The 72,089-nt window shown below is 35.0% G+C and overlaps 3 protein-coding genes and 2 pseudogenes across 4 annotated transcripts; 1 reads left to right on the plus strand and 4 right to left on the minus strand.

Moving 5' to 3' along the window:
* Positions 1–2,664: 2,664 nt before the first annotated feature.
* Positions 2,665–4,455, minus strand: LOC143588900 (methyl-CpG-binding domain-containing protein 4-like). The gene is made up of 2 exons (XM_077069797.1): positions 4,323–4,455; positions 2,665–3,321 (listed from the first exon to the last, which is right to left on the minus strand). Exons 1-2 carry the CDS (start codon positions 4,401–4,403, stop codon positions 2,839–2,841), a joined length of 564 nt encoding a protein of 187 aa, XP_076925912.1. The 5' UTR covers positions 4,404–4,455; the 3' UTR covers positions 2,665–2,838.
* Positions 4,456–6,097: 1,642 nt separating this feature from the next.
* Positions 6,098–8,326, minus strand: LOC143588895 (putative LRR receptor-like serine/threonine-protein kinase RKF3 pseudogene; annotated as a pseudogene).
* A 2,780-nt stretch (positions 8,327–11,106) lies between these two features.
* On the plus strand, positions 11,107–12,378 carry LOC143588899 (uncharacterized). The gene has a single exon (XM_077069796.1). It carries the CDS (start codon positions 11,107–11,109, stop codon positions 12,313–12,315), a length of 1,209 nt encoding a protein of 402 aa, XP_076925911.1. The 3' UTR covers positions 12,316–12,378.
* Positions 12,379–16,985: 4,607 nt separating this feature from the next.
* On the minus strand, positions 16,986–24,231 carry LOC143588896 (LEC14B protein-like). The gene is made up of 9 exons (XM_077069792.1): positions 23,525–24,231; positions 22,417–22,536; positions 22,202–22,279; positions 21,553–21,729; positions 21,404–21,481; positions 20,306–20,481; positions 18,943–19,101; positions 18,782–18,842; positions 16,986–17,385 (listed from the first exon to the last, which is right to left on the minus strand). Exons 1-9 carry the CDS (start codon positions 23,915–23,917, stop codon positions 17,191–17,193), a joined length of 1,437 nt encoding a protein of 478 aa, XP_076925907.1. The 5' UTR covers positions 23,918–24,231; the 3' UTR covers positions 16,986–17,190.
* A 22,725-nt stretch (positions 24,232–46,956) lies between these two features.
* On the minus strand, positions 46,957–52,717 carry LOC143588901 (putative indole-3-pyruvate monooxygenase YUCCA10; annotated as a pseudogene). Its single transcript, XR_013145182.1, has 4 exons — positions 52,053–52,717; positions 48,123–48,356; positions 47,901–48,029; positions 46,957–47,129 (listed from the first exon to the last, which is right to left on the minus strand). The product of XR_013145182.1 is annotated as a putative indole-3-pyruvate monooxygenase YUCCA10 (transcript).
* Positions 52,718–72,089: the final 19,372 nt, after the last annotated feature.

A 72,089-nucleotide genomic window follows, 5' to 3' on the forward strand; every position in this document is an offset into this window, starting at 1 on the left:
GCACCAAATGGCCCATGCAAATAGAAAATAAGTTGCGAAAGGATAACAAGTAGTGACAAGATCACAATAGACCATAGTAGCGCTCTGCCGCTTGAGTGACATCCTACAAAAGCAAAACATTGTTTATCTAGAATTGTTTCCAAGAGTAAATCAATAAGTTTGGTCTCAGAAAGGTTATTATGTTATTATTAATATTAATTTGTTAAATATATAGGCTAAAATGGACGTACAACATGAATCAGAATAAAAAAGTTCAGCAGCTACTTGATTGTATGAAAACGAATAAAAACGAGCAAGAAGAATTTGGTTTACCTGTTTCGAGAAAAACCAAACAAAACAAGTAGAAGAAGCTAGCAAGTTCCCAAAGAGATCAAACTGCAATTAAGTACGGCAGCTGCAATAATGAAATCATCAAACACATTTATAAATATTACACAGGCACGGCTATCAATCAACTCCTTGAACTAAATAGTTTCAATTGACTGAACATCATTTCATTGTAATGTAATGTAATGTAATCTGTAACCTAATTCTAGAGAAATCAATTAGTAATTAGGTCACCTTCAACAGTATTCACGATAAACATAATTAGGCATTTGCATTATTAATCCAATGCAAACATTTTCGCCCAATTAATTCATACTCATGCTAGATTAAGAAAATACCTGCAAAAAGTAGTAATGATAAGAGAAATAACACCCCGCATTATGGGTGGATATCATGTCATCACTTGATTATATTATTATTATTATTATTATTATTATTATTATTATTATTATTATTATTATTATTATTATTATTATTATTATTGTATTGTTTCTTCAATCACTGGATGATGGATGCGAAGGAACCTATTCTTTCATTTTGATTTTGATTTTGATTTTGATTAGACATTCATCGCGTCTTGTAATGTCATCTGCGTGCCTGCATTAGTCACCAACCAAAAGTTGATACATGCATACAGACACATAACTAACTTATCTTACGTTAAGTTGTTACAAGTCTATTTTAACAAATTTAATTAGTAACATTTTAACTTTTATTTTTCCATGTTAAAGAATCGAAGTTTAAATAAGGGGGTGTTTGGCCTTGCTTATATTTTTGTGTTTATGCTTATATTTTTTTGAAGCTTATAGCTTATTTTATATCATTTGATAAGCCATTTTTAAGTGTTTGGATTAGCTTATATTATGCAAGTTGATTATACATCTTAATAAGTTGTTAAAACCATTATTTTAATTTGTTATAGTAATAAGTTACTTCAATATTATTAATCCATCACCTTTGAAGGCAAATGAGTAATTTACCTTCTTAAACAAATAAGCTTCTTCAAATAAGCTAAATAACCATCTTCAAATAAGCTTTTACAAATTAGCTTATATAAACTTATAGGCCTAAGCTAAAAAAGTTAAACCAAACACCAAATGAAGCTTATTTTATAAAATAAGCTAAAAAGGCTATAAGCTTTGCTAAAAAAGCTAGGCCAAACACCCCCTAAATGCATATCTGCAATGATTATGCGAGGCATATTGCTTTTGGCAACAATTGCGAAAACTAGAAATGACAGTTGTCAAATTGAAAGTATGCGATTAAATCAATGTCACAGGCGTTTTGCATCATATAAAATTTGAAAGTTTATATAAATGTTAATTAATTTATTATTACAACATAAAATGCAATTATAAAAAGTAAAATTTATATAGACTCTAGTATCCCCTTACCCAAAACAAAACATGTTGAAATGAAACATCCATACCATGTAATATTTACAAATATAACGACTTATTTTGATATAAATTGTGTTTTTTGGTTTACACTACACTAGAATTTTGTGGTAAATATGTGATGATGGTATGTATATGATACTTGTTATATGTTAAAACTTGATGTTATTACGGGTGTGTTTGGAATTTTTTATTTCTTCTTCTTATAACTTATACTGATTAAATCAGTTATTTTTGTGTTAAAAAAGTGTTTGGGAATACATAAGTTCTTTTCCATATCTCCTTATCCACAAGGCCAAAATATATGTTTTCAATAAGTTAGAGTTTCCTAACTTATCTCCTTATCAAGATCCAAAATTCTCATTACACCCTCATTCCACCCAGCTCTTTAAAACTCCACCTACCCCTGTCATTAATTACCGATCGCTTATCCCCTGCCATCGATCATTATTCTCAACCCTAACTATGCTTCAATCATTGAATTCACACACCTAACTCATCAATTCGAGTAACTGTCACTCTCAACTATCCCTGCTAACATTGAATTTGCTCCTATAATCTTCTTATAATACGAACCTTCCTCGTCTCCTTCTATCAAAAAAATACATGGTGGTGTCCAATTGAGTTTAAGCATGTTGATTCTCATGTAATTGGTTTTACAACAATAAGTTAAACTAACACTTTTTAAAAAACAACTTATTGTCTTATGTTAATCCAAACACTTTTTTGAAAACTCCTTATTGAAAAGCATAAGACCTTTTTACCTAATCACAAAATACCTTGTACAATTTTACCTTAAACAAGTAAAATCCCAAACACACCCTAAAACTTTGAAATTGAAATTATTAGTTTTTAGATAGAAAGTAGGAAAAGTTTTACTATCATGCACACATAACAAAACAAGGTTTCCGAGCTAGTATTCTAACCTGCACTCATTAATAGTTTCATACCATATGCACATCTAATGTTATAGTTCAACAGCATATTAACATCATCATCATACAATACCTGCTCATACCTTCAGTATGGTGATAATATCATCTAAAAATATTATATAGTGGCATTTTATAATAAATTCTTTTAGGTGTATCAACAAGTCAACAACACTCCCTCCTTACTTTTTCACCTTTTGCTTCTTCTTGGTGCTACTAATTGGATTCTTTACCACATATTTCGGGACCGTATCGCGCATTATTTTTGGGGCTGCAAAACAAAAATCAGACGGTGATAAATGGCTGCACTCGGGGTGCTCCTTAAGGTAATCCACCATACCCGGGGTCGTTCTTATCTTATTCCCTTGAGGGGTCATATACTGCACATCCATTTTAGTGTAATCGCTTCTAAGAGTACATATTCTCTTGAAACCCTTTGGTGTTTTTGACATGTTTGGTTTGTCCATGACCCAGACATGAGACGAATCAACGCTGATGTCAGCAGGTTTCTCACATGTGGTCCCCGGGAGTTTGTTGCAAACAAATGGGTCGGCGGTTTGGGTACATCGGAACTCTTCAAAGTGTTCTTCGGTTGCTAGTTTCCTCCATTGGTAACAGGTGTTGCATTGCACAGCAAAGGCAACAATCTCACTTGTTGATGTTTTCTGCATTAACAATTAACCGGGCTTCAACAAGGGCAGACGTGTAATTATACAATTTAATAGGAGATGATGTATGTACGGAAGCTATCCATGTATTCCAATTGTTTTCATTAATAACAACAGTACATTTAAACTAGAGTGAACTGCGGTTTTCGTCCCTGTGGTTTGTCCAAGAACGAAAATCGCAAATTTAAAACTATTGGACTAAAACCGCATCATTGGACAAACCACATGAACGAAAACCACAATTTACTCTTTAAACTACTTTAATTTATACAAAGTTCGCATAAAACACGCCGAATTACGAAAATACCCTTCAGTTTAAATAACATGACAATTTTTACCTATAATGTGTTCACACTTCATATTCAAACAATTTTCCCCAAATTACCTGTTCTTGTAACCTAAAACTTTCTGGTAACCGATGTTGAAAGACCGATTCAAGATCAAAAAATTCAAAAAAACCGAATCTAAACAAAAACTGATGGTTTGGTTTTATGTTTTAGTAAAAACCAAACTTACAGTTCAGTTTGATTTTGAATGTAACGAAAACCGAAAGAAAACAAAAAAACCGAACCGATCCTATAGATTTTCATTTTTATTTTTGAGTTAATTGTTTTTGCTTCTGATGTAGACCAAATAAAAGAACTCAACCCAAAAGAGTAGTCTATGGATATAGAAACTCATTTGGCCTATAAACCCCACATCAATAACTCATACAACCCATGTGGGACAAATCTTATATCTTGCAATGGTTTAGTGTACCTTATTTCAAAATGAACATAGTTTGAGATTCAATATTATTATATATCGCACAAGCATATTCGCATCATATAAGTTCCATGTGCATGAGAATTAGGTGAAATTTAATAAAAAAGAAATAGAAATATATAAACTAGGAATTGAGGTGGTTTAAAGCCCTAATCACTTGCGAGCCAAAGTTATTCGGAAAATAGGAGAAATAATATAGAGGAAGTGAAGAAGAGATTGTTAGGTTAAGTTACCAACGTAGAAGAAGAGGCAGAGGCTGGTGCAGCCTTGGGAGTCTCCGGCGAGTTGTTTGCAGATCCTCCTTTCTCCATCATCGGAGTCACACTCACCCACCCAGGCCCAGTGTTTTTCTTTTTATCCCATTCACAAGCCCACTCCAACATTTTATTAATTAGTTAAAAATATTTATTAAAAGATGTTTTACTCTCTCACGTCACGTCACGTCTATACGATTTAAATTTTCATACCTACGGTTAGAGAGAGAAACGGTTAGGCACCTTCAGTATTTCTCGTGTTTAAGAACTGAACTATTTGTAATTCTATGAGTATTGATGTTTGGTATTTTTGAGTATACACTCGGTTTAGGTTTTATTTCAATCAAAACGATTAATTTGTTAATTGTTGTGATATGTGACTTATAGGATTTTAATGATTAGCTTGAGTGAGATAAAGCATACATTTGTTCTTAACTGAGTCACACCGGCAAGTAACCTTTGGTTATTGGTGTCGTGTTTACATTTGTTGATGCCTAAGATTTGACTAGTCAGATAACCAGATTCGTTTGTTGATACTTAGTTACATGCTTGAGCTCAGGTTGGATTTTTTTCTTGTTAATTGTTTGCAAGTGGCTTAAGTGATTGTGTTGCTTCAAACTCAAACCATTGCTAGTGTGATCAGCACTCCAAAATTGTTATATTATAATGTTAGGAATCAGTTGTATTTTACACTAGCCACATACTCCTCGTGGCTCGATGCCCTATTTACCCTAATTAGTTTAAGGTGATTTCTTTTTTTTTTTTTTATTAGACCACGACAATCTAGATCACATGTTCATATAGTAACTTAATCAGCTTTGACTGTAATAGATTCCAAGCATATAAATAGGCAACAACCAGTTTAACCTTTGACCAAAAACTAGTTTCAATTAGTTACCAATATTAGAAAATCCGATATTTGTATCTCTACTTCCCATGCTAAGGGCACAAAGAGCGAATTCCTTGAAGCATCACTTTCACCGATCTAACAAGTGTCACTAGATTTGGGGGTGTAGTGTTCCTATTTTCCTCAAATCAAATTCACCGATTTCTCCTTCACGATTATCAAAATTTGTTCTTACTTTCACTCCCAAACCAGTGAATATTTGCATTCCAACCCCGTTGGCCATTTCCCCTATTTGATTTTCACCTCATCATCTTCCACCTTAGCACCTTTCACCTCCATCTCGTCCATGTGTTCACTATTTTGGGAACCAGGGAACCCACTTCGTGTGCCCTAAAACAATAGGGTATGAACGATTGAACGTTGGCTAAGATAATCGGGAAATTTTCAATTAAATAATATATTTTTATAATTTTATATTTTCCATTTCCTTCACCTGCAATCACTTTAAAAAAATTATTAATATTTGTTTTCTTTAACAATTTTCCTAGTATCTTCTTCTAATTTAAATCATGTAGCAAATAAAGATTTCAACCATCCCATTTTTATAACATGATAAACCGATTAAGGTGTGAAATAAGAGCCAATGGTTCAAACTCGATATAGTATAATCTTAGTCGTTAAAAAGAAAAAAAAAATTGAAGTTTTCAAACTTCAAACACAAGTGAAAGGTATTGGTGAGTTGAGCCAAAACATCACAAAAAAAGCTCAAATGAATTTGTGTATACAAAATTGATTATAATCTATTATTAAGGCTCCTGCTTTTTCTCCAGGTATATGTTTTATTTGAACCTAAAACTATTCAATTATTTTTCATTACAAATTTGAAGGTTAAATAAGTGTTTACAGCTTATATAAATAATCTCTTAATTTTACAAATATAAAAAATTATTCACGAGATCCTCTATGTTTGACGTGTCAAAATAAAAACCTTTCATAGATTAAACTTTCTCAAACTCCATTTCACTTGTAGACAAACCTTTCAAAGTCATCTTTTTCCCTCTTCCTCAACTGCCTTCTCTTTAGAGGCAAACCGTACATCCATCTCAAATGTATATGCTTGATATCCTCTAGGAGTAGACAATTGACCCGAACCGGCACTACTAACCGATCTCTCGATGTCCTCAATTCCAGCTACAAGTGGCATTGGCCTTTCAGGTATTGCAGGAACCGGTAAATCCATATCTAACATTTTCAAAACTTGATCCATTGTAGGTCGAGCATATAACTGTGGGTGAGAAGAAAGAACCGCAACCAATACATACTTCTCCATAATCTCGGGTGGACCACATTCCGCCATACCACCATCAATAACTTCTAATGGCGTATTGTTTCTCACCATTGACCAAGCCCAATCGGCCAAAAGAACCGCTTGACCATCACCTAACGACAAAAGAGCCTGTTTTCCACTCAATAGCTCTAAAAGTACAACCCCAAAGCTATAAACATCACTCCTTTCTGTTAACTGACCGTATAACGCGTACTCCGGGGCAACATAACCCATTGTACCAGCAACCCGAGTGCTCACATGCGTCGCACCCTCAGGTGCAAACTTAGCCAGCCCAAAATCAGCCACTTTAACCTCGAAATTCTCATCTAATAAAATATTACTAGTTTTAATATCTCTATGAATAATCCCAGGCTGGACACCATAATGCAAATAAGCCAAACCACGAGCCATACCTAACGCAATCTTCCTACGAACAGGCCAACTTAAATTGGCTCGTAACGACTCGTTACCAAAAAGATGGTCATGGAGGCTCCCATTCTTAACCAAACCCGTAACAATAATCCGTTGGTAACCTTCAAACGGCGTGGTGGCGGTACAATATCCTCTCAACGCCACCAGATTCACATGACGGACACTCGCAATCACTTCAACCTCGTGCGCAAAACTGCCATCACCGGCCGCAGAACAGTTTTTAAACCGCTTCAATGCGACTTCCGTATCGTCAGGTAAAACTCCTCTATACACATTTCCGTAACCGCCTCTACCAATAATATTATCTCTGGAGAAGTTTCTGGTAGCTTCTTTGATATCATCAATCGTGTATCTTATTAAAGTCGTGCTTCCGGTGTATGAATCCAAAGCAGAGACTGTATAAATTCAGCTTTTTTACGTCTTTTACGGTTATACCAGAATCCGATTGCGGATCCGAATAGAACGATAACGATTACGACGGTAATAACGATAACGATGATAACAGTTTTGGTGTTTGTTGTTTGCTTTTGAGAAATTAATATTGAGAGAGAATAAACAAACTGCCGTACCTCTATCGGTAGGACCGAGTTGATTGATAAACGCGGCGGCGTAGATGAACGGATACGCGCGGCAGTCCGTTAGGTTTCCGACTGATTCACCGTTCAAATACGACGCCTGGAGGTTCGAAAGCGCGACGGTGCACGACGAACACGAAGAGCCGGTGAGAGACTGGTTACACGCTGAAACGACGGCGTTTAACGACGGTTTAGATATTTTGTTTTCAAATTGTTGACGGTTAGTTATGTTCATACAGCCAGGGACGGTGATCCAATTCGTTTGGAAGCCGCAGTTCCGGCGGAGGTCAAAGTTAGGGTAGAAGTAATCGGAGAATGCTTGGTAGGCCGTCCAGCATGACTCGGCTGTGTTTGGTGGTGGGACAAAGGAGGATGTGCGACGGAGGTGGTCGGATTCTACTAACCGGAGAGCTTGCTGAGCGTAGCGGCAGACGGTGGAGGAGTCGATGGAAGGGCGGTTGGAGCCGACGAGGCGGCGGAGTAAGTCGAAGTTTAGAGAACATGAGACGGTGTCGTTTTGGCTGGTGGAGAGAGGTGGTGTGAGGATAAGGAGTAGGTGGTGGTGGATGGTCATGGATGGTGGGATGTACAAGTGGTGATGCGAGATGTACTATGGTGAAGCATGGGGTAAGTGGAGTGTAAATATTCCGGTGACAAGGGATGTGTTTTGACTTGTTTTAAGCAGCCATTCAATGATGGATTATATCTGACGACAGGTTGCAAGACACGTGGACTTTTAGTTATGGCCACGTCAGGTGCAATTATCTTTTTTCCTTTTGCTTTCTTCTGGTATTATTTTATAAAAGATGGAATTAATTATTCGCACGAGGTCTACTAATTGAACTTGTGTGTGGAGGTTAAACGGGTATAAACGAGTATATAAATGAGCTAAACCTGAAAATTATGTGATGAACAAGTCAAAGCTTAATCTTCACCTTTTCTTATTAAAACGGTGATTGTTTTGTATTTAGGCTACCGCACTCTTTAAATTTGAAGAGCACCGTTGTCCCACTCTGGCCAAACAATGTTGTCTTAACCATGCATACGTTGACTTTTAGAGTTTGACTTGGGCGTTCTCCGAGAAACCATACCGTTGGCTGCCACTTGACAGTAGTTGTGATATCTGAGATTCATACTGATAACCTTTGCACAAGATCTAACTCAAAACCTTCATTGTTAATACTCATCCAAAGTGACACAAATAGGAATTAAACTTAAATCTCCATTAGAAAACTCAAGCCTCCTACCATTAAATCACATATAGATGCTTAATCTTCACCTGACAGGCTCAAGTTGGCTCATGAACTTAAATAAGTCTTTTTTTGAACATACATGTATGATTAAATTCATGAGAGTAAATTTTAACGTAAAAAATGACACTAACCAATAAAAAAAATTGTGTTTCTTTTTAATTAAATCCAAGGACATAATGAGAATATTTAAATTATTGTAGTTGGTAACTATTAAAGATTTAATTTTATTGTTTTATTTATATGTTAACTAATATTAAAAAAATATCATTCTTTTGTGTCAATTCGTATATCAACTCTCAGATAGTTTTCTTTTAATATTTATTTATGTTTAATTAAATTAAAAGGCTTTTAAAGATTTTATTTTTGTTATCTTGTCATCCTACATTTAGATCAAGCAAATATTATCATTGAATCAGAGATGCAGATTTTGATTAGCAAATCATGCAATTGATTCAATCTCCACCAAAAGAGGGTCTACCTAATTCAATTATGCTCCAATTATACATCATGTAAATCCAGCGATAATCAGGTTATATTTGTAATATCATATTCAAGTCTGTGCCATCATTAATTCTAGAATTTACAGTGATTTATAGATGAATCATATAATGGTTAACCATGATTCATTTATAACAATTATGATATTTTTGGACTATTCCTTATTTTTATCATGATTTTTATTGAATTCTCATTAATCAAGTGTCATAATACGTTTAAATTTGATTACGTTTTAGGTAGAAGAACAAAACCAATAATTGTTAGATGTTCAACATAAAACACATACATTAAAGGATTAATTTCATTATAAAACACTTCATTTACCTCCGTTTCTCAACCCACATAGTCTTGTCCATACCGTAATCTAAATAAAATAGGGTTAATGGATAATCAGTCGACTTAAAATCATGTCGAGACAATTGAGTGTGTTTCATATTTTTTTTCGAACTATTAACTTTTATAAACAAACCACAAAAAGAAGCACACCCCTCTCCACAAGCCGGAGAGGAGCCCCAATAACCCAACTACTTAAACTTGAAAGAACACCACTTAGACCAACTTATCGATTGTAATTTACAATTAGATTTGCGTTTAAACCATAAAAAAGCCTAGAGACTTAATTTCTCCAATTATGTCTTCAACCTTTAAACGTTGCCTTCAAACAACCTCTCATTCCTAGCTTTTCAAATACTCCAACATGTGTTTCATATTTTTTAAGTGCAATTTTTAATCACTTTTTTTTTGTTAATTGACACGGTTATGTTCAACTTTACAAAAATGTAGGTATATTCAGTTATTCTTTTATAAAATGTTTTGTCTGTTTATTCGTATGTTATATGTCTTAAGACTATTTTCAGGATGAGGTTTGCCCCACTATTTAATTCAGGATGTGGAATTCGTCTAAAGTATACCTCGCGAGACTCCTGAGAAATCACCATCCTTGATTATCATTTTACCCGACTAGTCCGACCCTGTTAACACGAAACTCAAATGGGCTGATCCGGTTAACAACCTATGTGGGAAATATGAAATGGAAAGTGAAACATTGTTAAGTATAATATATATAGTTTGCTAACCTGTTGGTCAAAAAAGTACGGAGTAATAACCAAAAAGGTTAGTGTGTCCGTGGTTAAATAGAATTACTTTAGTTTTAAGCTTCAACTTTTAATGATAGTTAAAAGATATCATTTATACCTTCAACTTTTAAGCTTCTATTCAGTCAATGCATCCATCTATTCAAGATTCATTACTTTAATTTCGTTAAAAGTTTGTTTTCAACAATACATTACTTTTGATTATTATTATTATAAAAGATGTTCAAAATAACATATCCATTTTCTTAAACTCGTATAAAAATCTAAAGTATACTACTAAAATGCGATAAACTGTTTCACGAATCTTCTTAATTTTCTAGTACAAGAACATCTCCAACAAAAAGGAGCCTTTAAGCCTTTACCTTTTTATTATATGTGAAATGTTTATCAAGTATCTATTTTTTCACATATACACTTTTCAAGTATAAAAATAGTAGACCTATACATTAAACAAAATGAGGTGGAAATAAAAAAACATCTGGTGCACATGAACCTGACACCCGAACCTCCCACGTAGGCTCGGACAACCGTTGGCTGTTCTCGAATCAAACAAAAAACTAATAATAACAATACACAAACATAAAACATAAACATCACCAGAACTACTTCACTTCTTCATCGCTATCATCATCATCATCATCATCATCTTCTTCTCTTCAATTCTCACTTATATTTTTCCAATTGTATATTCCTTTTATTCTTTAATTTTTGTTTTTTTAGGTGTCCAATTCATTCCAATGAAGATGAACATCACGAACCGATATTTGGTACTCTTTATTATTATTCTCATCCACCACTTTCAACTCTCACTATCAATTCTAGACCCAGCTGATTTCCTAGCACTCCAAACCATCCGTAAATCACTAGACGACATACCCGGTTCTAATTACTTCTCATCATGGGACTTCACCGCCGACCCATGCAACTTCGCCGGAGTCTTCTGCTCCGCCGACCGAGTCATCACCTTAAACCTCGGTGACCCACGCGCCGCCTCCCCTGGCCTCTCCGGCCACCTTCACCCCGCCATCGGAAAGTTAACAAGCCTTATAGAACTCACAATCGTTCCCGGAAGAATCACCGGAACAATTCCGGCCACCTTGTCGGACCTCAAGAGTCTAAGGTTTTTGGGCATCAGTCGGAATTTTATCTCCGGCGAGATTCCGGCGAGTTTGGGTGGGCTTACTGGGCTACGGACACTTGATCTGAGTTATAATCAGTTCACCGGAAGTATTCCTTGGGCTGTCGGAAGCTTACCGGCGTTAACGAACGTCGTGTTATGTCATAATAAGTTATCCGGGTCGTTACCGTCTTTCATTTCCCAAACCCTAACTCGGTTGGATCTCAAACATAATAATTTATCCGGTTCAATACCTCCCGGGTTTTTACCATCCTCTTTACAATATCTTTCTCTCTCATGGAACCGGTTTTCGGGCCGGGTTGATTACTTATTACCAAATTTAAACCGGTTGAGCTATTTGGATTTAAGTTTGAACCGGTTCACAGGTCCGATCCCGAGTTGCGTGTTTGATTTCCCGATAACTAATCTCCAACTCGAAAGGAACTTGTTTACCGGCCGGGTTCAGCCCGGGAAGGAAGTGGCGATCGAGACCGTGGATCTTAGTCATAATATGTTGTTTGGAGAGGTGTCTCCGCTTTTCTCTACCGTACAGAATCTTTATCTTAATAATAACCGGTTCACGGGTTCGGTCCCCACAACGTTGATGGATCGGTTGAAGGCGGGAAATGTTCAATTGTTGTATTTGCAACATAATTTTTTGACCGAGGTGCCGATTAAGCCGACTGAAGTGATCCCGGTTAGTAGTTCGGTATGTTTACAGTATAACTGCATGGTGCTACCTGTTCAGACACCGTGCCCGATTGAATCGGGGATACAGAAGACCCGGCCCACATCGCAATGCGTGCAGTGGAAAGAGTTGAAAGGGTAAAACAAAGAATTTTGGTATTGTAATGTATTGAAGTATTATATTCTTTGATTTTTTCATTTTTTATAAACAATTTAATTGATTCTTTAAACCGGTTTCATTTATAACTTGATTTAGGGAAATGTTTGTAGTCAATTTCATTTATTACTAAGTTTTTATATTAATGATCCGGTTATTTGTTTATTTATTTCGTGTAAGGAGATGTTTCGCTCATTTTGTTAAAATGATGTAATACAACAACATGTTGCTTGAATAAAGGGAATGCTGTTTTGAATATGTTGTTATTTGTTGCTACTCCATATTATGTGATGTTTAATAAAACGATTTATTGTTATTCTTTTAGTGTGTTGTAATGTAATACAGCAACCTGTTGAATGCGACATTTGTTGTTACTTTATGAAACAATAGAAAATGATAAATTCATATATGGTTGGGGCTTTTCCGACTTTGCCTACTGCTGTGAATCACATTCACTGATAATTTTAAAAACATATAATTAAAATAAAATTAAAACGTAAAAAAATAGAAAAAAATAGAAAAATTATATCACGTGTTTTAAGATTCATATGAAATCATGTCTTTGTCGGCTTTTTTTTTTTTTTTTTTGAATAGCAACTTTCATAACTAAATCAACCAAAACCCTTCCTACCAAGAAGGTAGCAAGGGCTGGAACCACAAACAAACAAGAACAAAAACTACAACACTATCGATTTTTATCTATTCCAATCTAGACTCAAACTATTCGCCCTATTTTTTATCCATAAGAAACTCAAAACCTTTATGTCTCCAAGCATTTTATCAATCTTTACCGGCTTATTTTCGAAGATGAACTTGTTTCGGGTTTCCCATAAACACCAAATAGCAGCCATTACAATAGAATATACCATTTTTCTTTTATGCTCCACCTCTGGAACTTGATTGACAGCCACTAATAGCCCTTGAACGTCTTTGATTTGGGAAGTATGAATGTTACATCACCTACCAATTCTTTGCCACACCACACACGCAACGTAGCATGAAACAAATATATGGTCCACCGACTCCCCCACCGCTAAACAATTACAACATATATCCGGGCCAAAAAGAATCTTCCTTTTTATCAGATTATCACACGTGGGAAGGCTGTTTTGGATAGCTCGCCAGACGATCGCGTTCACTTTCATCGGCACCCAACTATTCCAATCTAGGATACTGTTCGGACATGGTGGATCAACTCTATATTTCTTCATTGTTGCCACCGAGAACGAATCTAGTGCCTCACCACCCCAAACCCACTTGTCTTCTCCTCCTTTAAACCTGAAATAATACAGTAAATCAAGAATTTCTATCAGTTCATTAACCGCCACTTCGTACATAGGCTGCCTTTTCCAATTCCACTTTATCGAGTAATTTCCATCCGTTACTATGCATCGATCAGCCACCACACATAACTTCTTCGCTTCTAACGAGAACAAAGTAGGGAACCGATTTTTCAATCTATCTTCCGTTAGCCATATATCCAACCAGAACCTGACCTTAGACCCATTTCCAACCTGCCCTTTAATAGAATCTGTTAAAGAAACTTGGTATTCAAAACAGTTGGTTAAACATATAATATATATATACGCGTAAAATGGTGCCTGCATTAAGAGGATTTAGAGCAAATGCACACTTGGGGGTTGGGTTGGGTTGGGGGGGAGGGGGTTCACATCCACACTATGTTTATAAACTAATAATACAACTTCTATATACGAATAATACCCTATATATAAAATAACTATAGGCAAGGTGACTCTAGGAGTACATTAAAGATGTGGATTAAGGCTCTCATTTGGATAAGGTCTCTAATTTAAATCAAAGTTACATAAAAACATACCAAAAAATGAAAACGACCCTTAAGGGGAGAGGGACGCAAGCGGTATACCTAAATTGGCTTTGGTACCCGATAGGTAACGTCGCTACCGTCAACTTATATGGCGTTCAGGGTACCTCAAATAATGGACAACAACTCGAGCAACTTTTGGTCAATATGACCGTTTTTTTTGTTTTGTTCAATTTAATCGTTAAAACTTAAAAGTGGGGTTTTCAAAATAAAATCATACATCCTTTAAATTCATATAATCTCGTTACAACTTTTCAAAAAACTTCTTATTATGCATATTTTTTTTCTAAAAAAAATATTATATGAAAAAAGTTATAAACATTTTAAAATGATAGAAATTGACATGTAACTTGCATGTGAAAAGTTAAAATATGCACAATTATTTTACTCTTTTTTCTTTGGTCCCCACTTGACAAATGTCAATTAATTATAATTTTTCACACTTCTCATTTTTGTTGACATTTGTAAAATAACTTAACCCGTTTTTCATAATCTAATATTTACATCGATTTATTCATTCTAGAAAATCTAGAAATTACTGTTTAAATAAATAAAAGTTTTGAAAATAAGGAGTTAATACTAGTTAAATTTATTCATTCTAGAAAATCTAGAAATTACTGTTTAAATAAATAAAAGTTTTGAAAATAAGGAGCTAATATTGGTTAAATGTTGTTAAAGAAAACAATGATCAAAACACAAGACCTACTAAATTGTTCTATGTAAAATTTGTTAGTGATTTTAGTGTAGTCAGAGATTAACTTGTTGATCAAGTTAATTGTAATATGAATATAAATAAATTAGGTGTGGGGTGCACGCTTATTTGGTTTTATTATAATTTATAATCATATCGGTAATTAGCCCCTAATTCATATGGTTCCAACGCCCCCTTGCCCCCCCCGGGGGGGGGGGGGGGGAGCGCACCTGGTAGTAGGGTCCAAGGGTAGCGTTCATGGTTGGGGTCGAGCTTATATTATTTCGGACATATGTTGTTTCATTAAATATATTAATTTTCTGGTCGAGCCGCCAGAAAATTACTTTTAATTAATTTTCGTTACAAATTTAACAAAACCAACATGAACGTATTATCATTTGTTAAATGTTGTGATAACTGCAAAGCAGTTATCATTGTCCATGTCTCAAACCCTAATATATTTTGTTTTGATCATACGATACAATCTCTGGTTCATCATACTCTCACAAATATCATACTCAAGTCTTGCTCAAATTAATGAGTTTCATCCGGTTAAAATATTTGAAAACGACAAATAATTTTGATCTAATAGTGTTTACACGACTCTCAGATATCCAAGCATACTCATTTGCAGAAATTCCCCAACAAAATTCGTCTAAAACAATGATCATAAGATCTGAACATTCTAAATCATTGTTAAAACATGTGGCTTTAATGGGAGATTCATCTATCAGGCCTCTGGTTTTGTGGTAAGGGGTTTTCCTTCATGGGTTTTCTGATGAGGGTGAATATGAGTTCGAATATATGGATCGTTAAGCTAATAATGGACGGTTGAATTTAGTTTTTGGGCTTGAACTTGGATATTGACGACTGGTATCAAAACACCATTAAAAAAAGAGATTCTAAATAAATTAATTGTTCCTAAGTGAAAATCTTTAACTGGTCCCTAAATACGGTCAATATCCGTTACAAGCCGGTTTCTACTATATCGGTTAATGTGGACTTTAGTCAAATCAATTAGGTTATGTTTATGTAACCATTCGAATATTTATATCGAGCATCAAGCTAATAGGTTACATTCCAGCTTGGTTGAGTGATCGTTATGTTTAAGCATTTAAACTGGTATTAATCAAAAGCCTGTGATTTTATTCATTTTGGCGTGATTGATTTTGTGTTGACTCGACAAACGTTTATGGTACGCTACCCTATCGTGCCCATTACACCCTAAATAGTTTAGTTAAATATCGAACGGTTGGTGTGTAAGGTCAACAGTAGGATCGATATTTGTACATGGATCATGCTCCTAGGATATTATAGTTTACCTTAGTTTAATTCAACAAACCCTCAAATCAAAGTTTATAAATATTCTTTTATAATCATTAAAAAAATTTTAATTTGAAATATTCATAATAGTAGTGTAACATAGAGGTGCACAAATCGAGTTTTTCATATACCTGGTTTCGGGTATAGAACCGGGTTCGGGTATGACCGAGTATTGAAAAATCGGTAACCATAACATATGTATCGAGTTCGGTTCGGGTATAGAATCGAGTATTCTAAATCCAGGTATTTGAATACCCTATTTTTGGATATTGAAAAAACCCTATTTTTGGGTTTCTTCGGGTTTGTTCCGGGTATTTTTCTGGTATATATTGGATGTTTTTAAGGGGTTGCACTTTTTAATGGTATTTTCCGGGTATTTTTCAGGTATTTTCGGGTATAAATCAGATATTTGAAAAACCCAGTTTCGGGTATTTGAAAAACCGGTTGCGGGTATGGAACCGGTTCCGGTTTTCGGGTATTACTAGGTACAAATTAGGTCCGGTTCGGGTACGGGTTTTGGTACCAAAATGCATACCCTATCTATACCCTACAGGTAGGGTAGAGTACGGGTTCGGGTATTAAAAACCCAGGTATACAAAAAACCAGTTCCGGGTTTTTTTCCGGGTCCGGTTCCGAGTTCGGGTTTTTTTTTACACCTCTAGACTGTAACATATTTATTGTTGCCATGAGTAAGAGCAATGTCTAACCATATCATTATAGGATGTGAAAAGCTGAAGCACAAACTATAGTATATATCTTTAGGCACATAATTATACATATGATTATTAAAGATTCAGTTATCCTGTGACAGAAAAAAAAACTTGTCTATATACAATCTTTTCTATGGAAATAGAATGAGACAATTAGACAAATCACAAAAGATTGGTGGTGTATACTGTATTACTTCACAACAATAGTCATTTCCTTTGATTCACTTGTTCCATCTTTTCCTTATTATCTTATATATTATGAAAACAAAAGACTTACATATTTTATTTGTAGATTATAAATCAAAATATTGTCTTCGAGGCCGACTGTTATTCGCGGGAATTGGGTTCTCTCCGTTACCAGGGAATTCCCACTTCGCGATATCTCCATCAAACGAAGAACTAACGAGCATCGGATAATAAGGGTGCCAGCTGCAGTCCCGTACGGTTGACTTATGGTGCACAAGTCTTGCAACCCGGGCCCCACTCACCTGAAAATGATTAAAGTGTATCGGTTACAATGGAAACAGGTCAATTCAGTTTGTATTTATTAGCTTACAATATCCTGAATTGGTTTACACAAGAAATCATCTGTTTGATTACTATTTACTTCTAAATGGGCAGATTTGAGCTATGTTTTATCTCTAAGGGGTCAAACGAGTAAAATAAAAAAAAAGTAGGTCAAAAGAGAACGGGCTGCATGTCGAAGGTCACACAAAGTACATGTTTATTGCAAAAAACATAGGGGTGTAAACGAGCCGAGCCGCTCGTGAGCTACTAGAAATTGGCTCGTTAAAAACTTGAATCGAGCCGAGCTTATTAGCTTAAATAGTTAAATGAGCTCAAGCCCAAGCTCGAGCTTTTATTGAGGTTCATTCAACAAACAAGTTTGAGTCGGGATTCACATATCGAGCTCAAGCTAGCTCATAAGCCTAAACAAGATTTTTATTTATCTACTTTTAATTTAATGAGTTTATGTAATAACTATTATTATATATAAAAATATGATTAAAATAATTAAATAATATCATCATCATCATCGTACTCAGTATATCCCACCAATAGCAAAGCTATGGTAGGGTCTGAGGAGGGTAAGATGTAGACAGCCTTACCTCTACCCCATAAGGATAGAGAGGCTGCTTCCGGTGAGACCCCCGGCTTGATAGTAGTTTTGCATCAAGCCTTGGCCATAAGGCACATAGCACTCAATCATCGGGACCGGCTGATCGGTGCATGTACCCTTGTCTTTCGGCTATCAACGCCACTACATGATGCCTGATTAACCGTCCGTCACTTTTAACGTTATTTTCACGAGATTAGTAAAATAACGTCAAAATTAGTGCAATTTCACTTTTGCCCACCCGAGGGTTCACACATATATACATCATATGTGCGCACCGCAAGCAAATAATATATTACATATAAATATATATTTTATAAAAAAATTATAATTACACATATATATGCAAATTATCTTATTATTTAACAACAAATGTTTTCTTTACTTATGCAAATAATATAAGAACATATAAATTAAAAAAATAAATATATAATAGATAATAAACGATCCGAGCTCGAGCTTGAAAAACTACTTTTAGAGATCGAGCTCTAAACAAGCCGAGCTCAAGCCTTAATGGGCTCAGGCCTCAGGCTCTGCTTATTTACATCCCTAGAACCTCCTAAATAAATTTATCATTAGAAAATAATTTGGACAGAAAATGTTTCAAGTCAACCCAACCCAATGCAACCCAACAAAAAAGTGCTGGTATTGACCCCTCTAGTAGGTGCTATCTCTTTTTGAGTTTTTTGAGAATCACGGTAACAATTTTAAACGCGGATTAATGTAATATGATGAAAAAAATGAAGTTTAAGGAGTGTGATACTTACCAAATCATAAACATAAACACAGGAATCATGAGATCCAGTATAAATATACCTTTGGCCAGTACTGCAACATCATAAACAAATAATCAGTTAAGTTCATATTATAAAGATGTGAGCATTATAATAATTAAAATAATCTGGCTAGTTATAATTGTTGTAATTACCTAAATTCTGGTGAAAAATAGCAGCGTATGAGTGTACGCAATACTGAATGACCTTTATATGTGGCAACCGATTGGTCAGATGGATGTATTATACTTCGTGCCCTAAGTGGGTAGTCCATCCATCTATAGTCCCATTCATAATTCTTGAATCCAGGAGTGCTGAAAAGGAAAAAAATGTATATACATGTATTATAATTATAAGCATTCATAATGTAACTATATGAACAGACTTGAATATCTAGATGAGCCCGACTTTGAAATAACCTTTGTTTGGTTATTTTAGACATATATGTAACCTGGTTACTACACAGTAACTTGTGGTATATATGTAATCATAGAAGTACTTATAATAAATGACATTACTACCCTCAAATAATATTGAATATATATAACAAAAAAATATAATGATTGGTTTTTAGGAGTTCATGAAGGTCTAAAATTGTTGGGAGTTTTGAAGAGAACCAAACCTTGCATATAAACACATGTAAAAGGCGTTCTAATATATATATTGTATATATAACTCATATTTGTAAAAAAAGTTAGTTTAAATGAATATAAACATATGCAAAAGGTCCGAAAAATATTATGTATAAATGAGTTTTTTTACATGTAAAAATGTTTTTTTTTATATTTTATATTTTTAACATGTAAAACACATGATTCTGCGGTTCCCCACTTTTTTGTGGTTCCCCAATGATACTTGAAAACTTTGCGCAAACCACCTTTAACAATAAATTTTTTTTAATTTTATTCTTTCATTCCTTTTACATGCTTTTAGTATTTGCCAAAACCAAAAAAAGATAAAATATATATGTAGCTCGCAGAAGTACATATACGTAGCATGTAATCTGCATGTATATATGAGATACATATATATAACTTCATGGTTTCCAAGTTAAAGGTAGCTTTCGTCAGAACCCTCACACACACTGTGTCTGTGCACGCGCATGTAATTTAAAGAAAAAAGTCAAAGAGTCGACAAATTCCAATTCAGTTTGGTTTGAAACAGAAAAGCAAATCCCCAACAGTCCATAATCAGAACCAAACCGACCTGATTTGCTTAAGAAAACGAAGTTATAAATACAAAGCCAAAAATTTTATACTTAGTAAATAGAAATACAAAATCTGATATTATATTCTAATATTGTTCCTAAGCATTTTAGAAACCCTTATCCATGATTCCCAATCAGTTCAAGTATTCAACCTTTGGACTCATATCAAAGATATTTTACCTAACAATCATTTATCATTTTTCAAATGAACTATTGCTTGTATACATTTTTTTGTCGCTTTTAAAAATATAGAACTTTATAAAGATAATGTATCCGTTTACAAATATAATGACAATATCGTATTAACATACCGAGGCGCATTAGATGACATTTTTCTGATATCCCAAAGCTTAATAGTCTGATCTTTTCCATTTGAAATAAAATAACGACCATCATTACGACTATCAAGAAATGTAATTCCTTCTAAATGCCCAGTGAGTATTCCAACTGGCTTTCCTTTTGATCTGAAGCAACGTCTGTCCCAAACCTGAAAAATCATTAATATTATTGTTTGGTATGCATTAGTATACACACAAACTTAATTAAATATGTAAATGAATGTTAAAAAAATATAATGACAATATTTTTTTAATTAAAACTGAGAGAAACAATTAATCGATTGGTCTCTTTATTAATATTGCATACTATTAACCACACATTTATATGCAGTTTAATATCTCTAATACATGCATAATTTAGCATTATGTCTTTAATATTCATATTAATTAAATTGAATTAAATCTGTAAGCAGATGTCAAAATGTTTTTTTAATGCCAATAATATGTTATGTAAAACTGTGAGAAACTATTAATCGACTGGTTTCTTTGTTAATATTTCATACTTCTAACGAAATGTCTATATGCAGTTTTATATCTTTGATATACATATAAATTAAATTAAATCCACAGATATCAAAATGTTTTTAATGTCAATAATATTTTAATTAAAACTTCGAGAAGCAATTAACCAATTGGTTTCTTTATTAATATTTCATACTGATAGCCACATATTTGTATGTAGTTTAAAATCTTTAATATACATATAATTAACTTACATCTGTAAACAGATGTCAAAATGTTTTTCAATGCTAATAATATTTTAACTAAAACTGTGAGAAACTATTAATAAATTGGTTTCTTTATCAATATTTCATACTTTTAACCACATATTTATGTGTAATTACCACTAATATTTCTTTATCAATATTTCATACTATTATTATTTTACAATTACATGTTTATCAATAAATATAGTTGAAGGATAAAATTATTAAAGAGTCTGGTGTTGTTAAAGATTAAATGAACAAAAAAACAGATTATACTCTTTAAAAAAAGAAGTCTAAACGCAAAAGTATTTTGTTATTAAATATAAATATATTAAATTTGGATAAAAACTATATAAAGATTTACCTTACAGAGATTATCATCACTCCCAGAATATATTAGATTGCTAGCTTCATCAGCAAAGCACACACTGTTTACATCTGACTGCATAAAGTAACAACATACTGCAATAAGTTATTTTAATCAAAATAACATTGTAACAATTGAATCATTACCGTATGCGCTTGAATTCGAAGGGAAAGTTTGTTTGCTTCAATATCATAAACATAAATTGAATCATCACTACTTCCAGCTACAAGTTCTTTGCCATCATTAGAAAATTTTACAGAAAAAATTCCAAATGAATATCCTGCTTCATCATCAGCAGAAAATTCTAGCCCTTCATGTACCTCCTGTGAAGTTACAAATCACAATTTTTGTATATAATCAAACACTATTTTTACACAGAAAAAACTGAATCAATCAAGTTATAAAAGTGCGGCATACTAAAAACTTAACAAACTATTATTGATACTTGATAGCATACTGAAGAGAAGAGAAGTCTGTTTAGAACAGGATTCTGTAAACAAACTGAATGTTCAATGAACCATTTGGCGGGAAGTTCTTTTACGTTTGTTTATTTAATAAACAGATGAACATAAACAAAACTGTTTGTTAATTTAGTTAAACAAACGAGCATGAACACATGTCTCGCTCATTCATTTATGTTATGTATGTTAGTTCATTTGTGCTCATTTCTGTGGTTTGTTTAAGTTCGTTCATTAATGTTCGTTAGTATGTTCACTCAAATTTGTTAGGCCCATTGTTAAAGTTAAACAAACGAACATGAGCACACTCCTAAATAGAAACAACATTCATTCATACCGTGACATTTGCATGAGAATCTGTTCCAGCAGATCCAATATTAACAATGTTGACAATAGGAGACATAGTTGAATAAATCTGCAATGGACAATATGATATGTAAATTTATAGAACAATAATATGTAAAATACAAACACTTCACTTCACTGCTTGAATTGGATGTGAATCACTTTTAAGAACAAAATTAAAAAAGAAAAAAAGGAAAAGAAACTCACCAAGAAACGTTTATCTGGTGAAAGAGATGTATCCGTAACCGTCCATCTCAAGCTTTTAGCAACAATATTCTTGTGAAGTTTCCACCCCATTTCAGTATTATATACTTTAATGTGGCTTCCCTGTTAAAAAGTACAAATTTTACCAGTTTAGAACATATGCCTGTACACGAACTACACGTCCAATGAACCCAAAATTTTGTTTTTAGTAGAATCGGGTTTGCTATTCAAAAGAGGGTTGCGGCGCAACTTGTTGCCCATTTACCTGCCACTTTATTGTAATCGTTTTGACATAAATTTTATATACACATAAAAAATAAACGAACGAACATAAACATAAGTTTTTGTTCATTTAGTTAACTGCATGAACATGAACTCATGTTCCATTAGTTCATTTATGTTCGCAAATGTTTGTTTGTGTTCGTTCGTTTATACATGTTCGTTTCTGTATTAACGTTAGCTTGTTTAAGTTTGATCGTTTATGTACACATTTAAACTGTTAGGCCCATTAAAATTTAGTCTATTTTAATTAAACTAAAATATCACCCATTACAATTTAATCTAGTTTTATTCATTTGTTTATTAAACTAAAATACCACCGATTACAATTTAGTCTAGTTTTATTCATTTTGTTTATTACCTAAACTAAAATATCACCCATTACAATTTAGTCTAGTTTTATTCATAATGTTTATTAAACTAAAATCACCACCCATTACAATTTAGGCAAGTTTTATTCATTTTTAAGGCCCAACAGATTGATAATCACGTTTATTTTAATTGGTGTTTGCTCAGGTACGTTCGTTTATATTTGTTCATCTGTGTTCAGTTATTTTCGTTCTTTATGTTCATTTAAGTTCGTGAAGCGTGTTGCTCTGAAACAATTAAGAGCTTCTCTAGGTCATTTAAACTATTAATCAACAAACATAAATGAACATGAACACATCCCTTTTCTTAATGAACAATCACGAACAAGAAAACCCCGTGCGTTAACTGTTCGTGTCAGATCCTTTGTTCGGTTTTAAACGAACAAAAACGAATATGCTCATCTTGTGTTAGTTCGGTTCGTTTACAAGCATAAAATAAACTTTAATGAGGTTAACAAGAATACCTGAAATGCAGCAACGAAAAGGGAACCATCATTTGAAAACTGTGAGACATAAGCTCGGGTGGTCAACTGGTCAACAATAGAAGGACCTTTAACAGGCAAATACTTATTAAGCATATGACATCGATCAGCTGAAGAAAACCTCCCTCGACCCGAATAATTTGCTTCTCGGCGCGCTAACATTTTCACAGGGGAGACGTTAAGCTCCTCCCTTCGTGGAAGAACCCGTTTCAATTTATCATGTGGTGCTGACCTCAGCTTTGTTAATTGAGCAACTTCAGGGTCCACATCAGCCTGTGATGAAGACTGGTGACTGCCATTATCATCTCCCACAGGTGAAGATTCACCATCAGAATAATCGGGGTCGATTTCTAATCTACTTAAAGCATATCCCATGTCACCTATTAGTGTGGTCCAACCCCTAAGTACATTATAACATAAACACTTTGTAAATGATTGTAGTCTTGCAAACCCTAATTTTTATACCATCCCAATTTTTCAGCTAGCAAACCCTGCAAACAAATGGATTATATATGATCATATTCATCATATCATGTCCCAATTCTCAAAAACCTAATTTATGTTTATTAATATATCATAATATACAATCTAGATATGATTTCATCTTAAAAAAGTTAAAGATCGCATAATGTAAGTTAACTTAGTCTTAAACATCCATTCACAAATTATAAGGATTTAATACAAATTGATCACAAACAACTTTAAGCTTATTAATCTATCATAAAACTCAATCCAGATATCATTTTTTCTTAAAATTTCAAGCACGCAAATGTAAGTCAACTTAGCCTTAAACATCAATAGTCATTCCAGATTAATAAACAATATGGATTTACTACAGGTGGATCACAAACACCGATCATATAATTCAATCTAGATATCATTTTATCTTAAATCTTCAAGGACACGTAATGTAAGTCAACTTAGTCTTTAAAAGCATTGATCATTCCAGATTAACAAACGCTAAGGATTCAACACAACAAACTGATCACAATCAACTTTAAGTTTATTAATCCATCATAAAACTCAGTCCAGATATCATTTTATCTTAAATCTTCAAGGACACGTAATGTAAGTCAACTTAGTCTGAAACAGCATTGATCATTCCAGATTAACAAATGATAGGATTCAACACAACAAACTGATCACTTAACTACTTTAAAGTATATTAATCTATCCTGCAGCTCAATCGAGAAATCACTTTAACTTAAAATTTCAACAAGCATAATGTAAGTCAACTTAGTATTAAGCATGAATAGTCAATCAGATTAAAAACCGATAAGGATTCAATAGAAATTGAACAGAAACACCTGATGTTTATTAGCCTATCATAAAACTAAATCTAAATATCATTTTACCTTAGAAATTCAAGGATGCATAACCTAAGTCAACTTTTAGTCATAAACATCAAAAGTCAAGCTCTCTTGCTCTACACATAGACCTAACGTTTCGATCATTTAATCCGCATATCACATACGATCAATCCGTTGCTTTCGATTGAGTTACATAACCAGAAACAAGTTCAGCAGTCACAAAATCAAATAACAAGCAACAAAAACTAAATGCAATCAACGCATGAACGGATATATCAAACGAAGCCCTAATTTATAAGATAAAACTAAAACTACAGCAACAAAGTACATGATCGTCGATGAGAATTAAAGCTTCGATTGAACAAGCGTAAGTAGTTGAATTAAACATAATCATCGAATCGATAGATATAGAATTGTGTGATTGAATTACCAGTGGATTTGAATGGAGATGGATGGATTGGATTGAATTGAATTTGGGAAACTCTGACTGACTATAATGATGAATTGTTGGCGGTTGTTGAAAAATGTTGCTATTAAAAGTTGAAAGCTGTTTTGGGTTTTGTCTAAATTCACATTCCTATCTAGATGCATATATGCATATGATACGTATGGATGTTAAAATAATATTATCATTCCTAACTTTTATTTTTACCCTTTACTTTCAAACAAATATAAATAAATGAAAAGTGATAAATTCTTGGTTGGTTGTCATGTAAACAATTAGGGTCATTTAACAAACTCTTCAAAGTGCTAAATTAGTAAAGGTCTTAATTGTTATATGAGTCATTGTTGAATACACCAATGTGTTGGGGGTGAAGGATGCGACTGAGAATTATGAACACATGTGATTGTGAATGGACAAAGGGATAACAATTTCAATTGACATCATTTTGAAGCTTAGTAGGTAAAAGCTTTGCTAACCGATTCAGATGTGTCATTATGATAAATCAAACATGCTTAATACTAACTGAAATAGAGGAAGTATATTAAAAAAGATCATTAAGAAACTACAAAACAACTCATTCTTTAAATCAAAGTGGTTAGAAACTCAACAATTGTAAAACCGTAATTCAAATTAGGTTAATCAACTTATATTATTAAAATGGTAATTCACTTTTTTGGTTGGTTTTTTTTTTTTTTTTGGTTTCATATAATCTAAATGGTTCAAAACGAATAACAAATAATGATTACTCGATTTAGTTACAATTTTAGTTAAGTCTAATTCAGCTTAATTCAATTTTAAAACATATAATATTGAAAGTATATATATTTTTAAATAAGATTTAGTTTTCAACTTTGATATGCATAAACAACCGAGTCATGGTATCGTATCGGACCAACAGATTCAAATTCCTATGCAAATTCTAATTCCAAAACATTTCATGAACCAAATTCACCCTAAAATAATCTAATGTATATTTTTTCTATGCTTGTAAACATTTATACCCTTGTATTATTTCGCAAAACATAAAAGGTGTTTATTTTTTATTTTTTATAAAGTAGTCACTTAATCGAATTAGTCGAATCATATTTTTAAATAAATGTTTTAACTGAGACATTTATAATAAAAACCGATCAGTTATGAAATTTTTAAAACCAGATACTAAGTTATAGTTTCCAAGACCAACAACATGAACCAATGCGTAAGCTTGTGTAATTAGGAGAGTGACATATTTCAATTTGTTTAACCTATGTTAAATAACTAAAATGTTTAATAAGAATCACGAAGGCATATCTAACGTAGTGGTCATAGTACGGTTCCATGGACATGCATTTTTAAAGTTAGTTTTTGGTCATGTTTGGCTGAAAGTTGCCAGTGTCAAACTCCCAGGTTCCACCACAAGCAAAGTTCACTCCGCCTCGCAACTTGTCCCGCGCATATTTTCTGAACGCATACGGCAATGGAGACTTGATCCTCATAAACTTGGCTGCAAAAAATTATCTTTTTTGGTGGTTAATACGTGTTGCACGCCAGGTGTTCGACGAAATTACGACTTACGTTCGGATAAGTTAAAGGTTGTTTACTTGCATTTGGGTGCTTAAGGGGGTATTTTGAGTTGGAGTTCTACACAATTTGCTTTATTTTTGAGTTATACCTTCATCCTCTTATGCCTTAGCGGTTGTTGTGGGGTGCTAGATGGGGGTGAGCAACCCGTAGTTGCTCCCCTCCTTCGAGTGTGAGGGGTTTGGTCTTTGATTCTTGCTATAACTCATCTCGAGTCGGGGTCTTTAGGGGTCCGTTGTCTTTTGTGATTTGTTTGTTTTCTGTTCTCGTGTGTGCATGGCTACCATAAAAAGAATTCGAAACGTAAATACAGGAGGGCTTGGCCCTAGCTCCACTAACGATTTAAGGCCATGCCTCTTTAAGCATTTCCACGAGTGTAAGGATGGTAGACCTGGGTCCTCGGGGTTTTTCCGCCTACTTGAGCACATGCAAAGTACCCATTTCAAAACGGATACTCGGAAGAACCTTTTAAAAGATGCTATCTCCAAGGATTTGGACCTTTTTATAGATGTAGGGGAAGCCCTTCGGGTGGGGGATAAATGCTTATGTGGGAGGTGCATGACGTTGCATGCCCTTAGCAGGGGGTGCAAGCATGCTGATGGTGTCTATTCTTTCTGTGGATTCTGGAGATGCTGGAGAATTCATCGTTGGGATCCAGAAACCTAATCGTATGTCTATGGATAGGGACCCAGGTCCATCTGTAGGAGCGGTTGGGGATGTATCTCTTTTGGAACGGGGTGTCTCCCTTCCCATTCAAACGGTTAAGAGCATCCCCCAAAGTTGTCGTTTGGCGTTTGCTCAGACTTTGGCATGCGTTTTACGCAAGGTACTGGATTTACCAGGCTCGATTGAGAATTGGGTCAAATTACTATTGTTTCCGCGTTGTACTTTAAGGGTGGTGAAACCTTCCACTAGGTAGGAACGCAGGTCAGGGAATCGAAAGTCTTTGCAATGTAGTAGCATTCAGCAAGCACCCAGTGGTGCTGCCTCCGTCCATGCCTTCTAGCTCTGTCGCCCTGCCTACTATCTCTGTGGATGGGGACTGTGTGCTTAGATGTATCCGATCATTTCCTAAAGGGACCTCATGCGGGAGAGACGGGATGCGGGCGCAACACTTGTTGGACGCTCTTAGTGGTGAGGGATCAGTGACTTCCATGGGTCTGCTCTCAGTCATCACTGAAGTCGTTAACTTATGGCTAGGGGGTCTGTGCCCCAAGGTGCTCGCTGAGTTTATTGCTTCGGCCCCCCTTACCCCTTTATTAAAGCCGGATAATGGAATTCGGCCCATTGCTGTGGGGGCTATCTGGCGTAGGTTGGTTTCTAAAGTGGCTATGAAGATGGTTGGGAAGGAAATGACTCCGTATTTAGGGGACTTTCAGTTTGGGGTAGGGACCCCTAATGGGGCAGAGGCGGTGCTTCACAGCGCGAACCGGTTTCTTAACTCCTTTCACACGGACGGTTCTTTAGCTATGCTTACCGTGGACTTCTCCAACGCCTTCAATATGGTCGACCGCACAGCCCTTCTCCGGGAGGTTCATCATCATTGCCCGTCTATCTATCTATGGGTCCAGTTCCTTTATGCCCAGCCAGCTAGTTTGTACGTTGGTGATGACTTTATAAGGGCTCTACTGGGATTCAGCAGGGAGACCCCCTTGGGCCCCTCCTCTTTGCCTTAGCATTACACCCTCTTGTTCTCCGGGTACAAAATGACTGTAACCTCCCATTTCATGCTTGGTACTTGGATGATGGGACTATTATTGGTGGTGCCAACGAAGTCGCTAAAGCCCTAGACATTATCAGCTCGGAAGGGCCATCATTGGGGCTTCAACTTAATATTAAGAAAACCGAGGTTTTTTTGCCAGCGTGTAATGGAGTGAAAGTTAAAGATGGGCTTTTCCCTAGTGGGATTGGTAGACCAGAGAGAGGGGTAAAGCTCCTTGGAGGGGCTGTTAGTCGAGATCCCTACTTTATTAAGGAGTTGGCGAGGCGGAGAGCAGCTCGTGCGGTTGATCTTATGAAACTCTTACCTTGCCTTAGGGATCCCCATATCGAACTCCTCCTACTTAGGTCTTGCATGGGGGTTTCTAAGTTGCTTTTTGGGTTACGAACATGCCACCCCCATATGATGGATGATGCGGTATCCTGTTTTGATAAGGGGCTTCGAGAAGCCATCGAAGACATAGTTGTATGTGGAGGCCCGTTCTTTGGTGATCTTCAGTGGCGACTTGCATCTTTACCAATGCGCTTGGGGGGTTTAGGCATTCTTTCGGCTCATGATGTTGGGGTTTACGCTTTTGTAGCGTCGAGGGCTCAGTATTGAAAGCTGCAGAATCACATCTTAAAGAATAGCGGAGTTATCGACCTGGACTCAGACTACGTGCAGGCCCTGGAACGCCTAAATGGCGCTCTCCCAGACTTTGACATTGGCGGTTTCTCTAATAAGGACACCGCCCCACCAAAGCCTCAAAAAAATTTGGCGAATGCCCTTTTTGGCAAAATCGCTCAGAGCCTGGGAGAAGTTTTTGGATTGTCCCCCCGACAGAAGGCGGTTATTGAATGCTTACAAGGTCCTCATGCCTAATATTTTCTGACCGTTATCCCGATTGATGGCTTGGGCCAAAGCTTGTCTGCGGTCAAGTATAGGGTCATTCTTAAGTACCGTTTGATGGTCCCAATGTACCCAGAAGACGAAACATGTCCGATCTGCCGTAAGGCTTGCCTGGATAAATTCGGAGAGCATGCGGTTCATTGCAAGGAGATGCATGGGTTCAAATACCGACATGATTGGGTGCGGGACGTTCTTTGGGACATCTTAAGGCGAGCTGGGATATCAGCTAAAAAGGAAGCCCCCGTAAACTTCCTTACAGACCCCACGGAAGGGAGATCCACTCTACGAGCAGCAGATTTGCTCGTCTTTAGTTGGGCCGGGGGAAAACACGCTTGTGTTGACCTCACAGGGGTATCTCCTTTAGCTGGTTTGAGGGATAATGGGTTTGTAGCTGGGCAAGCAATGAAAAGGGCTGAAACGAAGAAGGTGGAGAAACATGCTAAAGCCTGCGAAGAGAACCAACATGTTTTTGTCCCTCTGGCTTTTGATACCTTTGGCTCCTTGGCACCGGAAGCTATCCGTTTCCTAACCAGGGTCCAACGGGTTGTGCATAGCAATGTGTCGACTCCAAAGGGGCAGGGGTATGGCTTTAGCAGGTTAGGGTTTGCAATTCAGAAAGGGGTGGCGGCGCAGCTTGTTGCCCGCTTACCTGCTATGTTGATGTAATATCTATGTTTCTTATTAAATATATAATATAAATTTTATTTTGTTTTAAAATTGAATTAAAAAATCATATTTTCTAAAATTTGAAGAAAAATACTAAATGACGTTGTTTTAATGTAAGCAATGATTTCATCCCGTATTGACATAATTAAATATTTGGTCAAGTCTAAAGAAAGTTCATAAGAATTCACATTTCTTTTCCATAAAATTCTGCTGAATCGATTTTAATAAATCAAATTATTAATTGTTGACCCGTGATAATCTAGCATAAATTTACATTTAATTTAGCTTACATAATTTAATATTAATATAGATTTATTAATTTAAATTATAATTTATTGTAATGATAATAATCCACTCGTAATTTAGTCAATACCAATTTTAACTTTAAATTGTGTTATAAAAAGAATCACTTGCATAATAATCATATATATAGACTAAATTATGAGTATGGATTATTACAATGCTATAAATTACAACTTAGATTAATAAGACCTATTTTTTTTAAAATAGTTAAACAAAAGAACATTTTTAAACATTCTGAAAGTGTTATTATAATGAGATGGGTTACTATGATTGATCATCAGGTTTGATTTCTACTTACTAGCAAGTGAATCGAATAATACTGATCTATGAACAACCACAGTCTTACCCTTCCCCTTCTTGGTTAACCAAGTTTAAGAGTGGACGAGGTGATATGTTAGACTATCCCCATCAACAATCTCACAATCTCAATCTCACATTATAAAATTAATTTTTCTCTCTCCAATCTACAAAATTTAATCCACTCCAATCTTTTACTCCCATTAACAACCCAATCTCATCCTTTTTTATTAAATAAACTAGGTTATTAACCCGTGTACGATACGGGTGGAAATATTGAAATTTTTGAATTAACACACGTCATTTGAAAGGTTAACATAAGTTGTTATATGTTATTACATAGAAGGCATTCCCTAATTAAACTTTTATTAAAGTAACTGCAATCTGCAGTAAATTATGTTTCAAACTATTTAATATCATTACCTTATTTAAAATTAATTTTATTATATAATTCTTTTTTTTATTGTATACAATAATCTTGACATTTATGCGTTCAAAAAAATTATTTAGTACAGTTGTATTGTAATAGTAATTTCGACATAATTATAAAAATTTTAAAATCAAATTGGTTAATTAGTCAACTTCCAAAAAATATGAAAAGTTTTATTATTTTTTAAATTATAAATGGTGTGTTTAATTTAAACATTAATTTAGGTCACATATAAGAAAATGAAAAGGTTTGTTGAGATTGAAGAGTATAGAAAGCTTTAAAAGTTTGTTGCTAATTGATCAATTTCCGTATTTAATCACGTTTAAATGTCTTATGAATATTAAGAAAAAATTAAGATACAAACGTCAAAAAGTGTTAAACTAAAACTAAAAAACAAACATTTAAAATAACCTCCTAGTGAATAAGATTTAAAATGTCTGGCTTTAAAATCATTGATACCATGTGTCTTTGCCCATTCTTTAATCTGTAGACAATCATCAAAATTTAAAAAGACAAAATGTTATTTGCTTACCTTAAAGCTACATATCCACTCTTAACCCCATAAACTTATAGATTATACTTCTTGTTTATTAACTTTAAACATGTTTTGGTGACCTTAATTAAAAGTTTAAAATACGAATTTATAGGATTGTATAAAAAACGAAAATACATTAACTAATAATTAATTTTTGTTTACATTAATAAAAACATGAAAATTATAGAAATTTCAATAGAAACAGAAATACATTATTTAATAATTAATTATTGGTTAACCTAACTAAATCACGTATTGTAATAATCTTTATAAAAACATAAAAACATTAATTAATAAGAATATTTATTGGTTACCTTAATTAAAACACGGCAATTAAAAAATTATAATAAAGAAATACTTGTTAACTTAAATGCGCATTAGAACTAAAATCATGTTACTCAGAACTCGCATTTTCCCTAACATGTTTCGATATGTGACCCGAGTCTGTTCTGACAAACATTTTTAAATAATACTACAATATAATCATTCAAAGTTTCCATATATACTTTGAAATTGCTTACTTTGGCACTGCCAATACAACATGTGTATTACCATATGACATTGATGCATTTGAAAACCTCATGCTCTTTAAAATAGTTGGTTGTAACCTGATAAATTATATCTCACATTACATGAATACTAATATCATATCGTATTAAACACTAAAGAAATAATATTAAACATTAAACATAATTCATAATGCATGATTAAATGTGACTTTTATTATTTCATAGTTCAAATAACATGGGTGTTGTAGAAAACATTAACAGTCAATCATTTAAATTCAAAACTATTTTGAAAAACATTAATATAATCAAAACAATTAATTTTTTATAATTGTTGGAAAACATATAGCCAAATTAATTAATTTCATAACTGATTTGGAAAACATTAATATAGTCAAATCAGTTAATTCCATAATTGTTTTGGAAATAATAAATAAACAATATAAGATTGAGTTAAATCGGTCACAAACCTTTATAAATAGACAATATAAATAGAAATGAGAATAAATTAATAAAATTATAATAATGTCCAAATTTATAAAAATTTGAGTGAAATTATATTAATACAAATAGTCAAACTAAGTCAAATGATTAATTTATTCAAATTCAGTTTTTTAAAATATAGTCAAAGTCTAATTGTATAATATATTTTTGTAAACTTCATATAAATGTTGAGAATTCGAATTTGAAAATCGTTTAGATACATATAACTTTACATCAATATATAAATTGACGAGAACAATGAGAACAGATGTATTGATTATATAGTACAAATTATTTAACTTTTTTTGTAAAAATTCATATAAATAGAAATGAGAATAAATTATTATTATTAAAATTATAATAATGTTCAAATTTACCAAAATTAGAGTCAAATCAAATTAAAAAAATAGTCAAATTCAGTCAAATAGTTAACCTCTTAAAATTCGGTTTGTGAAAATATGGTCAAGAATTCGAATTTTAAAATGGTTTAAATTAATATTTTTTACTATTCACTTAAGGGATTTAGTTGAAATTGACATTAAATTTATGATAACTTGAAATATTTAGAAGAAACTACTTTTTTATTTAAGGCATGAATATTAATTAATTATAAAATGAGTTTATAATTATGGATGGTATTCAAAAAATTAAAAATGGTTGAAAAAATTTAGTCAAATTAGGAACGGAAATTATGTTTAAATATGTCAATGTTATTTAAACCTATTCAACATAAATGGTCAAATAGTTACTTTATTCAAATTCGGTTTTTTAACAAATGGTGAAAGTAAAACTCTATAACATATTTGTGTAAATTTCATATAAATGGTGAGAATTGAATTTTGATATTCGTTTATATATATATGACATTTGAATGTGGAAAATTGGTTTCTAATATGCCATATTAAATCTGTATAAATCTAAAAATGGATAGTAAGATAATATTGGAAAGTATAATAATGTTTTAAATTGCGTTAACATTGATGATTTAATTGAACTTTGACCAACAACAATATAAGATTGATTATTTTACTTTAGATAATAATGTCTTATAGAATAATTAACTAAATTTTATTTCCAGATTATATAATAATCAATTGAATTACATAAATTGTGAAAAATAAATAAATACATGAATACTAACAGAATTATACATCAATATTAAACAAAAATAAAAGACATCTTATCAAACAATCCTCAATCCATGAAATTAGCTATATCAAGTTGGGACAATAACCTGAAATGATAAAATTAAATATTAATATTAATATCACATTATAAATAAATTATGGATGATTTGAATCATGTGAAAAAAATGTAAAATTGATGTTATGATTTACAACCAGAAAAATTGAATCATGTTACCGAAAAAACGAAATAGTGAAGATCTCCATTAAATCTTCGATTTTGATATATAACCTAAATAGATTATAAGAAAAAATCATATAATTATTAATATAAATACAAATAAGAAAAAATAATTATATGATTATAAGAAAAAATCATATAATTATTAACAAAAAAGGAAAACAAAAATAATTATAACTGATATAAAACCTTACTGGAATAATACGATAAGAGTATCAAATAGAGTATGAAATATAACTACCGGAATAACATTAGGAATAATATGATACAGTATTAAATAAAATCTTACCGGAAAACCGTAATAACTTCAACATATCAATTCAATCTTGGATTTTGATATACAGCCTAAAGAGATTATAACAAAGTAATATTAAATTTTAAATAAATATAAAGCATTACCGGAAAACTGTAATAACTTCAACATATCAATTCAATATTGGATTTTGATTTACAACCTAAAGAGATTATAAAAAAAATCATATAAAAATTAAAATAAATATAAAACATTACCGAAAAACCTTACCGGAAAACAATATAACCTTACCAAAAAAACATATAACAAAATCGGCATTACCAGATTATAGGAGACGGTGAAGGAATAAGATTGTAGCAAAGATGTGTATATATAGATTGTAGCAATCTAATTATATTAAAATTCAACCTTCTTAGTGCTTAACATAATAAAATAGAAATGATCAAAATTTATACATGATTTAATAATATGAAACATGATTCAAAGTTAAAAAAACAAAGCAGGTAACAAAGTTTAGCAAAGACTACATAAACAAAAAAAACCAATTAGCATTAAACTCACAAGAATGAAAGTTGAGATCAACGTTTCACATAATCATCATTCAAAAAGAACAAATAGACTACTTTGGTACTTCATCTCATTAGAATGAGAGCATCCTAAAGCAACATGTATGACTTGACTATAGGACAATATGAAACATTGAAATTTCCTATTTTGATCCAATAAACATTTTATTAAAAATGATTCAAATATAAGAAACTTAGGACCGAAATTTCTTCTTTTGACCCAATAAACATTTTATTAAAAAGAATTCAAATATAAGAAATTTACGATCATGTTTTGTCAAATATTTTTTTTCTTGAAGTTTATCAATGATTCTATATAAGAATCATAATTTATGGCAATAAAAATATCATGTACCAAAAATAATTTGTTGGTACATAATATATATACAACAAAAAAATAAAATAAAAGAGAACGTCCTCAAAGAAAAAATCACAAATTAAAGATGTAATTAGTTAATGTAATAATAAAAAAAATAATAAAATGAATTGTGAGAAATAAACAAACTTACAAATGTTTGATATAGAGGATGTCAGATGAACAATAGTCAGAAAGAGAATGGATGCATGTACGAAATTAAATTGCATGAAAATGAACATAAATACAATATATAAGAGACAAATTTTTGAATTTATTTTACATCTCATTTATTGTTGATAAATGAGATGTAATGGAATGTTTGACTAATCTTTTGAAAATTAGCTAATTTAGACATGATATAATTAATTTCAAATTAAAAGCTGTAACTTTTCTATTTTAAAGAAGAAACCGAAAGTTACTAAAAAAGTAAAAGATTTCCAAATATATTGACCTACAATTAATTATTAGTAATTGAAATTATTTTTGATTTATTTAATTGTTAAAAAAATTAAAGAAGTGGAAGATATATTTGAAAATAAAGGGAATTGTCCAATAGAGAGGGACCATGTGGAGGCAATCTCATTTGTTTTAATAGTATAGTAAGATTCAATTTATAATTAGTTTTGATTAACTATATAAAATTTTATATAAAAAATACGATTTTTTAAACAAACTCCATTTTTAACGAAATTTATACCGGAATGCTCACAAAAAAAACTAAGTAAGACTGTGTTTTTAGATTTTCTTAAAAAGTCAAATATAATAAGTTATAAAACAAAAATCAAAATATATATATAATTAATTGGTGAGAATAAAAAAGAAAAAAAATTATATCCACTCACATTGTGACATGTGGTCACAAGTTGACCAAATTTGAGATTACAATCTCATTTGAGCCACTATCGGATTGCCTAATTAAATTCATTTTTTTTAAAATAAATTGAGGGTTTGCAATCTTGGATTGCCAATGATTGTAGTCTTAATCTACCTGTATCCATTTTTAATATTTTCCTTTTCTATGATCTCCCATGTCAAAAACCACAAAAGGGTTATGTTGGGTAGTGTTTGTATGTGACTTAACAAAGTAATAAGTGGGGTTTCGAATTTAACGACCAGTATGTTTTGACTTATTCGTAACAACACATGCATTGGATCACTCTAGAACATATCACGTCATTATTATTTACATTACTTTAATTTATTTGGTAGTTTATTTCTTTTTCTTTTGGGAACGGCCAACAACACATGGTTGCTTTTTTTAATTAAACTTTGTAAATAAAAATCATTTGTATTAAAATTTATGAATACACAACTATAAAAAAAAGAAAAAAATTATGTAAATACTTAAAGTTATGATTTTGGTTTTACTGTGAATATAATACTTTATATTATATCCTATTAACATTTATTTAATATATTGCATCACCAAAATAAATAGTATTTTAAAAATAAATGAATCAATTATGAAATACTAATGTGAAAAATGAGATCTAACCTAACTAAAAAGACCGTAAGAACTAGTTAGATTCAATTCGTTACTAGCACAAACAGGACCCCTAAAAGCAGTTATATGATGCTTTAGGAGCGGGTTTGAACCACTCCTAACAACAGTATCGTCCTAAAGCGGTTTCTACTTTTAATCAGTCTATATTATAATGATTGCTATGGTTTGCTAAAGCTATTACTTGGAAATCGCTTTTAAGCTAATTAATGAACCATCCTAAACTCAATTTCTGTAGTAGTGTGCTATTCTCCCAAAAATCACGAAGATTAGTTATTATTTTTATGATACTTAAGAACATAGTCTCGTTGATGATCCGACAAACTAATTAATATTATTTAGTGGATAATTAAATCTAGTCTATGTTTTTTCCTTTGTGAACAAAGAAAAACTCCTATTTCTGTTGTTATTTTCTTTGACTTATTTGGTACGTACCCTGACTATCCTCATGATCATTGGTGATGGTGATGGTGATGGTGATGGTGATGGTGATGCTGAGAATTTCCAACATTACTTTTATGTAGATTTGCAATCTTCACATGCGGATCATTTTCGATTATATATACATGCATCATGCATGCATTTTTTTAATCAAAATATTATATTTTTCCACATAGTAAAAATTTCTTAAATAAAGGTGGAAACTCCTGTATAGTTATTGAAAGTGTTGTATTTGTATCTTACGATTGAAGCTTTGATCTTTAGGTGAAAGGAGTGGGTGTTTCTTGGTCCTTCTCATTGCTAACACATTTTTTAGAGTAGTTTTTTTTTTCACTCTTTCTACTCTACCCCTAACATTTGGCATGGCCATCTTTCTCATCCTTGGTAATTCCTTCTATTTAATAAAATAACTAAAATGAACAAAAACTAATCAATAGGTAACTTACACTTGTAAATAAAATAGCATTTTCAAATAATAAAAAGGTTGCAAGTTTCTATAATCTTATAGTTAGCGGTCAAGAAGACCACGAGTTTTTTAATTGACTTTTCAAGAAGACCAAATCATTTTGAAGCTTCCAAATAGCCCACTAAGTCACATATATAATCAAACCTAGCTACAACTTCTTTCTTAGCCACACTTAACGAAGAGTTGTCTACCAAATCCATTAAATCTGAAAGAAATCTTAAAATTGACAAATTCACATCGAGCCACCTTTCAACCAAAATCCAAACGTTTTTTACCGCGTTACAATCCTCAAACACATGAATGACAGATTCTATTCCGTCATTACACAATGAGCATAAAGTAGACGGAACCTCAATACCTTTAGCCACTAAATTAGACCGAGTTGGGATACTATTACCCAAAAATCGCCACCCAACAAGTATTAATCTTCCTGGGTAGACAAGAGAACCAGATAGTTTTCCTCTGATCGTTTGGGAGCGTGTGATTATCTATATGTTCTCCGACCCAAATAAAATACACATGATTGTATCACGAGAAATGTATTACAAACATGAACCAATTTAAAGCTCAAACGTGACATTCATCCGGTATATATTTGTATCTTCCATTCCACTCAATTTTTCGTGTATCTATCTTATTTTTGTATATGCTGGCGTTATCATTATATTTTTTAAAAAAAATAAGTCAAGTTTGTGTATTTTTAGATGTTTATGATAATAAATGAAAATATGTTTTCAACTTGGTTTAAATATATGAAAAGAAATTATTCTGATGTTTATTTAAAATATTGAACTAGGAAGATATATATTAATTTAATTAATTTGTTCCCGCAAGTAGTATATATAGATAATAGTGAAATAAGATTGAGGTGTAGAGAGAAAGCGTGTAGCACATGCAAAGCTGCCTGCAAATGAGACAATTAATATGTCCAAGTTCACCATAACAATCCGAATACATTGTCCCGAGTCGACTCGTCTAGCAATCAATATTCTCCAGTTTTATATTTAAATTATTATATGGTATAATATTTTGAATTTGGGTGTAATAAAATTTCTATTTGTTGTTCACTTCTATTATTTTATTAATTGTAGTTTGAAGGTTAAATTACAAGAAACCGACGTTGTTTGATATCTATTAATTATTTATAAGAATTTGAGTGAGTACAGGGTCCTTCCATATCACTCAAATTCCGTCTATGATAAATTATTAAAATTTGTTACATGTTACGAATTTAAGATCTTTCGGGTGTTATAGAATAGACTAAAAAAGACTTTATTGGTGTATTCAAAACCGTCACAAGGACAAGGTTTTGTATGGGATCATTTTCATGGCTTGTTACATGTTAGGGTTAGACCACATGTTGTGGTTACCGTCCATGGGCAGTATAGCATCCGCCTCTGCAGCTTCACAACATGCGGTCCTAATTAGTCTCTTAGAGAACTTTGCTCATTTTGATATACACATACGCGCACGTATATATGAAAGTGACTACGAGGCACCCTTGGTCTTATTATTATTTATGTTTTTAATATATAGTGTGGAAGCAGTAAATAATATGTGTCCCATCAATGGCATAAATTACATGCACTTAGTAAAGTAGGTAGTTGGCACTACAAACAACGAAAGATACAATCTTGGACGAGGTAGTTGATTATGAATTTATGATATTAAAATCGAGGCTTATTACAAAATTACTATGATCATGTGTATGTGGTTTGTTCCCATATGCATTGAAGTGTTTTCAATTAGTACACCGCGTATAACAAAGCGTCACCTATTTGTGTGTTTTTGTGAAGTAGCGATGTGTGATCATGTGAGGTCGTAGAGCAACGGTCATCACATAACATTTTAATGTCAATTATATGTCACAGGTCTTAGAGCGACAATCATCACGTGCTCAATACCTACTTTAGACCATCCGTACTCGGCCTTCGTTGCGGTGTTTTGGGCTTAAAACGCTGGGGCACCCCCCCCCCCCCCCCCCCCCCGGATTTTTGGCTTGGTGTTTTGGGCAAAGCGTTTCCTAGCTACAAAGCGCGTACATGGCACAAATTATAAGGGTTTTGTGAGAGAGAGGTAGAGAGCTAGAGGGGAAGGAGATAGAGTCGTTTGGGGTCTTTTCCCACTACACCCACCTTTTACAAAATGCCCAAAAACTAACTAGGCGCCACATGTTGTAAAATGTTCGGGTGTTCATAGTTTTGACTACGCATGATCTTAGGATTTTTTGTTTTTGTTCTTTTAGGTCATAAACCTCAAACCCAAACCCTTTTTAAATAAAAATAAAAAACTATTACGCACTCATCAGTTAATAAAGCCTAACAACCTATTCGTCCATGGAGCTTCATTCGTCATAAAGTCCAAACTATCCAAATGATTCGTGTAAATTCTCATATGTCATGAATCCTTCTTCAATGTAACTATAATTACATATACATGTATATAATCAAAAACAAACCTTTTCTTTAATAAGGACCCTTTAATGGGCATCAGTCTTTTTCCTGTAAACAGGTTCGGTTTGTATTTGTATTTGAAGACAGAGTGGTGCAGGTGCAGGTCGAACCTTGGACTGGACCGTCAGCTTTGTCATATCCGGGCATTTACTCTATAATCACCCATGCTCATGACTGTGTGCAAATCTGGCATCATAAATGCTCACCCCAAAATTACACATTTGTAGACTAAATAATTTTTTTTTTACTTTAAAAAGGAAAATATATAACTAGGAAGGACAAGAGAACATGTTCTAACTCTGTTTTTGTTGGGCCAGGTTAGTTTACGCTATGTATTAGTCTCGGTTTAATCTTCGCTTAATAACAAGATTTGCTACTACATAAACAAGGAGGGTTTATGTACAAACTAGTTTTAACATGAAAATGTAACAACTACACTCGGTTTAATCTTCGCTTAATAACAATATTTGCTACTACATAAACGAGGAGGGTTTATGTACAAACTAGTTATAACATAAAAATGTAGGAAACAATATCAATCTACTAAAAATGTGAACATAGGAAATAATACCAACAACAATGCCAATGTATATAACTAATATTTCATAATAACAAAGAAAAAAACCTAATAATAAAAACAAAATAATCAGAATTAACAACAAATAATGACAACATATACTTATAACAACAAAAGAAAAAACCTAATAATAACAACAAAATGTAAATCAACAAAGACTTATAACGTCTCATAATTGGAAATCAGTTAATACGAACAAAAAATAACAACAAATACTTATAAAAAGAAATCTAATAGTACCAACAAATTGGTTCCCACTGTTGTCATGCTCAAAAACATGACAAAAATGATAGCACATATATGAAAACATTCGAACTCATTGATTATAAAAAAATTACTTAATTTTTATCAGTAATGAATATTTTTTTATAAAGAATAAAAAGCTTTAAAAGAATTATCAAAATTACTAATAAAAATGATAAGTAGGCCAATAATAACACACACACATATATATATTAAGAAAGCCCAAAAGTATTCATAGAATGTGTGAATAAGCCCAACCTAATTAACATTCTTAAAAAAAAGAACAACCGATAAACTTATGTTTCTATTGACTAGAGTCAAGACGTCATCTACTCGTCATCGACTCTTCGCCGTTCGCATCACCTTTAGACTTCAGCCAGAAAACAATAATGGCCGGCCAACTCTTTCTTTGATTGCTTCAAAACTTCAAGCCTTCAATCAATTATATGAATGATGCTTGCATTTGTTATATTGAAAAAAAGTTCTTTTTGAAAGTTGCAATTAAAAACGTTATAGACTTTTCAAAAGATACAAACGCGTTGGGAACAATAATAATAAGTAATATCTTTTATATTTAATATGTCTATATTTGTTATTTTGATAGTGATACTTAATTTAATTTATCTGACCGACTAACCGACCCGACCCGTCTAGGTCAAAAAAATTATGACGTCGAAAAAAAATCGAGCATTGAAAAATTCCGAACCCGTAGAGAAAAATTTCTAGCTCCGCCACTGTTTGCAGGATCTTGATCTTGATAGCATTAACTAAATTTTTATATACCTTTCTAGTCAATTTATATCCACTCTATGGGACTATCCCCAATTGTAGATTAAAATTGATCTTCAATAACTAATGAGCTAGTATTGCTAATCGGTTACTTCACACAATATCACCGGTTAGCCTTTCTATAGATAGAGTTCTCTGTGTGATCAAACTCCAACATGAGAATCAATATATGTGTACGATCGATTGCGTGTAAAGATGACCATTAAGAAGATGATTGTATTTATATACCACGGGTAGTTTGTGTTTATCGTAAAAATTATGGTGGCATGGCAAACGGTCCCTATATGTACCATAAACTGTTGGTTGTTATCAATTGGTTAGTTTGTTATATGTGGGTCCCTAGTTTGTTATGGATGGATCGGTCCACCATCATGCCAATCCTTCCTATATGAGTGGCGAGATGAAGTAGGGGCGACTGCATCTCACTAGTCACTAGTATTTCCTTTTAACAATTACATATTGGACTAATTACGATCATACAATGCTATCCATACCAAACATGTCTTGATTGGTCTTTCTTTCAGTGTAACCCTTTCATCCCTAATCTTCTCGTCACCTTCCCATTCTAGTTGTGTTTAGGGATGAGCATGGTACCACACCGGTACCGAAAATCTCGATCCCGAAAAGCTCAAATTCTTGGTACCGGTACCGGGATTATACCGGTAAAGAAGGTAAAAAAATCGAGAAATACCGGTACCGTACCGATCCCGAAACTTAAACTTTGGTACCGATTCGGTACCTACGATACAATCGGTACCGATTTCGATACTGGTACCAATTTTGCTCATCCCTAATTGTGTTCACCCCATCACCACCACCTTTACCACTATGATACAAAGTAATCTAATAAGATACAACATCCAAAACTCCTTGAAAGAATCATGCTCATGGTAAGACCACTAATATACACGGTTGAAGTCTTTTCAGATGTTGTATGAACTAACATGATGCATCGCCAAAACACAGTTTCATACAAGTGACAATCGTTGCATATCGAATCCTAGATCTTCCCTTAGTAAATAGTAATAAACCACTAGACAAAAATGTCTCAGGTATGCGTAGTTTCACAATTTCTTTACGCTTTTCCTTAGAAGAGTTTTTGATATACTTCTGTTTTTTAGGTTGTGCATCGGGTGTTCACGAACACATCATATGACGATGCGATGAGCGCAGCCCTCAACGCTTCTCATGAGGATGGGGAAAAGGCTGGCTTCTTGCTTGGTCTAGGGTTTGTTGAACAAGGCATTCCGCCTTCCAACTTCCCTCTTTACAATGTGGATACTGAAGCTGCGTATGACCAAGCAGTGAATCAGTATGCCGCCTTCCCGCATCCGGTGGTGGAGAAGGTAAACGAGATTGCTGCTGCTGATGATGGGCTAACTATCCTTAAAGCTTTCCTTGAACCGCCACACTCTACTGATGGTGCGGGTCCAAGTGGGAGTGGTCCTGAAGCTTGATACTTTAGATCCCTTTCCACCGTTAGAGTAGATTTTTATGTTTGTAGACTTCTAATCTTGTATGCGGGTATGTACCCAGCAATTCTTGTAATGTTTGAATGTTGATGGAATAAAGATTATTTGTTAATGCCTTGCCTTGTTTATTTCGCGCATATTTTGTTTTAACTTAGCAATTTCTTGAGTACTTAGATAAGTTAACTTTTCAACGTGGCAGATAATAAGTTAAAGTTTTGCTTCCTCTTTCGTGATTGTGCGGATAAGACCGTCACTTTCACTTAGTATGATGGCTAAACTTTACCTATATCTGACCTGCGTGGAAGTTTTCCTCATCTTTTCCTTTGAAATTTTCTAAGTGTTTTGAATAAGTTAACCTTTCGACGCGCGGTTGCCAATAGGTTAATGTTCAGTTTCCTCTATCATGATTGTGCGGGTAGGACCGTCACTTTCATTTATTGGGATGACCAAACTTCACCTATAGCTGACATGCGTGAAGGTTTTCCTTAGAAATTTTTACCGTTTTATGTGTTTATGCGGGTTTTGCCGCCTTCCACACGCAACGACTTACTTCTTCCCATATTTATGCGGTGAATACCGGCATATCAGTGTGGGAAGTTCATAAGTATAAAGGTAAGGCTATCAACACAATGTGATAAAGGAGAATCATTTCCATTAGAAGTGGCTCTAGGCCTTTTCTTTACAAGTTTGGAATTGATCTACATGTAACATTTGCGTAATTGAGCTCCGTTCCATGTTCTTGGGATAGGAGTGCCATCGAGTCTTTCGAGCCGGTATGCGCCTTTTCCCAAAACTTCTTTGATAATGTACGGTCCTTCCCAGACCGGTGCCAGTTTTCCTGGGCGCTCTTGGTTTGAAGCCTCGTTGTTACGCAATATGTAGTCTCCTACATTGAAGTTGCAGAGTTTTACCCGCGTGTTGTAGTACTTTTGCATTTGTCGCTTGTAGTTTTCTTCACGCGCTGCGGCTAAGTCTCTGCGTTCCTCGGTTAGCATAAGGTCTAACCGTCTTTCCGCATCATTGTCTTCTGGCTGAATCAAGACCCTTGGTGAGGGCAAACCAATTTCGACTGGGACCATGGCTTCAGTGCCATAAGTGAGGCTGAAAGGGGTTTCTCCCGTACTGGCCTTTTTTAGCGTTCTGTTTGCCCAAAGGACGTGTGGAACTTCGTTTACCCAGCCGGATCTGTGTTCCAGGAGTCTTTTCTTTATGCCTTCGACGATGCTTTTATTTGCTCTTTCCACCTCACCGTTACCTTGCGGGTGTGCCACTGAGGTAAAGGTGTGGGTGATTTGAAGTTCTTCCAGCCACTTTTGTAGCTTCTTGTCAGCAAAGTTGGTGTCGTTATCACTCACCAAAGTCTGTGGAAGTCCAAAACGACAAATAATAAATTCCCAAATAAATTTTTTAATATGTTTTGCGGTTGTTTGGGCTAAGGGTTTTGCTTCTATCCACTTGGTGAAGTAGTCGATGGCTACCACTAGGAACTGAACATTTTCTGCTGCTGTAGGAAATGGGCCTGTCACATCGATGGCCCACTTCTGAAATGGCCATGAAGAGGTGACTGGAGCAAGTTCATTCTTCGGGCGATGCGTGTTGGGTGTGTAGAGCTGGCAAGACCTACACTTTCTGATGTATGCCAGCGCATCCGTATGCATCCCCGGCCAAAAGTATACCGCGTTGTTTAGCTTAGCTACAACAGCGCGTGGACCTGCGTGTACTCCACAGATGCCTTCGTGTACTTCCCTTAGGAGGTAGTCAGCATCTTGGTTGTCCACGCATCTTAAGAGTGGGCCAAGAAAGTTACGTCTGTAAAGGATGTCATCGATGAGTTGATAGTTTAATGCTTTACAACGTATTTTTCTTGCCTGTGTTTTTGACTCTGGTAGTATACCCGATGCAAGGTAATTTATTATCGATGTCATCCACGTTTCTGTGCCGGTTTGGATGACACAAATTTCCTTGTGCGGGACTGATGGTGCTTCAAGGAGTTCAATGCGGATGTCCTTTCCCAAATGGGTGAAGGCTAATGATGCAAGCTTGCTTAACGCATCCGCAGATTTGTTTTCGCTACGCTTGACGTGTATGACTTTACAATCATTAAAATCGCGCATAAGGGTTTTTGCTTGTGCGAGGTACAGGGCCATTGTGTCGTTCACGGCCGTGTACATTCCGTTTATTTGGTTGGCTACTAACATGGAATCCACGTGGGCTTCCAAGTTTTTCACTCCCATTTTACGCGCAATTCTCAGCCCGGCCAAGAATGCTTCATACTCGGCTTCGTTATTCGTACTTGGAAAATCCAGTCGAATAGCGTAAGTGTATTCTTGGCCTGCTGGGTTGGTTAGTTTCAACCCTGCGCCTGAACCCTCGTTGCTGGCTGCTCCATCAGTGTAGAGTCACCAGACATCATTGATGTCCTGTGCTGGGGAGGGTTGAGCCTCCTCCTGGCACTCTTTCTCCCGCGAAGCGGGGACTTCTGCAATAAAGTCGGCCAGGTCCTGGCCTTTCATGGCTGGTCTTGGCTTGTACTTTATCGCATATTCCCCCAACTCAATTGCTCATTTGGCTAGACGTCCCGATAACTCGGGTTTGCCTAGAACGTTTGCAAATTTGAAGTTGGTGAGAATGGTGATTGGGTGACCTTGGAAATATCGTCTTAGCCTGCGTGAAGCCTGTACAAGTGCTAAGACTAGTTTTTCCAGGGTGGAGTACCGGGTTTCTACGTCTGTTAGGACACGGCTAACATAGTAAATAGGCATCTGGATACCTTTTCGCTCTACTAGCAGGACTGCCCCGGTTGCTCTATCTGTGGCAGAAAGATATATGATTAATTCCTCCCCCGCTTCTGGTGCTGTGAGCGTTGGGAGTTCGATCAAGCTTGACCGAATTTCCTGAAAAGCTGCTTCCGCTTCTGGTGTCCAGCGGAAGTGCGTTTTCTTTAAACAGTTTCTCAATGTTGACACGAATGGGAACGACCTATCCGCATGGTTTGACAAAAAGCGGTTAAGTGCGACTAGGCGTCCATTCAGTGTCTGGGCTTGCTTGATGGTAGTAGGTGATTCCATTTTGATAATGGCTTCGACCTTTTCAGGGTTCGCTCTGAAGCCATCTTTAGTAACAATGACTCCCAAGAACTTCCCTTCTTCCATCCCAAAGGAACACTTGCTCGGGTTGAACTTCATGTTTATCTTTCTGAGCGTGTTGAAAGTTTCTTCGATGTCTTTCAACATCGCTTCTGTGTATTATCCCAAAGGAACACTGTACTAACAAGCAAAAATAATGATGATACTGTGTATTAATCACATTTAATCCTAGGTTTAAATTTCCTCTTAATTTCAAATATTTATTCTTCTTAATTTATGTTATCCATTGGTCAGGATCTAAATACTTTGACCCATGCTAATCTATGAATTTGTACTTATTTCCCCTTAAAATAACACAATACAAGAATACAATTAATATCATAAATTGACTATGTACAATTAATACCTCAGCATGTTCGAATTATCACACAATTCATATTTCTTTTAGTTATAGTAATAAACGGGTTAAACTCGTTAATCTGCTTTTCAACTATGATACATAAAATCATTATCGAAAGGTATAATTTGCCCATTCTATCTCGTTAAGGGTACTTGTTATGCATTACATATGACTACCGGTTTATTTTACCAAACGATAAATAAACAATAATCAATACTCATGCTAATAAATAATTTATTCTTATTCGTTACCTTAACACAACAATATCTTTTTTTTTAAAACAAATAGTTAAATACAATGAAATTATTTTGAGATTAAGTTGAAAATGTGATGGGCTATATTTTGGGCTTCCATGGCAATTGTGTTATAGCCTCTTCTCGCAAGCCCAACACAATAAAGCCCATTTTCTCCTTTCCAATGATGCGGGTACATTTGCTTTGGAAACCCATGTTTGTTTAGAAGGCAATCACCACCCTGCGTATTTAACATAAATATACATTATTAGAAAAATACATACACTATACGGTTTTAATCCAATTTATATAAAATGCAAATACAAAAAATGAATAGGAATATAGGATGTTAGCAAACGAAGAAGATTTTTTGGGTAGGCAATGAAGAAAAAAAAAGATTAGTTGGGCTGCCTGGCAAATAAAAGTTACGTGATTCTCATCCTGAATCAGCATTACATATGTCGGTTAACGCTAGGTGACCAAGGTAATATGCTCAATTATTCATGATTAGGTCGAAAGTCAAAATGCCAAGAAAGGTTGGGTTTGAATCGGTTCGTGATATACTAGAGTATCCAGATAAACACGCTAGTAGTATGGAGGAATGTCATGCGGTGCAAGCGATCTAGGAGGTGACATGTTGGATGATTTAGAAAGGCAGGAATGAGAGGATTTTTAACGAAAGAGTGTACTCTTTGGTCAACGTCATAAATGAAATCAAAATTATTTCCTTCTTGTGGATGAAACCTAGGAGTAAATGATCGTCACTGGATTGGGAGAGGTGGTGCAAATGAAACTTGTTAATTTTCCCGTGTATTGTATATCGTTGTATCCGTTGGTTGTTTTCTCTTATATTATATTTGCAGGGCTCTTGCTTCTTATAAATTGTCTTCTTTTCGTTTAAATATATTGGTCTTTCAAAAAAAAATAAAGAAAAATCGAACCAGATGGAAAATTCATTAAATACCTGACGTCCCGACATACGTCTATCTCTACAGATAAATATAAATGTTACCTGAAGCCATAAATGTGTGGACCTTTTAAACCCTGTAGCGAAGATAATTGCATCAAATTGATGACATTTTCCATCCTCTAAAACAATTTCATTTTCACCGTGATTAATGCTTTTTAATGTTGGTAAGACCTGCTTACATTTTAAATTTATCATTTTGTTTACGTCTTGATAAAGAAAATATTTAAGTAAACACAGAACATTATAAAAATATAAAAAACAAACCTGTATTTCACCGGACTTGATCTTTTTCATCGTGCCAACATCGATAACAGGGTACTTACCATCTCGTATTTTGATTAGAAAGGGTCCTTCTTTAGGCCTTTGGATCCCATACTTGGTTAGATCTCCATATACTACCTTGTTAAGTAGCACTAATAACGACTCCACCAAAGGCAATGGTATCAACTTCAATAGCACCAATCCCAAATTTATAGACCACCTTGATGATATATGAACCTACATATAAAATGTTATCTCATGATTAGAGTACAAGCATAAAATGCAAGTTAATTGTTACTTAGAAGTGACAAAAAAATTAAAATAAGTAGAAAAGACGAGTTTTTTTCCCGCTAAATTAATAGGTTGTATTTATTAAGTTGTTTTATTTTCTTTATTATTTTTTTTCAAGTGAAACAATTTTATACTTTAGTAAAAATGGTTAGTGTAACAACTTCCGCCTACGTGGCGATATAGGAGAACATTTTCCACTTTTTAGAGTGTGTGTAGTGGGACGGACAAGCTGGGACTTTTTGGTTGATAAGGGCAAGGCCGGCTTCGAGAAATTGAAAAAAAAGAAAGAATGGGTCGAAGAGAAAAATATTTTGGGTCTTAAGTGAAAGAAGTATTTTGTTGGGTTTAAACAATTTAATTTTTAAGTTGGTTTTAGTGGTTATGTTTTGGGTTGTGTAAAAATTTTTTGTATAAAAATAAGATTAAACATGTCTCAGATGGGACTGGAAACCACAACTTTTTTGTTATGAGTCATACCCCTTTACCACTAGACCAAAATAATTGTTATGTAATTGGGTTTAAACGTTAAAAATACATATTTTCATAAAAAATAAATATATTTTTTTAACAAAAAACTCGGGCCTAGCAATGTGTCGGGTCGGGGCTTGTCGACCACCCATCCCCACCTGAAGGCAGGGCCGGCCTTGGATAAGGGGCTACATTCTACAACACCGCCCTCCGGGCTACAAATGTGTGATAAGTTTTTTTTTTTTTTGGGGGGGGGGGGGGATACAGATTTGTCCTCCGGCTTGAGGTTAAAAATATATTGTTTTATTCAATTGACCAATAACAACCGTTACCCCTCTGCTTATGTGGCGTCACGTGTTAAAAATATCATTCGTTTTGTAACCTCCACTAAACATAACCTTATTAATACCATTACAAATAACCTCATTAAAGTGTGTAGTTTGAAAAAAAAATGGTATTCTCAAATGTTTCTACCAAAATATGTGTTTTATAACAATTTGTTGGCTATATTAATTTCATTCAAAAGAGGTTTGAAAACCAAAGAAAACGGGCATTGATGACAAAACAAAAAAACCTAACAACGATGCAACTGTTCTTATATGAAATAAATGTGATATACCTTTTATGTGACTTACGTGTCATGTATCATTGAACAATCATAACAAATAACAATCAAAAAGTGAGGAAGAGTTTAAAATTAAAAAAGTAAACCATCGTTTTCTTCTATAAAGTTTAGTCACTTTCGATACTTTTATTTAATATTTATTCGTTACGTACACCGTGGTTTCAAATTCTTTTATTCGAGCTTATCAACGTCGTTAATTACTATGTTAAATTAGTGCCAAATGACCAAAGTACTCTAATAACAAATAAGAATCAGTACACACACACTAATGGATGGCTCGCGCTTCATAACGAATTCTAAAGAGTTAAATCTAATCTAACCTCTAATTCGATTTGCCTAAACACCATGGGCGGATCTAGGTAATTGGGTGTGGGTTCACGGGAACCCACTGAGTTTCGGATTTTATATAGAATGTCTATAAAAAATATGAGAGTAAACCCACATATAAATTGTGAGTGAACACATAAGCAAAGTTGAACCATGCTCTAATGGTAAACACCTTGCTTTATTACTATGAGAATCGGGTTCAATTCCCACTTGTAGCACTTTCTTTTATTTTTTTTATAATTGGTTAATCATGGGTATAGGCTTAGCCTTTCTAAAAGAATATTTTGGTTATTATTTTGAGGAAACAAATATGATCTTTAGTAAAATCTCATTCTTGATGCACTGAATCGACCCGAAACCGTCGAATTGAACCGAACCATCGAAGCAATCCGAACAATCGGAACGACCCGAACCGTAAGACACTAAGACCGACCCAAACAGTGAACCCATTGAAAAAAATTCCTAGATCCGCCACTGCTAAACACCAATTCTATTTGAATATTAATAATTAAATAATTATCAATTTTATTATTTTAATAATAATAATAATTAAATGTGTATGCGTTCTCGAGTTTTTAATTAAAAGAAAGGAAAGTATAAGATTGGATAGGATAAGAGAAGAAAAGAAAGTACATGCATATAATGTATTCTCAAGTTTAAGGAAAAATGAAAGAAAGAGGAAGAAAAAAAATAGTTAATTACATTCTTTACTTTAAATGAAAGGAAAGAAAAAGAAAAAAATGTGTAGTTTTACAAATATAGCCTTTTTAAAATAATTATTAGATGTAGATTAAAAGATAAAGTGGTAATTTTAAATATTTATCCTTTCCTTTCTTTCCAAATCATGCCAAATTAGCAAGAAAACTTTGGGACTTAAAACACCCAAGTTTTCCTATCATTTCCTATCATTTCTTTTATAAAAAAAACTCAAGAATGAATATTCAAAGTAAAATCTTATCATTTCCTTTCTTATTTCAGGAAAAAAAAAACTCAAGAATACATTAGGTTAAGCGTACCCCCCTCCTCTACTTGTCATACCCTCTTCCCTGAACTTTCATCTCCTTTAAGAATTTATTTGACATATTACTCCTCTATACCATTTTTTTTTCATTTTATGGTCTCACTTTAAAATATAAAATTTAAAACTATAATGTCTTTTGTATTTTTTTTATCTCTTTGTGTTTATTGTCATTGATCATATAATAATATTTATTATTATCGGTGTCGATGCATTATTATATTTATTAAACAATACACATATATGTAGGGATGAACAAATCTACCGAAATCGGTACCGGTACCGAAATTGGTACCGACTTGGTACCGAATCGGTACCAAAGTTTTGAGTTTCGGGATCGTACGCTATCGGTATTTCCCGAATTTTTACATTCAATACCGGTACTAAGAATTTGTTATTTTCGGGATCGGTATTTTCGGTACCGGTACGGTAGCGAGCTCATCCATATATATATATATGTGTATATATATTGATACTACTAAAATTAAAAAAAAAATATATTTACAATCTTAATACTAATAAAAAAAATAAATTAATAATAATAGTGTAATTGTTTTTAAGTTGATATATGTAATGAAGATTAGTAAGTGAAAAAGGTGTTATCGAAAAATATTGTAGGGGCTAATATGTACATAAATAATGTTTAGAGCTAATAGTAATTGATTTATTAAGTTCAGGGGGGTGTATGTTTAGTAAAAATGGTGTAAAGGATGGTACGTTTAACAACACCCATACTTAATGTAATGAATTAAATATGTATTAATAAATAATGTATATTAATTGTGCATTATTACATGTACTTAATGCATAGACTTACATATGCATTAATAAATAACGTGTATTAATTGTTATGGTTTGTAAATGACAATTTTACCCTTATAAAAACTTTTTCTTATTTAAAAAAAGTAAATGGTCAAGTGTTGTAATTTGTGCATCAAATGCTTTAAAACTCTTATAAACTTGAAACGTTCTTAAGCTATCATTCTTAAATGTTTTATAATATTTTAAACTCTTAAACTTGAAAAGCTCTTAAACTCTAAAACTACCATCTCAATCCATCTTTCAACCCTCCGCGCACCCTAAGATGCTTGTGCATTCGCAAAATACTGAAATAAAACTAAGTTTAACATTTAAATTTTAATTAAATAGAGGATATTGTATATAAATATATAAAATGGAAGTGATAAAATAAAAGTGTAATTACCGGACTTCTAACAACAATAGATGTTTTAGCACCATGGTTTGACAAATCCAATGCAATTTCCATGCCGGAATTACCCGCTCCGACCACCAACACCTTCTTGTTCTCATACCCCTTCCCAGACTTATACTCAGTCGAATGAATAACTTCACCTTTAAACTCACTCAACCCATCAACCTCCGGTACAAACGCATCACTGTTTTCTCCGGTCGCCACAACCAAAAACCGCCCCACCTAACACCACCATCCTCCGCCTTCGCCTTCACACTCCACATTTTATTGTCTTCATCATACTTTGCAAACTGTACGGTGGTTCTAAACTCCGGGACGATATTGAAAGCTGTTGCATAATGGTCTAGGTACTTCAAGAAATCGGCCCGAGACACGTATGTTGGATATGTTTTTGGGAAGGGCATGTGAGGAAGCTGGCAGAAGTGTTTGGCTAAATGGAGGTGAAGCCGATCGTATGCTTTTTTGTTGAATAATGAAGCGATGCAGTCGTCTCGTTCAAGTATTATGTATGGGATTGAGAGTTTGTGGAGGCTTGCCGCGGTAGAGAGGCCCGATGGGCCTGCTCCGACGACGATCACCACCGTTTGTTTATCGGAGGTGGTCATTCTCCGGTTAATTGATTAATTATGTGTTGTATGGCCAGGAAGTGTATGTTGGGGTTGTAGTAAGTTTGTGTTATATAGTGGTAAGTATTAAAGTATAGGTAGGAATCGTTCGAAATACATAATAAAATAACACTTCGAATTTATAAATTCTGTTACAATACAATAATTAAAGAAAATAATAAACTAGATTACCCAACATCCACAACAATAAACATTTATAAAATGTCATATTGGCATCACGTTAGATTTCAACCTTTTTCTTAAAAAGCTTTATTTTTTCACAACAATAAATACACAAGCCCAATTAAAAAATATTAAAGTTATATACATATATATATAAGAGAGAGAGAGAGAGAGAAATGGCTACATCATCATCAGTTTGTTTCTAGTTTTATTCTACAAACTTTGAAGACAAACCCTACCTCCGCAACAAGGAGATTTGTAAACAAAAAGTTTGTCTCTTGCCAAATGGATTCAAACATTGAGCTTTGTAGCACATGTATCATTCATTTGAATTATTCCTCCTTAGAGCATTCTCATCCTATCCCCTGTAATTATGTGTGAAAAGTTTGCAAATTATAGGGTGGGGTTGTGAGTAGGGATGGCAATGGGTCGGGTTTGGGTCGGGTTTAGGTATTCCCAAACCCATACCCGGTTATGAAAGTCCATCCCAAACCCGTACCAAACCCGCCGGGTTTTAATCGGGTAATTACCCGTCGGGTTTCAGGTTTTCCCATCGGGTTTCGGGTTTCTTATCGGGTTTTGTTAAAATACCCGCCAGGTATACCCGGCTCAAAACCCGCTAGGTTTCTACCGAGTTTTAACAAAATATGACTAATCGATTACAAAGATGGTTACCAAAAAGATAAAATGTTACAAATAGTTGACATAAACAAGTTTCGACAAATAATATATTTGGAATATAGTATGTTAGTTTGAGGTCCATGTATTACACGGGTAATTGACGAAAATTTTAAACTCTAGCGATTAAATAAAATTAAGTCAAAAATGATCATATATTGTTAATACAATTACAATTTACATTAAAATTGTAAAAATTACATAACTAATGTTACACAAATATGTTACAAATAAGTAAAAAAAACTTCATTGTTCACTACATTTGTTGTATTGGTTGGTATACATTGTTTATCAAAAATCAAAATCTTTAGTCCATGTCTAATTGTAACATATAAGTTTGCTTATAACTTTTTGATGTAGCCACATATAGTTGTCCGTGTGACAAATAAGGTTATTTCATATACATACCAAATTACCACCCCTAAATAATGATAATTGTAACACCGCAAAAATTTCAAGTTCAAAGTATAAACTTTGCAAAGTCTAGGGACTAAAATTGCCAAAATCCAAACTTGAGGGTTAAAAATGAAAAATTTGATTTCTTGTCCTACCGCGCTACGCGATGGACAAAAGGAGAAGCCCATCGCGTACCGCGATGGAGCCTCTGACAATTTGTGACACGTGTGCCACGTGGCACACGGTGGCATTATGTGCTGCCACGTGTCACCACGTGGCAACACTGTCACCACGTGGAGTGGTGACTGCCACGTGTCAACACGTGGCAGGTCTATATGGGTGACTCGACAGACCTATATCGCGGTACGCGATAGGTCTGTCCAGGGACCCATCGCGTACCGGGATGGGAGCCCAGAAAATGCCTATAAATAGCGGCCATGGGATCTCAGTCCAAGCATCCAAAATCAGCTCTCTAACCTCTCTTTATAAATACCACACTCTCTCTAAAAATCCTCGTAAAACGTGCCACGAATTCCTCGATAAGAGTGCCTCGAATCTCGTTTGTATATAATTGTTTCCTTAGAGTTTGTGCTACCCTCCACCCACATATCAAGAAGGTGTTGTTGAAATGGCAATGAATCTCGATAAGCGTGTCAACGAGTATCGAAGTTTGGCATAATCGTTTGATGATCGAGAAGTAAAGCGGCGTCGGAGTGCTGCTCAAGTCCCTAGGATTTCGGTACGCCACTAAGGCTAGGCGTAATATCGAATTCAATATAATTTAATATTATATTCAAGGCATAAGCCTTAAGTCGAGGATATACTCGATACCTCGATAACAAAAAAGAAAAGAAAAGAAAACATAACAAATAGACAAATGAAAGTATGATTGTTGAATATTGTGATACATATATATGTGTGTAAGTATATATGATTATATTCTTTGTTATGAAAATATTATTTAATGAATAAATAGTATTCTTAAATAATAAAAGAAAAGATTACGTTTCTTAGAGAAGAAGAAACGTCGGGTTTTTATATAAACTAAAGGTTTATAATTTACTTTTAACAAGAGGTTTTCAAGTAAATAAGAACTGAACTAAAGGTTCAATCGAGTATTGAGATATAAGACTAAAGGTCTTAAGCCGGATCGTGTATCCGACTAACAAATATTTATACTCGTAACTATAGATTCGAGATAAAGAAAGGGAAAGACCCTTGAACGGTGAGTGAAGCCGATCCTAAAGAGATAAGGTGAATACGCCCCCCAAACTTTTAAACTTGTTTTCAAAATGAGTCAACTTGTTATATGAAATTGTTTACAAGGAACTATGTGTTCCTAAAACCGTTATAACTATGGGTATGAACCTAGCCCTCAGGCTGTGGTATACATATGTCTGGATCCTTACATAGGTGGTACTATGCGATGTATGGGCATGATCGCACCACCCTTGGTCGTAGAACGCTCTCCTGCAGGGAGTACGACCGTTGTGTATATTTACGGGTACTTAACTAAGTCAAACGCTGCGGTGTTTGTGAGGTGACCTAGTGTAGAGGCTCTAGTTTATAATGTGTTATTTGACTTTGATATTCCTAAGCCACGTTGGGCCGAGACAGGCGTAGTCTCGAGGGGTAATAAAGTAAAAGAAAGTATTTATGCGTGAAGTGACGTATTTTCTTATATTTTGCAGGTGAACAAGTTTAGCCCTTGGAGTGACGAAGTGCTTATATATCCGATGGCTCGGATTTTATTTTGTAAAACTTAATATATGGTGGTTTGTAACATAAACAAGTAATCTTTTGTTAACTCAAACGGGTATTCTATAATCCCGCCTTTTATGTAAATATTATATATCGATCCTTAAAATTTATAAGTCTTCCGCAAACTAAACGTAACTCTGATTTATTTACAATTACGATACCAACTTATGGGTCATACTCCTAGGCCTTAGATGGGGGTGTGACAGGTTGGTATCAGAGCCATCGATCTTAGCGAATTGGGTATCATAAAACAATACCCAAGCTTCGATCCAAGTATAAGAAATAATTGTTTATGTGTTTTAGGGATAAGATAGGCTGGTAACCTTTCTTTCCCACTCCACACTCTAAACCACCCATATTGATAGATGTCGTTTAAAGCTCATATGGAGAATTATTTGCGCAAGGAAAAGGAGGCCGGAATAGCCAAACCTTACCCCGAAGACAACATGAGCGATGGTTACTATGAAGCATACTTCAACCAAGATGTGGAACACGACTTGACCAAACCTGTGTACTACCCCGGAAGTCTACACTACCCAATAGATGTTCCCGATAGTCCACCAAATCAAGGAATGGAGCCACCAAGGCACTCAAGCTACCATCCACCAACCCTACCGATGTATAATCATTCAGAAAAACCGACGTACCATCCAACAGAGATTCCCATTTACCAACCCTCGGAGGTAACACAATGCTATCCAGCCGGATACCTACCGAACTCTCAACCATCCTCCGAATGGATGAAATACCTCTCTGAACAACAGGAGTGGCATGCCGGAAGCTCCACTCTCAATGAAGTCAACTCCCAACCAACCAATAATGAAGGGTCGTCCCGTAGACCCAAGATGAGAATAATGATGCCCACTGACACTTTTCAGATGATCCCAATAAACAATGAAACCACACAACCCATGGAGGAAGATGAACCGGAAGAGGAGGAATCAGAAGAAGAAGATGAACCAGAAGAGGAGAAAGATCCCGAAGAAGAAGAAGAACCCGAGGAAGAGATTAAAGAGGAACCGGAAGAAGAGCATCCTGAGAATCCTAATGAGATGTCAAGCTCAATGAACGGATCACTCACTTCCCAAAACGCAAGCTATGGTTCTGTGGATCCATATATCCAGCATCTTGAGAAACTTAGGAATCAAGCTTCGTCAAGCTTCCCACCATTTCAAGGAAGGATTCCGTCAATCGAAGAACAAGCTGATGAGATCCGTTAGCAGAATCAAGCTGCCAAGACCTACCTCTACCTTTCATCCAACATGGATTACGTTCTGTATCCAGAACCGACAAATCACTACGAGATGGTGACGCTGGGTTACCATGACCCACCTCCGTAGTATGGATACCCCAATGTAATCCCACAATCGTATGAAGAACATCTGGATCGTGCATTGCACGAAACCGACGATTGGAGGAAGAAGGTAGATGAGGAAGAGAAGAAAAAGAATAAAGTTGGTGAGACACTCCTTCATAAATGCAACAAGATATCGAAGGTTGTGAAGAAGTTTTTGAAGAACTAAAGATGGTGGAATGTAAGGAGAAGCTATGTGTGTAATATAGTTGTGTGAAATGTGTATAAATAAAGAACGTATGAAATGTTCTGATGTAATGATAGGACGAACTATATATATATCGTGGAAACGATATATATAAATATGTGTAATATAAAATATACATATCCTTTTGTGATATGTATATGTAAGGCCCCGAACCCGGTGACCCTACTTTAGCGTCGGATTTACTCATAAACACAGTCCTTCAAATCAGAGTTTAATAAAACTTTTCGCGGAATATAAAACATCAATCATTTGTTACAAAACGTTAAACCTTTTCTTTGATACCATAACACAAAGCTTTATATTTAAAACATCTTTACTTCTTTCTTCAGATGCCAGCCGTTCAATCCATGCCGTGTGTCATCCTCATGCTAACTCTGTAATTAGCTCACCTGCGTGCATACTGAAAGTCAGCTACGCTGAGTGAGTTCTAGTTAATCAGGCAACATACAATTTTATTCTCATACATTCCATAACGTATCCGTAGACACACATTTCTACCTTAACCTCGTATAAATATCCATGGGAGGATCATCACGTAATATCTATTAAAAGAACCTTTACCACTACCATACTATATATAATTTCCATAGGAGGAACCCTATATTTTCCATTGAAGGAGCCCTATACTTTCCATTGAAGGAACATTATACTTTCCATTGAAGGAGCCCTATACTTTCCATTGAAGGAACATTATACTTTCCATTGAAGGAACTCTATACTTTCCATTGAAGGAGCCCTATACTTTCCATTGAAGGAACATAATACTTTCCATTGAAGGAACCCTATCTATAAGTTGTTATTTAATATCCATGTAAGGAGCTAATCACTTCCCTCGACGATACGTGCAATATCCGAAGATCGTTCACGTACCGTCAAGCAATCAATCGTATTTATCACATATACCATACACGACATACATTATCATTTCTTTCTTTCATTACTTTATCACGTTCATACACATAAGCATACGTATCATACTTACCGTACACATAGCGTTACAACCTGACAGTACGTGCAGTATCCGAAGATCGTTCACGCACCATCAAGCAATCCTTCATACATAACATTCCTACCTTATACATAGCTTTACAACCTGACAGTACGTGCAATATCCGAAGATCGTTCACGTACCATCAAGCAATCATTCATTCATAACATTCCTACCTTATACATAGCTTTACAACCTGACAGTACGTGCAATATCCGAAGATCGTTCACGTACCATCAAGCAATCATTCATTCATAACATTCCTACCTTATACATAGCTTTACAACCTGACAGTACGTGCAATATCCGAAGATCGTTCACGTACCATCAAGCAATCATTCATATATTTCACATTATCCATATAAGGCATACACTTATCTCTTAGGATAAGTGTATTAACTATCACATTGAGTATGCACACAGCCCCGAAAACATAACACATAAATGGGGCTAGAAACTCACCTGAACTCTGCTTCTGTTTCTGATAGCTGTAAATCCCTTCTCTTAACTGGGCTCGGCTGACTGAACAAGTTACACGTATCAATTAACTATCACCTCTCATAATGTATTTCTATCTTTATATGACCCACAACGAACGGGGGTCCGGGGGCAGCGCCCCTGGCAGCGGGGTCTAGGGGCGGCAGCCCCTAGCAGGGTCCAAGGGGCAGAGCCCCTGGCTGGGGTCGAGCTGCCAGGTCAGCTTGGAAAAATTTTATTTTCGATAACTGCCTTAACACATTTTCCATTAGGTTTTAATTTATTTTCTAAACGAACCTCACTTCAGGCGAAGTTAAACCTTAGGCGAACTTGGCTTCAGGCGAAGTTAAACCTTAGGCGAACTTGGCTTCAGGCGAAGTTAAACCTTAGGCGAACTTGGCTTCAGGCGAAGTTAAACCTTAGGCGAACTTGGCTTCAGGCGAAGTTAAACCTTAGGCGAACTTGGCTTCAGGCGAAGTTAAACCTTAGGCGAACTTGGCTTCAGGCGAAGTTATCCTTAGGCGAACTTGGCTTCAGGCGAAGTTATCCTTAGGCGAACTTGGCCGTAGGCGAAGTTATCCTTAGGCGAAGTTACGCTTGAAGGCGAAGTTACGCTTGAAGGCGAAGTTCATCAGGCGAACTTAATCTTGCAGGCGAAGTTGTCGCGCTGCAGATCTGTTTGCCCATAACTCATTCGTTTCTTAGCCAAATAACTCGATTTTGGTACCCACGGAACCGTATGATCAGCGCCTACAAACCCCAACCATCAAATCGGCCTAAAATCGACGTTTTAGGGGTCCGATTTGGGCTGTAAGGTTTCGGGTCCGGTTAACCCGTCAAATCCTAACCATTTTAAGTAATATTAGCTTTGCGGGATTAGTTCTTACCTTACCAACTCAGATCTATCAACAAATCTCGGGTCTCGGCTTCGAATCTTGATCGGTTAGAATGTGTGTGTTTTGAGTGTGTATGGAGTGTGTGTTGGGGAGTTGGTGAGAAATGAGATATTTTGGGATTTTGGGGGTATTTATATCCCTAAAATCCCATTCTCATTTAACCCATCTCAATTAACCCAAGTCCACAACCCACATCCATTACCCAACACTAGCCCGACCCATACCAACTCCTATTATATTATTTATTTCCTGATAACCCGAGTAAACTTTCCATCTATTAATAAGTAATATAACTAATATTACCTTAGAAATTTCGGGATGTTACAAGTCTTCCCTCCTTAAAGAGGTTTCGTCCCCGAAACCTAACTTATTCCCTATAAAAGGAAAACTTCTTACATTTATACGTTTTAAAGAATTGCTTTCGCTTTCTGAGTTACCCTTCCTACTTCCGACTTTACAGCCATCGAATGGTGGTCATGTGTTTTAGCTATTTAAGGTAGCTTGTCCATGAAGCCCTCGATGTGCCAAGTCTCATTTCAATCTTCAAGAGGCTTTGTCTTATATCATATTAATGCTAAAGCCTAAGTCGACACTCTATCACAACACAACAATTTATCATGACTAATTTGCATTCAAACAATTCGTACCATAATTAATAAACACCAGTCTAAACTTCAACATAAAACAACACGCATCGAGTCATTAATAAGTTACACATAGATTTAATACTTATGGCTAGCATCTAGCCTTCTTGAACGGCTTCTTCAAGCATACGGAGGAATCTGTTAAACCTCAAGCACTCCTCTCTCCTTCATGTCCTCCCTTTGGCTTCTTGCAATCCCTTGCTAGGTGTCCACGTCCTCCACAGTTGTGACACCTATGGTAATCATTACATTCCCAAGAGGAATGTCCTGTTCTTCCACACCTGTAGCAAACACCTAATCCTTTTCTGCACTCTCCGGGGTGTCTCTTCCCACATTTTTCACAAGCAGTGAACCCCTCTTGCCTTGCCTTCTTCTTGCGTGGTTCCACCTCATTGGCTTCCCTTGGTTCTGGGGTTGGGTTCTTTTTCTTCGGTTCCATCTTCTCCCCTTCACAGTTGGCAAGGTCCTCATAAATCATCTCGGCCAATTCCACGGCCGAGTCAAATGTTGCGGGCTTACTAGACTTAACCAAAGTGCGAACATTCTGCGGAAGTCCCCTTACGTAACACTTGATCCTTTTAGCTTCGGTGTTCACCATGTCAGGTACCAACCTAGACATGCGGTTGAATTCAGTAGTATACTCCCGTTGTGTCATCTCTCCCGCTTTCAAGTTCAGAAATTTCATCTCCACTCTTTCAACTTCTGTATCAGCGCAGAACCTCTTCATCACCATGTCCTTTAGGTCATTCCAACTCATCGCCTTGATCTCTTCACGGGTCTTCCTCTGCTCCACACTCTCCCACCAATACATAGCCTCATCTTCAAATGATTGGGTGGCATAACCAACAGCTTGGTCAGGACGGCACTCGCTAATGCGGATAACCTTATCCATGGCGGTTATCCACTGAAGAGTAGCGACTGCGTCTCCCAACCCGGTCAGCTTTGGCGGGTCGCATCCTTTGAAGGACTTATAGCTGCACCCACCCTGTTCTCTTCCCATATCATCGACTTTCACAGACTTATCCCCACTCGAGGCCCCTCTTTCACCTTCCCCATCCATCCTACCATCACCACCCGCCCCTCCAGCAGTTCGTTCACGGCTTCCAGCAGATCCTTCGGGAATCAGGGTCTTCACAGCAGCAACTACAGCCTGAACAATGGCTGCTTGAACTGCAGGGCTAAGTTGAACCTCTTCGTTGATGTTCTGGTCTCCTCCAGCTGCGCTTCCTTCATCTTCGGTGTGGGAAGCTTCTTCTACCGAGGGTTGCCGGACAAGACGAGGCCTGCCACGACGTCCAGTGCGACCCCCAGTTCCCACAAATTCTCCAGCTTCAGCCATCAGTATTCTTGAAAGGGAAAACACAAACATCATCACTCAAGGAACTATTTAGTACAAGGATAGCAAGGCTAACAGGTAATAACAGTGGCCAGTTGTGATTAGCTGATCACGTTACTTTCCGTGTCCTATACACTTCCTTTTATGAGTCTATTTGTGCTGGTTCTACTTAAGTAGTTAGTCAATTCAAACAATCAATTATTCCTATCCGTACCATTCTCATATCTTTTCTTTCTCATTAACATATATCATTTAATCATACCTTTCACCTTTACTGATCTTGCTTGAGCGACACATGGCATTCTTGAACTGGCATCTTCTTTCTTTTCTTACTTAAATCCCATTCTCTGTTCAAGTCTAAGCATGTAGGATGCTTAAATCTCTTGAACTTTGCTCTGATACCAACTTGTAAGGCCCCGAACCCGGTGACCCTACTTTAGCGTCGGATTTACTCATAAACACAGTCCTTCAAATCAGAGTTTAATAAAACTTTTCGCGGAATATAAAACATCAATCATTTGTTACAAAACGTTAAACCTTTTCTTTGATACCATAACACAAAGCTTTATATTTAAAACATCTTTACTTCTTTCTTCAGATGCCAGCCGTTCAATCCATGCCATGTGTCATCCTCATGCTAACTCTGTAATTAGCTCACCTGCGTGCATACTGAAAGTCAGCTACGCTGAGTGAGTTCTAGTTAATCAGGCAACATACAATTTTATTCTCATACATTCCATAACGTATCCGTAGACACACATTTCTACCTTAACCTCGTATAAATATCCATGGGAGGATCATCACGTAATATCTATTAAAAGAACCTTTACCACTACCATACTATATATAATTTCCATAGGAGGAACCCTATATTTTCCATTGAAGGAGCCCTATACTTTCCATTGAAGGAACATTATACTTTCCATTGAAGGAGCCCTATACTTTCCATTGAAGGAACATTATACTTTCCATTGAAGGAACTCTATACTTTCCATTGAAGGAGCCCTATACTTTCCATTGAAGGAACATAATACTTTCCATTGAAGGAACCCTATCTATAAGTTGTTATTTAATATCCATGTAAGGAGCTAATCACTTCCCTCGACGATACGTGCAATATCCGAAGATCGTTCACGTACCGTCAAGCAATCAATCGTATTTATCACATATACCATACACGACATACATTATCATTTCTTTCTTTCATTACTTTATCACGTTCATACACATAAGCATACGTATCATACTTACCGTACACATAGCGTTACAACCTGACAGTACGTGCAGTATCCGAAGATCGTTCACGCACCATCAAGCAATCCTTCATACATAACATTCCTACCTTATACATAGCTTTACAACCTGACAGTACGTGCAATATCCGAAGATCGTTCACGTACCATCAAGCAATCATTCATTCATAACATTCCTACCTTATACATAGCTTTACAACCTGACAGTACGTGCAATATCCGAAGATCGTTCACGTACCATCAAGCAATCATTCATTCATAACATTCCTACCTTATACATAGCTTTACAACCTGACAGTACGTGCAATATCCGAAGATCGTTCACGTACCATCAAGCAATCATTCATATATTTCACATTATCCATATAAGGCATACACTTATCTCTTAGGATAAGTGTATTAACTATCACATTGAGTATGCACACAGCCCCGAAAACATAACACATAAATGGGGCTAGAAACTCACCTGAACTCTGCTTCTGTTTCTGATAGCTGTAAATCCCTTCTCTTAACTGGGCTCGGCTGACTGAACAAGTTACACGTATCAATTAACTATCACCTCTCATAATGTATTTCTATCTTTATATGACCCACAACGAACGGGGGTCCGGGGGCAGCGCCCCTGGCAGCGGGGTCTAGGGGCGGCAGCCCCTAGCAGGGTCCAAGGGGCAGAGCCCCTGGCTGGGGTCGAGCTGCCAGGTCAGCTTGGAAAAATTTTATTTTCGATAACTGCCTTAACACATTTTCCATTAGGTTTTAATTTATTTTCTAAACGAACCTCACTTCAGGCGAAGTTAAACCTTAGGCGAACTTGGCTTCAGGCGAAGTTAAACCTTAGGCGAACTTGGCTTCAGGCGAAGTTAAACCTTAGGCGAACTTGGCTTCAGGCGAAGTTAAACCTTAGGCGAACTTGGCTTCAGGCGAAGTTAAACCTTAGGCGAACTTGGCTTCAGGCGAAGTTAAACCTTAGGCGAACTTGGCTTCAGGCGAAGTTATCCTTAGGCGAACTTGGCTTCAGGCGAAGTTATCCTTAGGCGAACTTGGCCGTAGGCGAAGTTATCCTTAGGCGAAGTTACGCTTGAAGGCGAAGTTACGCTTGAAGGCGAAGTTCATCAGGCGAACTTAATCTTGCAGGCGAAGTTGTCGCGCTGCAGATCTGTTTGCCCATAACTCATTCGTTTCTTAGCCAAATAACTCGATTTTGGTACCCACGGAACCGTATGATCAGCGCCTACAAACCCCAACCATCAAATCGGCCTAAAATCGACGTTTTAGGGGTCCGATTTGGGCTGTAAGGTTTCGGGTCCGGTTAACCCGTCAAATCCTAACCATTTTAAGTAATATTAGCTTTGCGGGATTAGTTCTTACCTTACCAACTCAGATCTATCAACAAATCTCGGGTCTCGGCTTCGAATCTTGATCGGTTAGAATGTGTGTGTTTTGAGTGTGTATGGAGTGTGTGTTGGGGAGTTGGTGAGAAATGAGATATTTTGGGATTTTGGGGGTATTTATATCCCTAAAATCCCATTCTCATTTAACCCATCTCAATTAACCCAAGTCCACAACCCACATCCATTACCCAACACTAGCCCGACCCATACCAACTCCTATTATATTATTTATTTCCTGATAACCCGAGTAAACTTTCCATCTATTAATAAGTAATATAACTAATATTACCTTAGAAATTTCGGGATGTTACAGTATATATGAAATAAAACGTGTGTTTAATATAAGAAATGTTGTTAAAATTTCAGACTTAAATTGAAAAAGGAAATGTCTGAACAAAGTAACAATATTGAGAAGCTCGAAGAGAGAGAGAGAGATAAAAGATAAGGGGAAAGGCCTCGAGAACGAGCGAGAGGAAGAAATTCCTGAAAAATATATGAACAAAATTTAAAAGATGATAAAAGATGCTGTTAGGGAAGAATCAGCATTTAGATCCTAATCTAGACAAACCAAACATTCCCGATCTGTTAATCCTTCTGTTCATCCCTATCGAAAATCCGAAAGATCTCGTCCTAAACCATTCCTTGATGAAGAGAGCGATCATGGTTCTAATGCCGACGAAGGTGTTAGACAAAAGTTTAAAAAGTTAAAAGTTAGTGGGTGTATGTTCAAAGATTTCAAATACTATGGACCGAAAGAGTTCCATGGTGACAAAGGAGCCATCACAACCGTGAGGTGGCTTGAAGAGATGGAGACTCTTGTTATCACAAACAAGTACTCCGCTCTTATGTTTAAGGGAGAAGCGCACGAGTGGTGGAATGCGCTGTTGATGAGTAAAGGAAGAGACAAGATGTATAGTTTGTCGTGGGATGAGTTTAAAGCCATGGTGATGGCGAAGTTTTGTCCAATGCACAAAACTGATCAAGGTCAAACCAAGTTCTTTAACCATAAGGTCGTAGGGACAAATCTTCGTGAGTATAACACGAAATTTCTTGAGCATTGTCGCCTTGTTCACCAGCTGGTTAACCCTGAGTCCAGCAAAGTTAAACGTTACATATGGGGATGGCCGCGGGAAATCCGCGACATGGTGAGGTCTCACCTGCCTCAAACTGCTGACTCTGCAATGGAGTTGGTTGGGTATTTGATGGGCGACATGGTCCGTAACAAGGAAGAGGACAAGAAGGTGACACCAACAACTGCTCAAGGAAGGACTGGAGGAGGTTCCAACTTTAGGAGCAAAGGCGTAAACCGAAACAACTCTACGCCTTGCAAGACATGTAGGAGATACCATAAGGGCCGATGCATTTCCGCCCCATCTCCTAAAGTTTGTGAGTCATGTAATCGTACATGACATGATGTTGCTAACTGTTGGAAAAGAAGATGACTTGCTTCAATTGCAAAGAAATGAGCCATTTAAGTTTCGAGTGCCCAAAGAACAAGCCTGCTGCTGGTGGTGCTGGTGGAAGTGGCCAGAACAAAAAGGGAAACGCTCGAGTCTTTGTACTCGACACAAAGAAGGCCGCTGACATGCCGGAAACCATAACCGGTACGTTTTTAGTCAACGACACCTATGCTAGAGTTTTGTTTGATTCGGGTGCCAATCTAAGTTTTATAGATTATAGTTTCTGTAGTCTATTAAACGAACCTTTAACAAAATTAGATAAAACTCTAAGCGTCGAGACTGCTAGTGGTGAAATCGTTTATCATGAAGGTAAGGCCAACATTGTGGCTGATGCCTTAAGTCGCAAGGAACATGAGAAACCCAAAAGAGTCCTAGCGTTGCGTCTAGAACTTCAAATTGATCTCATTGAACAAATCAAGTCCGCTCAAGCTCAAGCAATTAAGGAAAACCAAATTGCCGATGAAAAACGCAACGGCACCATTGACTCGTTAGTCAAAGGTGACGATAGTATCCTTAGACTCGGTAATAGGATTTGGGTATCAATCGTTGGAGAATTACGTGAGAAAATCTTGAACGAAGCTCACAAGTCGAAATACATGATGCATCCCGGAAGTGATAAAATGTACCACAATCTTAAAGCTAACTATTGGTGGAATGGGATGAAAAGGGATATCGCTTCGCATGTTAAGAAATGCTTAACTTGTTTAAAAGTCAAGGCTGAACACCAAAAGCCTTCGGGATTGCTTCAGCAACCCGAACTTCCTGTGTGGAAATGGGAGTTAATCACTATGGACTTTATTACCAAACTCCCGAAGACGAGTCGACAACATAATGCTATCTGGGTAATTTTGGATTGTTTAACGAAGTCCGCACATTTCATACCTATCAATGAGTCGTACTCTATGGATCGACTAGCGCGTATATATGTAAAAAACATAGTTTCTTTACATGGAGTACAGTTGTCTATCATCTCTGATCGAGACAGTCGATTTACGTCTCATTTCTGGAAAAGCTTCCAACAAGCTTTTGGTACGAAGTTGAACCTTAGCACCGCCTATCATCCACAAACTGATGGAAAAAGCGAAAGGACGATTCAAACATTGGAAGATATGCTCCGCGCTTGTGTGATCGATTTAGGTGGAAGTTGGGACGACCACTTACCCTAATGGAATTCTCGTACAATAATAGCTATCATGCAAGTATTCAAGCCGCACCGTTCGAGGCGTTATATGGTCGAAAGTGTAGAACGCCCGTGTGTTGGTCTGAAACCGGAGACAATCAACTATCTGGACCCGAGATAGTCCAAGAAACTACCGACAAAGTTCTCCAAATCCGAGAACGACTTAAGACGGCACGTGATCGCCAAAAGAGTTACGCTGATATCCGTCGTAAACCATTAGAATTCAATATCGGTGACAAAGTGTTATTGAAAGTCTCGCATTGGAAAGGCGTTGTTCGCTTTAGTAAGAAAGGAAAATTAAGTCCTCGATTCGTTGGGCCTTTTGAGGTACTCGAACGAATCGGCACTGTTGCATACCATTTGCGATTGCCCGAAGAAATGCAAGGGATACACGATGTATTCCATATTTCGAATCTACGTAAGTGTTTAACCGATGAATCTTTGACTATGCCATTGAAAGACGTAGAAATAAACGAAAATTTGAAATTCGTAGAACGTCCAATTAAAATTGAAAATTCGAAAACAAAGAAATTGAAAAGAAAAACTTTGAAAATTGTGAAAGTTAAATGGGATTCGCGTAGAGGGCATGAATATACTTGGGAACTAGAATCGGAAATGAAAATAAAATACCCACACTTGTTTGAGTAAAGCAATCTCGAGGACGAGATTTGTTTCAAGGTGGGGAGGATGTAACACCGCGAAAATTTCAAGTTCAAAGTATCAACTTTCCAAAGTCTAGGGACTAAAATTGCCAAAATCCAAACTTGAGGGTTAAAATGAAAAATCTGATTTCTTGTCCTATCGCGATACGCGATGGACAAAAGGAGAAGCCCATCGCGTACCGCGATGGAGCCTCTGACAATTTGTGATACGTGTGCCACGTGGCACACGGTGGCACTATGTGCTGCCACGTGTCACCACGTGGCAACACTGTCGCCACATGTCGCCACGTGAAGCGACGACTGCCACGTGTCAACACGTGGCAGGTCTATATGGGTGACTCGACAGACCTATATCGCGGTACGCGATAGGTCTGTCCAGGGACCCATCGCGTACCACGATGGGAGCCCAGAAAATGCCTATAAATAGCATCCCAAATCAGCTCTCTAACCTCTCTCTATAAATACCACTCTCTCTCTAAAAATCCTAGTAAAACGTGCCACAAATTCCTCGATAAGCGTGCCTTGAATATCATTTGTATATAATTGTTTCCTAAGAGTTTGTGCTACCCTCCACCCACATACCAAGAAGGTGTTGTTGAAATGGCAATGAATCTCGATAAGCGTGTCAACGAGTATCGAAAATTGGCATAATCGTTTGATGATCGAGAAGTAAAGCGGCGTCGGAGTGCTGCTCAAGTCCCTAGGATTTCGGTACGCCACTAAGGCTAGGCGTAGTATCGAATTCAATATAATTTAATATTATATTCAAGGCTTAAGCCTTAAGTCGAGGATATACTAGATACCTCGATAACAGAAAAGAAAAGAAAAGAAAACATAACAAAGAGACAAATGAAAGTTTGATTGTTGAATATTGTGATACATATATATGTGTGTAAGTATATATGATTATATTCTTTGTTATGAAAATTTTATTTAATGAATAAAGAGTATTCTTAAATAATAAAAGAAAAGATTACGTTTCTTAGAGAAGAAGAAACGTCGGGTTTTTATATAAACTAAAGGTTTATAATTTACTTTTAAAAAAGAGGTTTTCAAGAAATAAGAACTGAACTAAAGGTTCAATCGAGTATTGAGATATAAGACTAAAGGTCTTAAGCCGGATCGTGTATCCGACTAACAAATATTTATACTCGTAACTATAGGTTCGAGATAAAGAAAGGGAAAGATCCTTGAACGGTGAGTGAAGCCGATCCTAAAGAGATAAGGTGAATACGCCCCCCAAACTTTTAAACTTGTTTTCAAAATGAGTCAACTTGTTATATGAAATTGTTTACAAGGAACTATGTGTTCTTAAAACCGTTATAACTATGGGTATGAACCTAGCCCTCAGGCTGTGGTATACATATGTCTGGATCCTTACATAGGTGGTACTATGCGATGTATGGGCATGATCGCACCACCCTTGGTCGTAGAACGCTCTCCTGCAGGGAGTACGACCGTTGTGTATATTTACGGGTACTTAACTAAGTCAAACGCTGCGGTGTTTGTGAGGTGACCTAGTGTAGAGGCTCTAGTTTATAATGTGTTATTTGACTTTGATATTCCTAAGCCACGTTGGGCCGAGACAGGCGTAGTCTCGAGGGGTAATAAAGTAAAAGAAAGTATTTATGCGTGAACGTGTTCACCAGCATTCGTTGCTGACGTATTTTCTTACATTTTGCAGGTGAACAAGTTTAGCCCTTGGAGTGACGAAGTGCTTATATATCCGATGGCTCGGATTTTATTTTGTAAAACTTAATATATGGTGGTTTGTAACATAAACAAGTAATCTTTTGTTAACTCAAACGGGTATTCTATAATCCCGCCTTTTATGTAAATATTATATATCGATCCTTAAAATTTATAAGTCTTTCGCAAACTAAACGTAACTCTGATTTATTTACAATTACGATACCAACTTATGGGTCATACTCCTAGGCCTTAGATGGGGGTGTGACAATAATATCTATGAAACTATTCAAATTCAAAATATTTGTACATATAAAATATCATACCTTTTATACAATTAATATTATGTCATTTGAGATCATCAGTTCATGTTTATCCGAAAAATATGATTATCACAAAAACAGATTCCGTTAACTTTGATGATATAATCATCCTTACAATCTTTAGAATCTGAAATTGATTGATCATGATAAATTTGTTGTCATTAATATTCTGTGTATGACAAAATTGTAATTGATTTTGTATTTTATAATTAAAAGTTGTTTAATCAGGAAACATTTATAACTGATAATTAAATATAATAAAACTATTTGTTTCATTTCATACGAATATAATTCACAGGAAAATAACAAAGACATACTAACCTTAAAATCATTGTTTAAATAACAGTCATTATTCTGAGTTAAAATATTTAAAGTTGCAAAAAGTAAATGTAGTGATTCTTATTTAACATAATTCAAAGTATTGGGTAAAGAATAATTAGATTTAGAATACTAATATCGTGTTATTACTTATTAGTTAATATTATGAAAAGTTGTTGGAATACTTAATTAATCGATATATATTTTAACATCTTATAGAGATAAAAAAAATGGAAAGAAGAAGAAACAAAGATTTTCGATTGTATGAAAGCATGGTAAATGACTTTTAACTTGATTAACTATTTTTTTTATAATTAATATGAAAATGGAATATCCTTGAAATATAACGAGGAACATGATCAAGTTACAAATATTAAGAAAAAATAATAAATATTTATATTAAGTTACATCATAATTAACGTGTGAATCTTAATGAATTTTTATAACATATATGAATAATAAATATTATGACTGTATTTTTTTAAAAAATTTTGTGTATAACTTTATTGTTTTGTATATAAACCATAATAAACACTTTAATTATGTACTAACCACGAGAAAACACTAACATAACCTCAATTCGTTGTGTTTGTATAAAAATAAAATTAATAAGTTAATATAATATTAAAATTATGTAAAAACCTAACGAAAATGATATTGCTAAAATCTAGGTTACAATATCGTAAATGATTTTTGGAAAGCGAAAATAATGTATGGGATTGAAACAGATTTTTTGGTTTAAAATTTTGAATTTGAATGCTTTTAATTAAGTCATTTGTATTATAAGGCATATTAAATTAAATATATTTAAATATATAAAAAAAAGTATAAATCAAGTCATAACATATATATTTTGAAACATTTTGGTCTGAGTTATGGAAGAAAATATTGAAAACTAAATATTTATTTTCTTATTGCTAAAACTCTTTATATTACACAAAAAGTCAATGAATTAATTAAAATTAAACACAAAGATTTATGTAATATGTATTCTCTGTGTTTGCAATATTTATATAAAATGTTTAGAGAAAATTAAGAAAATACACATTTTCATGAGTTCAAATACATATGAGAAAATTTGAAATCAAAATCTGAAACCAATGTTATATAAAATATCATGCACTATTGCTCGAATCCTAGTTTAAAAACAATTTGTAGTTTATTACCCATACAAATCCAAATTCTTAAACAATGATGCGCCTTTATTTTCTTTAATATAACAGAATTTTTGGTTTATAATTTTGAATTTGAATAGTTTTATTTAAGTAACTTGTATTATACGGCATATTAAATTAAAATAATTAAATGCATTAAAAAGTATATCAAGTCATTAAATATATGTTTTGAAACATTTTTGTCTGAGTTATGAAAGAAAATATTAAAAAATAAACATTGATTTTCTTCTTGCTAAAATCATTTATATTACACAAAAAACCAATAATTTTTTAAAACTAAACACCAAGATTTATGTAATAGATATTCTACATGTTTGCAATATTTATATATAATGTTCAGAGAAAATTAAGAAAATACACATTTTTCTAAGTTCAAATGCATTTGAGAAAATTTCTAATCAAAATATGAAAGCAGTATTATATAAAACATTATGCACTATTGCTCGTATACAGTTTGTAGACAATTTGTAGTTTATTACCATACAAATTCAAATTCTTAGACAATGCTGGGTCTGTATTTTCTTTAATATGCAATTTCATGTGACTTGAAAATTTTATTATAACAAGTCTGCAACTTCAATGTTGAAACTTATTTATTTTCTTATTTCATCATTATGTTAATGAATGTATTAATTAGTATTTATCTTTATTAAAATTAAACTTGAATTCATATATTGAATTGAAATAACTTAAAGATAAAGGACCATATATTGAAATTAAGTAGGGCTATGAGAGTGACAAGTGGTAAAATTAAGTAGGCTTTTATTAGAATAGATAGATATATAATATAATATGCTATATCGGGTACATCGGGTATATAATCGGGTAAATGGGTTTATGTTACCGGGTAATCGGGTCGGGTAACCGGGTATATTAGAAATCCCAAACCCGTCCCAAACCCGCGAAAAATTTCAAAACTAATCCCAAACCCGTCCCAAACCCTAATGGTTCGGGTATTACCCGTCCCATTTAAGGCGGGTTTCGGGTTTTCCCATCGGGTTCGGGTTTCATTGCCATCCCTAGTTGTGAGTGTAAATTATAGGGTGGAGAG

The sequence above is a fragment of the Bidens hawaiensis genome, unplaced genomic scaffold (genome assembly GCF_021521415.1).
Source record: "Bidens hawaiensis isolate Kalapana, Puna unplaced genomic scaffold, B.hawaiensis_p1.1 tig00036873_1, whole genome shotgun sequence".
In the NCBI taxonomy this organism is placed as follows: Eukaryota; Viridiplantae; Streptophyta; class Magnoliopsida; order Asterales; family Asteraceae; genus Bidens; species Bidens hawaiensis.

Excerpts from the sequence above, each read along its gene's own strand:
- LOC143588900 (XM_077069797.1), bottom strand. The coding sequence starts at position 4,403 with ATGATGGAGAAAGGAGGATCTGCAAACAACTCGCCGGAGACTCCCAAG. Across the intron at positions 3,322-4,322 it reads CTGCCTCTTCTTCTACGTTG|AAAACATCAACAAGTGAGAT; the intron begins GTAACTTAACCT and ends TTGTTAATGCAG.
- LOC143588899 (XM_077069796.1), top strand. The coding sequence starts at position 11,107 with ATGAAGATGAACATCACGAACCGATATTTGGTACTCTTTATTATTATT.
- LOC143588896 (XM_077069792.1), bottom strand. The coding sequence starts at position 23,917 with ATGGGATATGCTTTAAGTAGATTAGAAATCGACCCCGATTATTCTGAT. Across the intron at positions 21,730-22,201 it reads ATTCTCATGCAAATGTCACG|GAGGTACATGAAGGGCTAGA; the intron begins GTATGAATGAAT and ends GTAACTTCACAG. Across the intron at positions 20,482-21,403 it reads GTGATGATAATCTCTGTAAG|GTTTGGGACAGACGTTGCTT; the intron begins GTAAATCTTTAT and ends ATGATTTTTCAG.